Source organism: Diabrotica virgifera, chromosome 4 (assembly GCF_917563875.1).
Source record: "Diabrotica virgifera virgifera chromosome 4, PGI_DIABVI_V3a".
In the NCBI taxonomy this organism is placed as follows: domain Eukaryota; kingdom Metazoa; phylum Arthropoda; class Insecta; order Coleoptera; family Chrysomelidae; genus Diabrotica; species Diabrotica virgifera.
Genome location: NC_065446.1, coordinates 175292091 through 175364179, shown reverse-complemented (window position 1 = coordinate 175364179; position 72089 = coordinate 175292091). Strand labels below are relative to the sequence as shown.

Genomic DNA, 72089 nt, shown 5'->3' with positions numbered 1-72089 from the left:
CCAGGTGCCTGATCCCTCACACCTTGGCAGCCGGTAGCAAATTTCACACCATCCGACCCGGAACCGAGATGGCGCCGAGCGTGAGTCGGGTCGCTACACATTCCATCTTCACTTGCCGAAATTGTCATCGTTATGGGAAGAAATTCTCTTGGGAAAATAGTGCAGTGGTTTCCCTTTGCCTTCTGCACCGCTGTATATGTGCCGTTTCTGTGGCTATCGTTCTCGCCGCATGGTCAGTTTTGTAACAGCCAGCTGCCACTGTCCAACCTATCACCATGTCTGGCTACCCTCACTTAGTTTAGCCTGCAGACCAATGCAGTTGCCCGGGATGTGGCACGTGGAGCCATAAGTGAGAGTTGAGTGCCTTATGAGGACCAGTTATCAAAAACCATCTCCCGTCTATGACGTTTGATGTGGTCGTTCCAATAAAAGGTGCTACCTCTATAACACACTCATACACCCCCACTCATAAGTCTATAACATATTAAAAAAAGCACTTAAATCGGACAACAGGTTTAGGAGATATAAGACATCAAAAATGACCAATTTTAAAGGTGGCCGGTTAATTTTGGCCCAGAGTGTATAAACGAAATGTTTTCGTTGAAAATTCAGATCGGTGTAACTTTTCCACATACAGTGTAACCTCGATAACTCGGATTAATCGGGACCGCGGCCGATCCGGGTTATCGAAAATCCGGGTTAGTCGGAGAATATGGTAAAAATTAATAAAACACCGTATACTTACAGATAAACTCCGTTATAATTGAAATAACATGAAATAAATATATATATATATATATATATATATTGATGCACGTTAAGTTGTGACTTCCGGTATACAGAAGAGGCTGTCCGACTTCCACCTTTTCTACTAGGAATTATTTTTTAAAAATTGTGTATTTGGTAAAAGGGGGGCTTATAAAATGGGTCTACCTATTGAGGGGAAAGGATTTACCAAAATAAATTTTGTATATATATACGTATATACCGAAGCGTACAGCATACGTTATGGCTTCCATATATAGGGTAGTTCAAGGTGCGTTGTCACTTCCAGCGGTGTTGTCATATTTTGGAAGTCACAACGACTCGTCTGCTGATTTACCTCTTACTTTAAGCGTAATGTGTGATCTTTTGAAACTTTTACTGTGAATACAGTTGTGAATGCAGTTCTATGTTTTAAAGTTGTCTATTTAAATTAAAAGATTGATATTCTTTTGATTAAACAGGTTTACAAAAAAATACATTTCGGAATATTTGACGAAACCATATGACTAGGGGGTTTTTGGGGTCGCTGGTCACGAATCCGGGGTCCGCTGACCTCTATCACGTCAGGTAATGGTAATCTCAAGGTCAAATCAAGATAAACCGACAGTCGCTCTGAAAAAGTATATTAGGGGGTTTTTGTGGTCGCTGATGACGAATTTGTGTCCGCTGACCTCTATCACGTCTAGCTCAAGGTCATTTCGAGGTCAAATCAAGATAAATGGACACGATCGCTCTGAAAAAGTATATTAGGGGGTTTTTGGGATCGCTGATCACAAAACTGGGGTCCGTTGAGCTCAACCGCGACAGGTAAAGGTCATTTCAAGGTCAAATCAGTTTTGTGGACTTGTCCTGATTTGGCCTTGAAATGACCATTACCTTACGTGGTAGAGCTCAACGGACCGCAGTTTTCATGATCAGTGACTCCAAAACCCCTATATTTTCAGAGCGATTGTGTCGATTTATGTTGATTTGACCTTGAACTAGACGTGATAGAGGTCAGCGGACTAATGATTCGTCATCAGCGACACCAAAAACGCCCTAATATACTTTCTCAGAGCGACTGTCGATTTATCTTGATTTGACCTTGAAATGACCTTTACCTGGCGTGAAAGAGGTGAGCGGACCCCGGATTCGTGATCAGCCACCCCAAAAACCCCCTTGTAACATGGTTTCGTCAAATAGTCCGAAATTTAGTTTTTTTTTTGTAAACCTGTATTATTTATGATATGATTGATATTTATTTTACAAATACTAATATTTTATTATTGCTGCAAAATGGATTTTTTGGAATTAATTAAAAAAGTGTTATTAGTAAGTAATTTATTTATGAAAATTATATCAAAAATTTTAATAAATAAATTTGAACTTATAGGAAATTTTAATATTTATTATTTTTCTTGATTAAATTTTGAATTTTAGATTTTATTACAGGCACCGTCCTTTTAATTTTTGATGTACCAATAATAATGTGTAATAAGAAAATTAAATGGCTAAATACACCAGGTGGGGTTGAGCTGCTAAAAAGCTATCTAGATCCATCTTTTTAGAGCAGATTAGTCCCAGTCTGCTACTCGATACTATTGACTGTGCTTCTCCAGTTCTTTCTATCCTCTGTCTTTTTCTGATAGTCTCTAATTCCTGCCCTATATAAATTTTCCTTTACTTCCTGTAACCATTTATTCTAGTTCCTCCGCGTCTCCTTCTAACTCCGGGTTTCCATTGTAAAATTGAGTTTATAGTTGTTACGCTACCTCCTCTCCATATATGTCCCAACCATCTAACACTGCTGAAATCTGAAAATCTGGAATAATATCTATCCGGGTCGAAACATTTTTTTTAATATATGAAAATAGTTATTTATGAAACAGTTCGTGAAGTATGCTTTTTACGAATGCACGTGATGTTTAGAGCACAAGCGACAACGGAGCGAGTGCTATACATCGCTTAAGTTCGCAAAAAGTACTTCACGCACAGTTTCATACAATATTTTATCTACGATAAACAAATAAAAAAACTGTAACTCTTCATCACTGGAATTCATTCCTATTCTACAATTTTTAGAACTTATTTAAACATTCTAATTTCTTTCAAACCACAAAACTGTCAAATTTTTTTTTGTAATTTATTGCTCATTATGTCATCACCATGACAACGCGAAAGTTAAGGATATTTGATTATATGAAAGTGTGTCAAAAACAGTGCGAAAAAGTCAATCCCGTTTAAAATACATTGTTACTTCACGCACACGTTATCCATTAAATAGATCGATGCAGATCGGCCTTATATCGGATCCTCTACTATTAGTCCGTTCGCTGACGGTAAAATATTGCAAAACCCATAAATTTTAAAAAACCGCTTAGATCAGAGGTGGGCAATTACTTTTAAGCGCGGGCCAAAATGAAAGTTTCAAAATGTCTCTCGGGCCGGAGGACTATACCGGATATGTACGCTGTGCCCACGCGAATTTTTTTGGTGTAGTTTATTCCCTGCCCAAGAAATAAATACTATAAGTATTATTTTAAAGCATTTGGACAAAGAAATTTGACTGTTAATAATTAGAAAATGGTAATAATAAATTGTCCTACTTGGGAATACATGCGAAAAACTTGTGCCCAGTAAAATATGTCACGTAATTGAAAAAAAAATGGTCATTATATTAAATCATAAGAAGATCCAGAAAAAGAACCAGATAAAAAATGAAGATATTGAGCAAGTGGACAAAATGAAATACTTACTTAGGAGTCTGGATTACGGAAGATTTAAATTCGAAATCATAAATTCGATCAAGAATAGAGCAATTGAGGGTAGACTTTTTGAAGATGAGGACATTTCTGAGTCACCAAAGACTCAATCTGCAAATCTGATATTAGTTGATAAAATGTTGTATATCCACTCTATTCTTTTTTATGGTGCCGAAGCTTGGATTGTTAATGCTGACTTAATGAGAAAGCCGGAAGCTTTTGAGATGTGGCTTTTTGGGAGAATTTAGAAAATACCATGGACCGATCATATACGAACAAAATGATGTTGCACGAAATGGAAAGAGACAGAGAACTTTTGACCTCCATTAAAAGGAGACAGACAGCATATTTACGGCACATGCTCAGAAATGATATGTACGAGTTGTTCGAAGGAAAAAGGGGTCCTGGTAGACGACAAATATTCTGACTGAAAACATTTGAGACTGGACCGGGTTAAACACACAGACGCTTTTAAGAAAAGCAGAAAATAGAGACGAATTTGCAATGGTGTTTTAGCCAACCTTCATTAGTGGAGTCGGCGTTAGAAGAATAATAATAAATTAATGGTAATTAAATAAATCAGTTATTGAAAGATTTTATTTTCTTATTTATTTATATTTTAACGATACAAATTAATTTATATTGATACATATTTTGTAAATATACCTAATATTAAATAAAATTATAAAAAAAAGACAAACATTAAACGTTAAAATTAATAGAATACTCATTATAAGTATAACTTCTATAATAGTTAATGCGAAACGTGAAATCGCGAATGTTCATGTGATATTATTTCTTCAAAATTGGGATCCAAATCACTTGTAGCAATCCTTAATACCGAGTGTAGATTTTCGTCAGTAATTTGTGATCGATATTTATTTTTCGTGGAAACCATCAACGAAAAAGTTCTTTCACAAATATATGTCGAACCAAATAAAACTAGGTATTTTTGAACATAGTTTAAAAAATGTTTAAAATGTTCTGTATTCAAAGCACCGTAGAAAGCACTCAATTCGTTTGATTGAACATTTTCTTTTAATAAATTATTTGCCTGTAAGTCAATTAATTCTAGCTGAATTTCAACAGGAGCTTCTTGCACATCGAAATTGAAAGGTTGACTAATTAATGACAAAGGTTTTTCAATAGCTTTGAAATCTTGGAATCTTCTTTGGAATTCAGTATGCAGGTCTTGTGTTACTGAACTATATTTAAGAAAATCAGAATTTTTCAATAATTCTCGTCGTGTTTGTAATGATGGGAAGTGGTTTAATATTTTTTTATTAAAGTTCTCAGCAAATAAGTTTAGTTTTATCATAAATGCTTTGACATTTGAGTGCATATTGAAAGCGAACTGGTTTTTCCCTTGTAAATTTACATTAAGTTCATTTAAATATTTTACAATATCTACAGAAAACGACAAATCGTTTAGCCATGCCTCATTTTGCAATTCAGGAAAATCATGTAGTTTTTCTTTTATCGACAAGAAGGATACTATTTCATCAAGCAAATATTGAAATCTGTCCAAAACTTTACCGATGCTAAGCCATCTCACCTCAGTGTAGTAAGGAATTTCGTAAAAGTCACTTTCAATTTCTTTCAAAAATTCAACAAACTGTCGATGATGTAAGGCACGTTCCCGGATAAAATTTACAACTTTTGTCACAACAGTAACGACGTGATTCAATTTTAAAACTTTTCTACATAACACTTCTTGATGAATAATGCAGTGTAAAAATAATATGTCTTGTTCTGGCTGCAACTGTTTTACTTTGTCGCTGATTCGTTTTAGTAAGCCCACATTTTTCCCTGTTAAACTAGGACAGCCATCCGTAGTGATGCTTACTATTTTGTTCCAAGGTAAATTTACTTTAACTAAACACTCTTCAACAGCGTTAAAAAAGTCTTCACCGGTAGTTGTATCTTTCATTGGATGCACACTAAGAAGTTCCTCGCGAATTTCACATTTTTTGTTAATGCCCCGAATAAATATTAATAATTGACTTGTGTCAGTAATATCGCAGGACTCATCCAACGCCAGAGAACAATATGTAAAATCAGCAATTATTGTTTTTAGCTGGTCGAGTAAATTTCCTGAAATATTTTCGATCCGTCGTACTATTGTTCTCCTTGACAGGCTTAAATTTTCAAAAATATGTTTTTTTTTAGGACAACATATCTCCGACACTTCTACCATGCACTGTTTAACAAATTCTGCTTCAGAAAAAGGTTTACATAACTTAGCAATTTTGTGTGCAATAACATAACTTGCTTGTGTGGTAGATTTCTCGATGTTACTTTGTTTGCTAAAAATATTTTGTTGTTTATTTAAGTTTTTTGCTAAGTTGTCTGCAGCATTTTTAAGTTCTTCTAAAGAAAACGATGCATATTTTGGATGTTTTGATGTAAAATGCCTCTTTAAATTATATTCCTTGAAAACAGCAATGCTTTAATGGCAAACTAAACAAATTGCTTTCTTACCAATATTCGTAAAAAGGTATTTTTCTGTCCATGCTTCATTAAAATTTCTGCATTCCAAATCAACTTTTCTTTTTTTAGATTGTATCATTTTGCAAATGCTTACAAATAAATATTTTAATACAATAAAATAAAAACAATGTTTTCAAATTTTACTTACAAAATGTCCTCCACTTTTTCAATTTATTATATATTTGCAAAATAACACACACTGTATCAAAAGAAATATGAGGAGTAATAGGAAATACGACCAGTGCTAAATCAAAATAAACTTATACGCGTCTTTCGAAGTAGTTGTAAAACTTCGGCAAAAATCGGTAACAATGAATTTTATGCTGAAGTAGGTATTCCAAACAATTATACTTAATTCAGATTTAATAAATAAAGAATCATATTATTGGGACCAAAGTGCTGAGGTATTTAGATCATAAACTGTCAGTGATATGGTTGAAATAGATACCCAAACACCGAGTGCTTGTCTTGAGACCTTGAGAGTTAAATACGATTATTAATACCGAATAAACAATTATGAATCTCCGGGGATTTCCCTATATTTTAAAAGAAATTTAAAGTAAATAGTTACAATTAAACAGTTTTTAAAAATATAGTTAGCTAAGGCTGTTCGTAATTATAATACTCTCTATTATTTATATATTTAATAATTTATGTGAACACTATGCAAACTATTACTGTTGATTTCAACAAAATCACATAAAAGGGATTAAAAAGATTAGGTACTTGCGGGGTTTTTCAACGGGCCGGACAAAGTAAGCGAAAGGGCCGGACCCGGCCCGCGGGCCGGCTTTTGCCCACCCCTGTGCTATAGCCTTATTCTTTAACTATATCGCTGTAATAACATTGTTTCTAGACAGGTAAATTATCATTGTATACTGGGCGTACCAATCAAACTGTTTTTTTTTTCAATTTTCACAACACCCTGTGGAATATTCTAGCCTTTATACAATATTGAAATTAAAACCAACTATAGCCCCAGGTTTTCTTAACGTTCTGTTTGTTATTCATTCGCTTATGTTGGATAATAAAAAAGTTAGGGACTTTAACAACTAAACATGTTCTTTATCAATACATGGTGTTTCTAAATAAGTGCGACAAACTTTAAGGGGTAATTCTGCATGAAAAAATAATGATCGTTTATTTGATAAAGCTATGTCCGCAAATGCTTGCAAATATAAAATTCTTTTGCCAAACGATCATTATTTTTTCATGCAGAAATTACCCCTTAAAGTTTGTCGCACTTATATTTAGAAACACTTGTATCGATAAAGAACATGGCTAGTTGTTAAAGTCCTTAACTTTTTATTATCCAACGTAAGCGAATGAATAAAAAAACAGAATGTTAATAAAACCTGGAGCTATAGTTAGGCTTTGATTTAAATATTTTATAAAGGCTAGAATATTCCACAGGGTGTTGTGAAAATTGAGAAAAAAACCCAGTTTGATTGGTACACCCGGTATACAATGAAAATTTACCTGTCTATCAACAATATTATCATAGCTATTTTGTTAAAGAATAAGGCTATAACATATTAAAAAAAATTACTTAAATCGGACAACAGGTTTGGGAGATACGAGACATCAAAAATTACCCATTTTTTTGGGGTGCCCGTTTTTCGTGCCGGTGAGTGTAGATTAAATTAGAAGTTCATTGTAAAAAAGGAAGTAAACAAAAACACGAGAAAAATGAATTTATATAAGTAAATAGGTAAGTAAATATTATAGATTAAAATAAGTACAGAAAATATATAATTATAGAGATATATAATCACTTATTGTACCTTCATTTAAGGCTAACTTTAAAAGTAAAGCAGATCTGCTATTATTCATGTTTAAAAACAAAAGGCACACAAAACACTAAGTACGATTAGGACCGCGAATCTACAACAGATAAATGTCTGGAAACTGTTACACAGGGTTGCCAAAAAACGGAAGTCACACCGAGCGGTGTGGTATACGGAAGACGCTACGCGTTGTGTACATAGCCTGTATAGTAGCACGGGAGCGACACTAGCGCTGGTGATATACCGTCGAACTAAAATCTGATCTTATGAGTATGTTAGATACGATATGACTTCCAGCGAAATTTTTAATATAAGCCTTCTGATACCATCTAGTAGCCAAATTCGTAAAAATATAGGCAAAACGTTGTGACTTCCGAAATCGGAAGTCATAACGGTATATATGAAGTAACAACGTATTACGAGAATCTACTTTGGAAGTCACATGGATACATGTATCAATATATATATATATATATATATTAGAGCGGAGTAATTTGTATGACAAAAAAAAAAAGTCATCGGGTCACAATCAGTTTCTGATTCTACAATGAATTCTGTGAAAAAAAAAACATTACACCATAGGTATCTGATGAATTTCGAGGCGCCACATTTTTCATTTTAGTTTTGAGCTACATCAGAACTCGTCATTTTACGACTTCTGATGTACATTGAGGTTGATTGTGGACAAAATTTCAACTTTTTTTATTACGGAAAAGTTTATTTTAGTAGCTTTTGAGACGAGGAATCCATTTTTGATATCTATTTTTACCAAAATTACTCACCAGGGGGCGCTACAATGCAATTTTGTGAACGTCAGGAGTTGTCATTTTATGACTACTGATGTTCATTGCGGTTAATTGTGGACAAGTTTTAAACTTTGTTTACGGAAAAGTGAATTTTAGTATTTCTTGAGACGAGAAATTTAAATTTAATACGTTTTTCTGCCAAAAACACTCACTAGGGGGCGCTACAATACAATTATATGAATATTAGAAATTGTCATTTTGTGACTTCTGATCTACATTGCAGTTGATTGTGGACAAGTTTTAAACTTTTTTTACGGAAAAGTGTATTTTAATAGCTTTTGAGACGAGGAATCCATTTTTGATATCTATTTGTACCAAAAACACCCACCAGGTTGCGCTACATTGCAATTTTATGATTATCAGAAGTTGTCATTTTATGACTTCTGATATACATAGCGTTTGATTGTGGACTTTTAAACATTTTTTACGCAAAAGTGTATTTTAGTAGTTTTTGAGACGAGCAATCCATTTTTGATATGTATTTCTACCAAAAACACTCACCAGGGGGCACTACAATGCAATTTTATGAATATCAGAATTTGTCATTCGTCGCCTTAATACTATAACTTGATAACTCGAAATTAGTAGTTTTGAGATAAACGAGTTTAAAGATTTTAAAGATATTTGTGCTGCTACCATGATGTTGGTAAATACGGAATTCACTCTGCGGCTCTAAAATACTGTTCCTTAACTTTTTGGCAACTGATCTATTTAGGAATATGGTGTAAATTTGTTTTCCAATATGGAAAAAAACATGAAAAATTAAAGTTATCAACTTTCAGCACTACCATAATGTTAACATTTGATAATGTCGCATGTTGTGCTAAGTCGCATATAAGTGAACTTTTTAACACAACTAATATTTTAAACATTATTTTGTTGAAAATTAGCCCTCTGCCACGGGGGTTGCCAGATCTGCTAACAATTCTCGAATTCTTGCATTAAAATGAACCGAATAAACAGATAGCAATTATTTGCCAAGTTCAATGGTTTCAGAGAAACACGTGCTAAAACTATATAAATCGAGTTATCTAGTTATAGCATTCAGTGTATGTCGTATTCACGATTATTTCGATTAAATAATAGCTTGATAACTTATCTTGTCAAGTTTTAGCACTGAATATTAGTGGCATTTGAGTTTTATCAACTTTCGTCAATCATAAATAAATACTTAACCTGTTTGATGTGAGTTATCAAGTTTTTACACAAAATGGAGGCAAATAAAATACATCTTGTGCACTAGTTATCTCAAAAACGTCAATTTTGGAGTTATCGAGTTATAGTACTAAGGCGACGGTTTTATGACTACTGATGTAGATTGCGGGTGATTCTGCACAAATTTTAAATATTTTTTTACGAAAAAGTGTATTTTAGTAGTTTTTGAGACGAGTAATCCATTTTTGATATGTATTTCTACCAAAAACACTCACCAGGGGGCGCTACAATGCAATTTTATGAACATCAGAAGTTGTCATTTTCTGACTACTGATGTAGATTGTGGGTGATTGTGTACAAATTTTAGACATTTTTTTACGAAAAAGTGTATTTTAGTAGTTTTTGACACGAGGAATTCATTTTTTATCTATTTGTACCAAACATACTCACCAGGGGGAGCTACAGAGCAATTTGCGTCATTTTGTGAGTAAAACAATGTTAATATTATTATTTTTTCTTTTATTTTTATTTAGTAGATATTAATTCTGTGTTATTAAAAATATTTAACATTAACTTGATAATTATAAAATTTTAAAAAATTAATAATTCTGTTAATAAAATTAATTAAAATATAATAATTAACTAGACCTTAAGCAATTACTTTTATATTAGGTAGGGGAGCCCAAGCGGGGATTTCTGCAGTTTCTCGAGCACGTCAGAATATCACATGGGGAGAAACATTGTACCCTGTAAATGTACCCCTACCATATATGGACTCTAACTACAGGAGATTTCGTTAAGGAGGGTCCGAAAGAATTTATTATTAGAAAATCTCGAAATCATCAGATCAGTGGCGTACTGAGCATGGTTCCGCGGGACCAGGGCCCGGGCCCCGTGGGGCCCGCTTTAATGCGCTTTTTGCTTCTTTTGTTTCTAATTTGATAGGGACATTTGAATTACACAAGTACACAGATAAGAAATGTAACTGCTTAACAGATTTTCATTTTTGTGTAGGTACTTGTGTAGGTAAAAACGAAGAATAATTATTGCTCAAAAATTTTGAAAACAAATTTTTTTATTGAAATACAGGGAATGCTGTTGTAAGGTTCCCTACACATTTTATTTACCTGCTTTCCAAACATGTTTCAACTGATAAAGACTAACCGCCAGGGCCTGCCTACACGTGATAACTCAAACACTTGTATATTAGCACGATTCATGAATAAGATGTCGGTTTACTACAAAGTTGTAAATATGCATTGCAAGTTTTATTGCAATACTCCCAATACAATAGGGTCGATACTGGTACTTATAGAACCGTCATCATTCAGCCTGTACTTTTATATAGGTATGTAGGTGATTCTTAAAAATTTAAATTAAATTCTAAATATAGACAATAGTGGTAAGGATAACTAGTCACTAATTTCTTTTTAAGAAATTCTCGTCGTTTGATAAAATATATCAGCCCTACCGTTATCCAAGGTTTTTTTTTATTTAACCGTTTTATCTCCCTAGAGGTTTGTATGAAATTATTTAACTTATTTATAAATGTATCATATTATGCAATTTGAGAATCTATTTTGTTCATATAAATTCTATTCCAATGTTCATTTTTTAAATGCTGTGTTAGTTTTCCGGTATTAATGTTTTTAATTATGACTGTAATTTTGGATGTAGAAAGTTTTTGAGTTTCATTATTTATAAAAACGGCTGGCGTAAAGTGATCAATCATGCGAGTATGAAGAACGATAGGATTAATATTAATTTACTGTTTTAATAGCCTATTGTTGTTTTTTAAGTTTCTAACATCAAAAGTAAGTAAATTTCGATCAAAATAATGTTAGTATCTTTTTTTTGGTTGGTAAAGAAAGTCGTCAAAATAACCTTCTAATTAGCATCCGAAATGATATTAATCGTTACCGCTTCACAAATTACTTTACTTTATTGTTTATAAGATATGTAAGATTCGTTGGTTCAAAGTGCTTATTTTTGAAAAGGCTGTAGTCAAAATGGCTTAAACGAGTCACTAATCACAAGTGTATGCAAAATTTGAACAGACATAACCAATTTTTGTCGTCAGGAAAACAAAAAGTCCAAAATATTCACAATAGCAAAACCTATATTTTTTATACTAGGTAGTTGAGAATTTTGAAGTTGAGTTATTTTGAAAAAACAATTTTTTTTCAAAAGTATTAATTTTTTTGTTAATTTAAAGCCAAATTGTTTTTAAAATTGAGTACTTTGAAGCGGTAAAACTTACAGATCATATAAGCCAGGGGTCACTTGACATGTTAGCTTTGTGTATGCCAAATTGCATCTCAATCCGAGCAGTTCTTTAAAATTGACAGCAAAAACCGTGAGTAAATGGACTATAAATTAGTTTGAGTTTTTATGAAATATTTTATGATATATGATGATTTATATTGAATGTTTTGGGCGGGGGCCCGCATCCCAACTGGAACCAGGGCCCGCTGATCTATCAGTACGCCACTGCATCAGATTAAGATAAGGTAAGTTAAGTACATGCAGTATATTTAAAAAATCTTGCGATTTGAGCGGATCCGTAAGGAAATGGATGAGTCACAAAGTTTCACAACTTTGATCGTCGGAAATGAACTTCAGATCGAAAAACTGAAAACTACGTGTTCAATATTTTTTAAAAATCTATCAAATGACATCAAACACGACCACCCTCGGTGGTGGGGTGGGGGGTTACTTTAAAACATTAAAATAGGATACCCCATTTTTTTTATTGCAGATTTGGATTTCTTAGGTAAACATAAGTAACTTTTATTCGAGACATTTTTTCGAATTATGGATAGATGGCACTGTAATCGGAAAAAATGATTTTTGGAATTTAAAATAAAAAAATGGAAAGTCTCCAGTAAAATGGAAAACTTAACTTAAGTTTTTTTGGTTTTCGGACTTAATTTTCACAATCCAATAGGTATCCATAACGCTTGAGTAACTGCAAATTTAGCACACCTGTCTCCCCTACTAATACGAACGTATTACATCTGGTAGAGTCATATAACTCCAAGACAAAAAAGGTATAAAATCTTACAATTAAGATGAAGGCGGAAGTGTCTAGTCGGACAAACTTTGATCTTTGGGAACACTGGAACAGGGGAAGTTTTAATTGGGAAACAGGTTAAAAATTTGGAACGTCAGACTACGAAAACGTCCCTTATATTTTGTCAGGCAGAACTTCCAATTGATTTGTTACCCTTTCATTAAACACTCACACATTTGCGAAAATCAGACTGCTATTTATCACCAACTGGACATTTTAATAAGTCATAAGTCCGACACGTAGAACATGTCAGAGACAGGAATTATGCTTGGCAAAATATTGCCAAGATGATCAGCAAAATCGAAATATGCAATATTTTGGGAATGGAGGAAAATGTAATAAACGGCATTGTAACGTTTTCTACACCAAAATTTGACCAAAACCTCGTTTTGAATCATATTAATTTGTTATAATGCCTTATAATGACATTTTTGAGTCCCTCGTATTAACACCTTATTTTTCCATTCATACTTTATGATAAAATATACAAATTGAGAAAAAAGAAGAAGACTGTTCGGGCTTAAATGTTTCAGCTTGAGCTTATTTTTACGTTCCTCAGAAGCTATACATCAAGTTTTAGAAAAATCGAAGATCCAAAATTTTTTTGATCCAAAATTGAGTGGTTTGGTTATTCAAAAACATCTAATTTATTATATTTCAAATAAATTTAATTAAGCAAAATATTGTTTAGTAAAGTTTATAATAAACTAATTAATATTACCTATTTTTTGTAACATATACTCAGGGCCTATTAAATAAAAACGTTGAAAAAATAATATTAACACTGTTTTATCCAAAAAAAGTAGTCGTAAAATGACAAAAATGGCACTGTAGTGCCCCCTGGTGAGTACTTTTGGGACCAATAGATATCAAAAATAAATTCCTTGTCTCAAAAGCTACTAAAATACACTTTTCCGTAAAAAAAAAGTTTAAATATGTCCCCAGTGAACCGCAATGTACATCAGAAGTCATAAAGTGACAAATTCTGATGTTCATAAAATTGCATTGTAGCGCCCCCTGGTGAGTGTTTTTGGTAGAAATACATATCAAAAATGGATTGCTCGTCTCAAAAGCTACAAAAATACACTTTTCAGTAATAAAAAAAGTTGAAATTTTGTCCACAATCAACCCCAATGTACATCAGAAGTCGTAAAATGACGAGGTCTGATGTACCTCAAAACTAAAATGAAAAATGTGGCGCCTCGAAATTCATCAGATACATATGGTGTAATGTTTTTTTTTCACAGAATTCATTGTAGAATCAGAAACTGATTGTGACCCGATGACAAAAAAAATTACTCCGCTCTAATATATATATATATATATATATATATGCACAGTACCTACAAATCTAATTTATTAAAAACACGCAAACACAAACCTAAGCAAACGGAAGCAAACAATACAAGACTGTACTACACACAATACAGTCACAATCGGAACGATGTTATGAACAGTGAAAACTAAGACCATTGTTTAAAAAAGATTTTTTTAAATAGTCTTTTAGTCTTTTTTAAACAATGCTAAGACAGTTTGAAATAAATAAAGGAATAACAGGTGCCTGTTGTTTCCGATAAATCCGAGACAATGACCGTCGCTCTGCCGCCGCCGCCGCCGTGTGCCATGAGTCATTTTTACTATCGTATACATAGTTAAAATTACAAATACACATTATCTCTCAAATATTATATTACATACTATCCCTTGCAAGAAAATTCGGATGGAATTCCCCAGATTATGAGACTGGGCCGATATCAAGCACAAAATAATCTGGGGAATTCCATCCGAATTATCTTGCAACTGATCGTACATTTTTATTGTTGAAACGTTTGTCTGATGAAAATCGGTCCGGGTTGGCCGGACTTCCGGGTTATCGGGGGCCGACTTATCGGGGTTCCACTGTACATACATACATACATATCCACAAACATTTTCCCCTTTTTAAATAAAAATTGAGTTCTAATTCTGAGCTCGGTAATTTTGAAACGGTATAACCGATTTTCAAAATTAAACATGCGTTGGAAAGGTAATGATCTGTGCTATCAGCAGCCGCAAAGGTCGAACTTAAATTTTTGAAATTTTTGGGAGTTTTAGTTTTGGGGACGAGAACGAAAAACAGACCCTAAATAGGAAGGGCCGTAAAATCCACAGCCTTGGACCAAAATGGAGAAGTAATATATGGATGGACTAGTCTTTTCCTAAACTTTAAGATGGGATTTGGCTCAATTTTCAATTCAGTCAGGTTTAGAAAATCGAAAATTTCGTGTATATACAGGGTGTTTCATTGGGAAACGGAAATACTTTAACGGTGAATAGAGGTCACCGAGCCGGTTCTAGATATACTACATGTTTTGCCCTACCGACTTGTATAACCGAGTTACAGGGTGTTTTATCGGTTTTGCCCATTTATTTCCTAAGCCATAACTTTAGAACCACCCTGTATATTTTATTGATATTTGGTACACGTATGTCTCATTGAAAACCCAAACGACCGACATACTAACCATAAGAAAAACCCAGGTCCGGATTAACAAAAAATTATAAAGTAATTGTGACCTTAAAACAACACCCTGTATATTCAAATTTTGAAAATCTGTTTGCATATTTTAAAAGAGCACAAAAAATAAGTTTAATGGTTCGCTTCAATTTTTCGGCCAGACAATTTTATGACTTCAATTTTGAAATTATATTGAATTTTTTAAGAACTCTGAGATTAAAAAACAGGTATTATTATCTTTAAGTTATAAATTATTAAAGTTAATGAATAAATACTCATTTTAAAAATAATCAATACTTATTTACCATATTGGAACGACCCAATTACTAATAACAAGAAAAATCCAGGTCCGGATTAACAAAAAAATATAAAGTAATTGTGACCTTGAACTAACACCCTGTATATTGAAATTTTGAAAATTTTTCTGCGCATTTTAAAAGAGCATAAAAAACTGCGATTAAAGGTTCATTTTAATTTTTTGCGCCGTTGATTTAATTACATCAATTTTGAAATTATATTGAAATTTTAAAGAAGTCTGAGATTAAAAACCAGGTTTTATTAACTTTTAACAATTATTTAATGTTAATGAATCAATATTTATTTTAAAAATACTTAATACTTATTTATTACGCTGGCTTCATGGATTCTTTGGATTTGTAGCTGTTTGTACATCATTAAAAATTAGAATTGCGAGAATTGGAATATTTTAATGATTTAGTCGATAATTTAAAAAAACAGCTGTATCTAATAAAAAAATCGTTTAAACAATTCAACAATTTAACATAAATTAAAAATATTTGAACTATAACAGTTACCTACTCAAAATGTCCGCAATTTTGTTCGATCCATTTCTTTGCTAGCTTTAAAAAATTTCGAATCGATTTTCTAATTATGTACATTGGAATTGTTCTTAATTTTTCTGGCAGCTTCTCGTCACCTTGACAAAATTAATCAATATGATTTCAAAATTGCCGTAATTAAATTATCTGCTCAAAAATTTGACATGAACCTTTTAACACAGTTTTTTATGCTCTTTTAAAATACGCAAACAAATTTTCAAAATTTCAATATACAGGGTGTTGTTTCAAGGTCACAATGACTTTATATTTTTTTTGTTAATCCGGACCTGGATTTTTCTTGTGATTAGTGATTGGGTCGTCCCAATGTGGTAAATAAGTATTGATTATTTTTAAAATGGGTATTTATTTATTAACTTTAATAATTTATAACTAAAGTTTAATAATACCTGTTTTTTAATCTCAGAGTTCTTAAAAAATTCAATATAATTTCAAAATTAAAGTCATAAAATTGTCTGGCCAAAAAATTGAAGAGAACCATTAAACTTACTTTTTTGTGCTCTTTTCAAATATCCAAACAGATTTTCAAAATTTGAATATACAGGCTGTTGTTTTAAGGTCACAATTATAATTATAATTATAATTTTTTGTTAATCCGGACCTGGATTTTTCTTATGGTTAGTACGTCAGTCGTTTGGGCTTTGAATGAGACATGTGCGTACCAAATATCAAAAAAATATACAGGGTGGTTCTAAAGTTATGGCTTAGGAAAGAAATGGGCAAAATCGATAAAACACCCTGTAACTCGGTTATTAAAGTCGGTAGGGCAAAAAATGCAGTATATCTAGAACCTGCTCGGTGACCTCTATTCACCGTTAAAGTATTTCCGTTTCCCAATGAATAGTGTCGCATGTAGGGGTGTTGTGCGCCACTGGCAAGAACTGCCGTTCTCTGGTAATTTTCAAAATTAGATGTGCGTTGGAAAGGTAATGATCGGTACTATCAGAAGCCGCAAAGGTCGAACTTATATTTTTGAAATTTTTGGTAGTTTTGAGATCGAGAAAGAAAAACAGACCCTAAATAGGAATAGAGTAAAATCCACACCCTATGAACAAAATGAAATGTTCACATATGGATGGGCGAGTCTTTTCCTAAACTTTAATTTTTTAATTCAGTCAGATTTAGAAAATCGAAAATTTCGTGTATATATAGTGTCGCATGTAGAAGGGTTGTGCGCCACTAGCGAGAATTTCCGTTTTCTGGGGTCGCGTCGCCTTGGTCGCATTCTCTCCCAAATGATCTAGTACTTACGACACCAGTGATAAGACAATCCGAGTTCATATCCCAGCCATCCTAATAATTATGTATTTATGGCCGGCAAATGAACTCGGATTGGCCAATCAAACTTAGCATCGTAACCACTACAAGTACATAAACCATGATTGATTAATAACATTGATTTTTTTGATATAAACTAAGTTTCGATAACCAATAAATCGAAAACTATTAATTTTATCAAAAAAATATAAAACATTTTTTGCTTACAATTAATGTTTTTACCAACATTTGCGGTCAAAATATAATAAAAAATTTCTACCCTCGACATGGGGTGGCAACCACCCCATGGTAAAAGCGTCTTTCGGCATCATACAGATTTTGATACTTGGATTATCCACTACTTATTGTCAAATTTTCAAGCAAATCGATCCATTCTGTAAAAATTGAGAAGTGTCAGTTCCTGGACCTCTATAACTTCTGAACGGCTGAACTGATGTTGATCACTAAACATGAGTTTAAAACGTATTGACAAGTAGTATCTGATGCATCCAAGATCAATTATGATAACTGAACGTATTACAGGAATTATTGAGCTTGAAAAACGGTTTTCCCATAAGAAATAGATTTGATCATACTTATGAAGCCTATAACTAAAAAATTCGAATTTTCCCAGATATGAGATATACACCATTAGACGCGTCCTGAGTCCTCCTACAAACGCTCAGTTATTGGCGCAATTCGTACGTTGAAATTTTAGGGTAATTGTCGAAAAACCAAAATTTTCAAAGTTTAATTTTTCACTCTTTTCGTATGGCTTGCAAATTGTAGAAGCCTCGGACGTGTAACCAGAGAAGGTTCCCATTGTTTTCATTCTGGTAGGATGTAGAATAGCATTATGTTGTTTTATATGCCATTAGAGTGAAAACTTAGTCTTTTTGCTAGCAGTTGCCGCTAGGGCATCTATGCCATTTCGTTCGTTGCAATCCGGGACTGCACGCTGGGGTTTGTTTTGGTTGGATCAGGGAGAGCAGCATATGTGCCTCCTGATGAGAGACTAATAAGTTTCGAAACCGGTAGAGGTGCTTGATGCACTCTCTAATTGGACTAGAATATTGTTCGGCTGTATTTTTGTTTTGCAACGAAATTGAAAATGGTTATTCATTTTTGGTTTAATTTTTCAGTTTTTCGGCTATGGTGAGCAGTGTGTATCTCAGGTTGATCGCATAAGCACCATTTGAAAGCTTAACTCAACCCTATTGATTTGGTGTATTTGCGGTTTTCCTGTCTCTCCTTGAACCTAAGATATATACGCTCAAAAAATATGCTATTTTGTATCTACCTAGTCCTCTAGCTGGCTTACGGGTGGTCAGAAGTCAAAAATTAGACCGGTTCTGAATCGGCCCTCACACCCTCTTGAAACACAGAAAAAAATTCAGATCGGTGTAACTTTTCCACACACATACATACATACAAACATTGTCCCTTTTTTAAATAAAAATTGGGGCTTAAGTTTTTGAAATTTTTGGGAGTTTTGGGGACGAGAACGAAAAACGAGACTCTTGGACCGGAACGGAGATGTAACATGGATGGACGAGTCTTTTCCTATACTTTAAGATGGGATTTGACCCAATTTTTAATTCAGTCAGGTTTAGAAAATCGAAAATTTCGTGTATATATAGTGTCGCTCGTAGGGGTGTTGTGCGCCACTGGTGAGAACTGCCGTTCTCTGTGGATACGATTTTTATCTATAACTCAGAGAGATGTTACAGCTACAAAAAAAATTATAGAGGAAAAAATTTTGTTGTTAAATTTTACATAATGGTAGAGGAGCCCAAGCGATGATTTTTGCAGTTACTCGAGCGAGTCAGATTATCATATGGGGAGAAACCTGGTTGGCTCTTAACACAGAGGCGTTCGTTAAGGGGGGCCCGAAAAAAAAAATCTATCCTTAAAAAAACTCGAAATTGTCTAAGATAAGGTAAGTAAAGTACATGCAAAAGAGTGTATATTTCAAAAATCTGACGATTTGAACCGGGCGTAAGGAAATGGGTGAGTCCCAAAGCTTCACAGGAAAAAAGCGAATATTTCGCGATATGAATGACAGATCGAAAAACTAAAAAATATGTGCTCAATATTTTTTAAAAATCTATCGAATGATACTGAACACGACTTCCCACGGAGAGGGGTGGGGGTAAATTGAATATTTTAAATACGAATCCCGCGATATTTCGCGAAATGAACATCAGATCGAAAAACTGTAAAATACACTTATTCAATATTTTTGAAAAATATATCGAATGGCACCAAACATGACACTCCACGGAGGTGGGATGGGGGTTACTTTAACATCTTAAATAGGAGCCCCAAATTTTTATTGCAGATTTGGATTCCTTGCGTAAAAATAAGTAACTTTTATTCGAAACATTTTTTCGAATTATGGATAGATGGCGTTATAATCGGAAAAAACGATTGTTGGAAATGGAAAATTGAATTAAAAAATGGCAAGCGCCCACTAAAATGGAAAACTTTACTTATCGTTTTTTGGTTTTAGGACCTACTCTTCACAACCCATTAGGTTCCCATAACGCTCGAGTGACTGCACATTTAGCATACTTTTCTCCCCTACCATAATATTTGACTAGCTATAAAGGACACCGCACAAATCTTATTGAAAATTTAATGTCATTCAAATACTATATTTACATGAATTAAGTAGAGTAAATTTTTATTTGCATAAATTAATACATTGCTTGCAGACGTCTGATCCTAAGACTAAGGCCGTCCGCACATGGGGCGACGCTCGAACTACTCGACTCGATTTCAGTCTCGTAGTTCTCTCCCCGCCAGTCAAGTTCCTTTGTTGTGGCATTGAGCTCCGTACACGGAGCGTTTAGGATTGCAAAGCTCCTCGTCTTGTACGATTCTCGTCCCTTGCGAACCGTAGCGCACGAGAAAGTTCGGCTGAGACGCACGTTTACACGTTTGCAGGTAGTTTATTTTATTTGTTTCCTCCGTTTTTTGTTGTTCTTTGCGCTTATTACATTTTAGTTTTATTTGAAAATAGGTGCATGTTATGTTCGTTGATTGTAGTACTACCTACTAGTTTTGTGGAAATATATTGTTTGTAATATAAAATTCTGAAAACATTGAACTTCTGTTTGTAGGTGTAATATAAAATTCGTTGGGAAAGTAGAACAATGTCCTCGGTATAATGCAATACCGTACTTTTCACAGATCGAAATAGTCGTTTTTGTTGATATATAAAAAATGCGTTCTTCCTGGTTGGAGAATGTGAGCAAGCTGAATCGGCTAGTATGCGGAGAACAATCGCTTGTGTCACAGGGTTCGTAGAAGACGAGCAAGATGCGTGAATTTCGAGACGTGTCTTCGATCGACCCATGTGCGGACGGCCTTTAACTCTAAGGACAAAACTAAACGGACAAAAATAACACACATTAAAAATGTGTATACTCAATGGCATACATTCGTGCAGTAAAGGCGAGCCGTCATTTTATTGCGTTAAGCTACGCCTATATTTTTTACTAATCACGCAAATTGTCTATAAATAATTGAATTTTTAAAAAAAGAGACAAGTTACATTTTATAAGTTTTGAGAAAAACGTAAAAAACTATTCTAAGCTCTACTAAATTGTTTTTGATTATTTGTTTTTGTGTCAACCTAATCAAATATTGATAACTAGTTACATTAGAGTAAAACAAAGTAATTTTTTCTTTTTATTTTTGAATAATTGTTATTTTTGTGCGTGTCTTCTCGTGACGGCATCGCAACGTTTTATGAGTAAGCTTGCCATGTGTCAGCGACGTCGAGCCGAGTAAGTCCGCAATTTTTAAACTGGCGTACTTAAGTTTTTTGTGTCTGTCATCCACCTTACTCGGCAAACTTAAAGTACGCGTACTTACGGTGACACAGGTTGTACAACGGCCTCCTTCATTTAGATGGACTTGCCCAAGTTTGTTTATGTACATATTTTGACCCGTAGAACATGAATTTTTGGGCAACAGTTGATGACCCAAAAAATACACAAAAATGTTTTTTTTGCAAAAAATCGCTTTTTTGTAATTTTTTAAGTTTTTTGTTTATAACAATCTTATCAATATCCGGATCAACTGTTATCCAAAAGATTGTGTTCTACGGGTCAAAATACATAAAAAAAACTTAAGTAAGTTCATCTACATAACGGAGACCGTTGTACCCCCCCCCCCCGGGCGACAGCACTAGCTTGCGAAAAAGGTCGTCGACGTTCTTACTCGCGTGTATGTCACGCCTTTAAGATTTTCTTTTACTATATTTTGTTGTTGATTAATACTATTTTAATGGATAACTACGATTTTAGGTTTTATGTGTGAAGATATAGAAACTAATGAAAACAACGAATTAAAAGAACAAGAACATATTATAAGTAATCAATGTACAACTGCCATTGGGAAACTGAATACTGTTGAAAAATATTTTGAGTGTTAAACTTGTTTTAGAAAGTATACAAGAAAAAACAATTTGACTAAACATCTAAAAGAACACAAGAGGCAAAATCCTGCAACATGTGAAATTTGCTCAAAACAATTTGCACACAATTCCACCTTAAAAGTTCACATGAATATACATTCTTCTGTCAAACTCTTTACATGTCAAATTTGCGCCAAAAATTTTGTAACAAATAGAGATTTAAAAAGACATATGACGGTACATACTGGTGTAAAAGATTTTGCCTGTGAAATAGGTACCAAACGGTTTGTAACAAATGCTAACCTAAAAAGACATATGTCAACGCATTCTCAAGAAAAACCATTTGAATGTAAAATTTGCAACAAACAGTTTTCATGTTGTTCTACTCTAAGACGACATATTATGGATACTCACACTGTAAAAAGACAATTATTGGATTGCGAAATATGCACAAAACAGTTCTTCTTTAAAGGTGCATATGAAAATTCACACTGGAGAAAAACAATTTGAATGTGAAATATGCACCAAACAGTTTACACAAAAGGCTCACTGAAAAGTTCACATGATAAAGCACACTGGAGCAAAACTATTCGAATGTGAAATATGCACCAAACAGTTTTCACAAAGTTCTCACTTAAAAGTTCATATGAGAACGCACACTAGTGAAAAACCATTTGAATGTGAACTATGCACCAAACAGTTTTCATACGGTTCTTCTTTAGTGTCACATATGAAAATGCACACCAGAGGAAATCTTTTTACGTGTGAAGTTTGTACCAAACAGTTTTTCAAAACTCAAGATCTAAAAAAACATTTACGAATACATAATGGAGAAAAACATTTTCAATGTGATATTTGCAATAAACTGTTTGTAAAAAATAGTAATTTAAAACGGCATATCGCAGTTCATACTGGTTAAAAACCATTTGAATGTGAAATTTGCACCAAACCTTTTGTTAGAAATGATCGTCTAAGAAGACATATTATGTCAGTACATACTGGGAAAGAACTACTCGCATGTAAAATTTGCACCAGACAGTTTTCTTCTAGCATTTTATTAAAAGAGCATATAAAGACACACACTGCAAGCAACACCTAGTGTAAAGCTTATATTCTTTAGTATTGAGATTCCTTCAGCAGCTCACTATCTGTACCTATTCTCCTCAGAACATTTTCGTTGGTGGTGTGGGTTATCCAAGGTATTTTCAAGATTCTCCTATGAAGCCAGAGTTCAAAGGATTTTAACTTTTTCATCAGCGTTATGTTGAGTGTCCATTCCTCTATGCCATACAAAAGTATTTACCATACATAGCAATGCAGAAAAATACATCAAAGGGCGATATTAATGATATATAAACAGTATATGGAGACTATGGTCCGAATGTCATTAAAACAGTGTCATTCAAGTCGTAAAAATTATGGCTTTTTATGACACATTCAGTGTCATAAAAAGCGTTCGCAAATATTACCTCGGAGTAGACGTTAAATAGTATCGGTGATAACATGTAAAAGACTATGGAGATATAATGTTGGAATATAAATGGTATATAATTGGAATATAAAGTAGTTTAAATATGAGACTTATTATTATGGATTTATATAAATAAGGACCAAAGATACAGAAATATGTTTAGACTAAAAACACTAAATTATATTTTTTTGTATTTCCTTTCATTGCTTAATGGATAATTACGATTTTAGGTTTCATATGTGAAGATACCCCAACTGATGAATGCAACGAAGTAAAAGATCATGTTATAAGTAAGCAACTGACCCAATGTATATGTGCCGTAAAGAAAGTGAAAGCTGTAGAAAAACCTTTTGTATGTGAAATATGCACCAAACAGTTTTCATGTAGATCGTACTTAAAAGTTCACAGAATGACGCACACTAAAGAAAAACCTTTTGCATGTGAAATATGTGCTAAACATTTTTCACAAAATTCTCGTTTAAAAGAACATATGTCAAAACATTCTCAAGAAAAACCATTTAAATGTGAAATATGCTTTAGACAGTTAACTCACAGTTCTTCTTTAAAAGTACATATAAAAAAGCACACTGAGGAAAGTCAATTTGAATGTGAAATATGCACCAAACAATTTTCAAAGAGATTTAACTTAAAAGTTCACATGATGGCGCACACTGGGGAGAAACCTTTTGAATGTGAAATATGTGCTAAACAATTTTTACGAAGTACACATTTAAAAGACCATATTATGTCAAAACATTCTCAAGAAAAACCATTTAAATGTGAAATATGCTCTAAACAGTTTACTTACAGTTCTTCTTTAAAAGTACATATGAAAAAGCACACTGGGGAAAGTCAAGTTGAATGTGAAATGTGTACCAAACAGTTTTCACACAGATTTAACTTAAAAGTTCACATGATGACACACACTGGGGAGAAACCTTTTGAATGTGAAGTATGTGCTAAACGGTTTTCACAAAATTCTCATTTAAAAGACCATATGTCAACTCATTCTCAAGAAAAACTATTTAAATGTGAAATATGCTCTAAACGGTTTTCAAGAAGTTCTTATTTAAAACTACATATGAAAATGCACACTAGAAAAGTCAATTTGAATGTGACAAATGCACAAAACAGTTTGTAACAAATCCTAAACTAAAAAGACATATGGCAGTACATACTGGTCAAAAACTTTTACGTGTGAGGTTTGCTCCAAACAGTTTATTCACAGTAATTCTTTAAAAGTACATATGAAAAACCACACTAAGGAAAATCATTTTGAATGTGAAAAATATGCACCAAACAGTTTTCAAGAAATGCACATTTAAAATATGTCGACACATTCTCAGAAAAACCATTTAAATGTGGAATATGTTCTAAGCAGTTTACTGACATGGAGAAATTCTTTTTGATTGTGAAATTTGCAGTAAACAGTTTTCACACTGTTCTACTTTAATAGCGCATATGAATCTTCATACTTTTGAAAAAATTGGAATGTGAAATATGCTCGTTAACAGTTTTCATACATTAGTGATTTCTTTTAGTATTTTTGAAGCATTCTTTTTTCTAATATTGTCAACCACCGACCGTGCGGTACTTCAAATATTATGTAAATAACGTTTCTTTAAATATATGAAATATTGTGATTTATGAGGTAATTTAAATTTACACCCAAGTCATTCAGCAAAACTGGAATTTTTTGGTATAAAGTAAATATAGCGAAGAGCTGGATTATGAAATAAATATATAACACTAAAAACACTTACTTACATTTATTTGTTTTTCCTGTAATTGCTTAACCGATAATTACGATTTTAAGTCTCATATGTGAAGATACACCAACTGATGAATGTAACGAAGTAAAAGCTCATGTTATTTAAGTAAGCAATTGACCCAATGTACAACTGGTAAAGGAAGTGAAGACTGTAGAGAAACCTTTTGTATGTGAATATGCACCAAACAATTTTCAAGCAGTTCTTATTTAAAACTACATATGAAAATGCACACTGAAGAAAATTAATTTGAATGTGAAATGTGTACCAAACAGTTCTCACAAAGATCTCACTTAAAAGTTCACATAATGATGCACACTGGGGAAAAACCTTTTGCATGTGAAATATGTACCAAACAGTTTGTAACAAATGCTACTCTAAAAGCACATACCGGTGAAACACCTTTTGCGTGTGAGGTTTGCGCCAAACAGTTTACTCGAGGTTCTGCTTTAAAAGCACATATGAATCTTCACACTGTAAAAAATCAATTGAAATGTGAAATATGCTCTAAACAGTTTTCATATAGTTATTCGTTAAAAGTACATATATGAAAATTCACACTGGAGAAAATTGTTTTGATTGTTCTACTTTAAAATCACGTATGAATCTTCACACTTAAAGAAACAATTGGAGTGTAAAATATGCTCTAAACACTTTTCAGGCCGTTCTTCTTTAAAAGTAGGTACATATAAAAATGCACCCTGTAGCAATGTATAAAAGCATATGTATATGAAAATCCACAGTGGAGAAAAGCTGTTTGATTGTGAAATTTACAATAAACAGTTTTCACGCTGTTCTGCTTTAAAGCATATTTGAATTTTCACACTGTAAAAACAATTTGAATGTGAAATATGTACCAAACAGTTTTCAAGCAGTTCTTTAAAACAACGTATGAAAATGCACACTGGATAAAATCAATTTAAAAGTGAAATGTGAACCAAACAGTTTTTATACAGATCTCACTTAAAAGTTCACATAATGACACACACTGGGGAAAAACCTTTTGCATGTGAAATATGTTCCAAACAGTTTTCAAGAAATGCACATTTAAAAGACCATATTTATATGTCAACGCATTCTCAAAAAACCCATTATAATGTGAAATATGTTCTTAGCAGTTTACTCACAGTTCTTTAAAAGTGCATATAAAAAAGCACACTGGGATAAGTCACAATTTGAATGTGAAAAATGCACCAAACAGTTTTCAACCAGATATTATTTAAAACTACATATTATGATAGTGCACACTGGAGAATGTCAATTTGTATGTAACATATTATGCACAAAACAGTTTGTAACAAATGCTAAACTAAAAAGACATGACAGTACATACTGGTGCAAAACCTTTGGCGTGTGAGGTTTGCATCAAACAGTTTACTCACTGTTATTCTTTAAAAGTACAGATGAAAATGCACACTAAGGAAAATCATTTTGAATGTGAAACTAATGAAAATGCATACTGGAGAATGTCAATTCGAATGTGAAATGTGCACCAAAGAGTTTTCAAGAAATGCACATTTAAAAGACCGCATGTCAACACATTCTCAAGAAAAACCATTTAATGAAATTTGCAATAAACGGTTTTCACGCTGTTCTTCTTTAAACTTAAACTCACATATGACTCTTCACACTGTAAAAAAAAACAATTGGAATGTGAAATATGCTCTAAACAGTTTTCATACATTCGTGATTTCTTTTAGTATTTTTGAAGCATTCCTTTTTTCGTGAGCATGTAATGTTGTCTTTGCTAATGTAAAGTTATTTCCAGTAACATTGTCAACCACCGACCGTGTGGTCCCTCAAATATTATGTAATTAATATTTCTTAAAATATATATGAAAGGTTGTGATTTATGAGGTTATATAAATTTACACCCAAGTCCTTCAACAAAACTTAAATTTTTTGTGATAAAGTAAATATAGCGAAGAGCTGGACTATGAAATAAATACTATACGTTTTGCAGTTCGATAAGAGAGGGCGTTACTACTAGCCTAATTTTTTTTGTTATGTTGGTACACTCTCCATATGAACGTTTGTCGAGTTTCATTTCAATCTGTCAATTCATTTTTTGTTTACAAGCCATTTAGTATCTACGTGTCACAGTATTTTGTAGAATTTAAACCATCAAGTATCGTGCATTGATTGAATTTTTATTTTTGGGTGGTTTAAAAGCAAAGGAAATTTATGAACGAATGTTGAAAGTGTATAAGGACTCTGCCTTCAATTAGTACAGTAGAAAGATGGGTTGCTCAATTTAAACGTGGTCGTACAAGCCTTGAAGTTCGTCTACGTCAAGGACTTCCAAAAACAGCAACACCAGTACTCTGGGCTAATTAGCAAAATTCATGGAAAAGTTATTTACCAGCAATTTTATTGTTGGAATCGAATTATAAGATCTTATATATTAATAATATAGGTATGCAAAGTCCGCAGATAGTGTGCTACTTTTTTTATAAACAAAATGGCGCCCGAAAATCGTGTTTTTTTCAATTATTGTTCTATAACTCCTAAGATTTTAACTTTACAACAAACACTCCCAAATAAAAATTCACCGCAATTAAATTCTGCATAGAGACATGTTTTTCCCGATTTGCTCCGACGAAAATTTTCCTCGGAAAATGCGGATTTTCCCAACAAAATCTCTAATTTTCAAATAAAGTTTTAGGTAAGTAATTATTAATCAATAATTAAATAACTTAGTGACATCAAAGCTTTCTTGGTATAGATTGTACTTCCAGAAGCCGCTGAAAATTAAACGAATATTTTAGCAACAAGTCAATCGTTAATTAAAAATTTACGATCGCAATAATAACCGAAATAATCATGATACATTGATCAAACTTGTAAAGATTATAAAGATGAGATGCTTATTTAGTATTTTATTGACAAAATATAAATTTTTCGTTTTTTGCATAATCTTTAAATTTTGAAAAAAAAAATAGTTATAATACGTTGGTCTAATTAGTAAAGTACAAAGAAAGGTTATTTACCAGCAATTTTATTGCTGGAATCGAATATTATGATCCTATATATTAATAATATAGGTATGCAAAGTTCGCAGGTAGTGTGCTACTTTTTTTATTAACAAAATGTTAATAAAAAAAGATTATAACTCCGAAGATTTTAACTTACTCAAATAAAAATTCACCCCAATTTAATTCTACATAGAGGCATGTTTTTCCCGATTTGTTTTAACGAAAATTTTCCTCGGAAAATGTGGGTTTTCCCAACAAAATCTCGAATTTTCAAATAAATTTTTTGGGCAAGTAGTATTTATCAATAATTAAATAACTTGGTGAAATAAAAGCTTTCTTGGTATAGATTATAACTGCAGAATCCGGTGAAAATTAAACGAATATTTTAGCAACAATTCAATTGTTAATTAACAATTTACAGTCGCAATAACAACCAAAATAATCATGAGCCATTGATCAAACTTAGAAAGATTATAAAGATGTGATGCCTATTTAATATTTTGTCGACAAAATATAAATTTTTCATTTTTTTGCATAATCTTTAAATGTTTAAAAAAAATAGAATAGTTATAAACAAATTAACATTTTTTAGAAATTATTTATTATATTATAATTTTAAAAAATACTTAAAATGCGTATTTCAAAGGTCTTGAAAATGAATGCTTTAAAAAAATTTTCCAACCATTTGCAAAAAAGTTATGAAACAGCAAAGTAAACATACGATTAATCCGTTGTTTATAATTTGTTTTAATTGTTTCAAAGCTTAAAAGTGAGTTTATGGTACAAACTAATGACTCTCAAAAAATATCAAACATTAGTTCAATGGTTATATTTTAATCACAGATTAAAAATGTTTTTTTGTCATTTTTAGCGCGAAAGTAGGCTTGATACAGAGCCGGAGATTTATTAACTATTGTACGTCGCGCGGCGCAGGTCGTCGCTTCGAGTGAACATTTTAGCTACGGTACTGTATTAGTCTACTTTTGCGCGTGTAAATTACAAAAAAATATATTTATAATCTTTAATTAAAATATAACCATTAAACTAACAATCAATATTTTTTGTAAGTAATTAGTTTGTACTTTAAACTCACTTTTACGCTTTGAAAGAATTAAAAAATATATATAAACAACGTAGTAATCGTATGTTTACTTTGCTGTTTCATAACTTTTTTGCAAATGGTTGAAAAAAAGTTTTAAAGCATTCATTTTCAAGATGTTTGAAATACGCATTTTACCTATTTTTTTAAATTAGAATATAGTAAAAACTTTCTGAGAAACGTTAATTTGTTTATAACTATTTTTTTAAACATTTAAAGATTATTCAAAAAAATTAAAAATTTATATTTTGTCGACAAAATATTAAATAGGCATCTCATATTTATAAGAGTTCAAAGTTTGATCAGTGTATCATAATTATTTTGGTTATTATTGCGACCGTAAATTATTAATTAACAATTGAATTGTTGCTAAAATATTCGTTTAATTTTCACCGGCTTCTAGAATTATAATCTATATCAAGAAAGCTTTTATGTCACTGAGTTATTTAATTGGTAGATAATTACTTATCTAAAACTTTATTTGAAATTTAAAGATTTTGTTGGGAAAACCCGCATTTTCCGAGGAAAATTTCCGTCGGAGCAGATCGGAAAAAACATGTCTTTATGCAGAATTTAATTTTGGTGAATTTTTATTAGAGTGTTTTTGATGTAAAGTTAAAATGTTCGGAGTTATGGAGCAAAAATTGAAAAAAACACGATTTGTGGGCGCCATTTTGTTAATAAAAAAAGTAGCACACTATCTGCGGACTTTGCATACCTATATATATATATATATATATATATATATATATATATATATATACAGGGTGATTGATTAGTGTGAGGAAGCTCAGTAGATCTGTTATAGTAAAAATTACAAAAAAAAGTTATTAACAAAAATTGTAGGCAGCTTTAAACTCCACATTTTAAAATTAGTTACAATCTTACAAGGTGTTCCATAAGATGGTGGCAGACCAAACTTATGTTTTTTTAAATGGAACACCCTGTATTTTATTTTAAATTTGAAATCTGCTTCACCTCCACATCACAACAATGTAAAGTTTTATGATGTTATACCGGGTACTTAAAAAGTTATAGCCAATATTACCTGAAAATCGTATCAAGTTTAACTCCCTGTATAATTAAAAAGGAGTATAGGAACATGGATCTATTGAAACCATAGTTTTTTAATAATTATTAAAAATTATAAAACATATTCGTTTTCATAATATTCGTTAAATCAAATACAGGGTAAGTCAAAATGCAAGTACATTATTTTCTTGGTAATTTTAAATAGAACACCCTGTATTTTATATCACTATCGAAAAGTACTAATATCTTACTTCAAATTTTACAAAGTACTCCCTATACCTAAAGTTATCAGTTTTCTAGATATTTTTATTTTTCCATAAAGTATTAATTTGGTAGATATTTTAACGTTTACCAATAATTATTGTGAGTTGGCCATGATTGATTTGTCATAAACTGACATTTTGACATTATTGTTTATTAATTCAGTAAAAAAATAACGACACAGAAAAGAAAGTAATTTATTTTAAGTAAAATTTATAACAAATAACCGACGGAAAATTAAAAAAATAACAACACAAAAAAATAAAAACAACAGTAAGTTTAACTTATCTTACTTAAGTAAGGTGTTCTAAATGACCTCCCAAAACATCTGTGCATACTTGAAAGCGGTCATTGAAAGAGTTGCTTACATTACTAAGCATTTGTAAGGAAATATTTTGAAATACAATTCGGATTCTATTTTTCATATCATCTCTTGTTGTTGGAGGTATTTTATATACTTCGTTCTTAACGTAACCCCAAAAAAATGAGTCCATTTTATTGAGCTCTGGTGACCTTGGGGGCCACCTTTATCACCAAATAAGACATAATCAAAAAAATCTCTCTGCTCATTAATTTTTTCTAAGGCCCATTCACAAAATACTATTCGTTTCTGAAAATCATCATTATTTAATTCTTGGTGTTTTGAATATGATAAGGGTGCATCTTGTTTTTAGATAGAATGTTTTGAACGGAGTAGTAACTAAGTTCTTGTTCATTGGAAATACTCCTTATACTTGTGTGTGGGTTTTCTGTAACTGCCATCAACATACTAATTTCGTTTTCCTCTGTCACACTAGTTTTTGTTCGTTCATGTTTTTCATAATTCACTGAACCAGTGCGGTTAAATCGATCTTTCAATTTTTCAAATGTATCTTGTCTCGGTTGCCGCCTATCTGGAAACCGTTCTTGATAAGTTCTAGCTGATAGTAATGAATTTTTATTGCATTCCCCCAAAATCCAGATCATATCTACCATTTCATCAGTAGTAAAATTCATTATTGCTAATTTAAATTGAATTAATTACTGAATTACTAAATAATAATTGTTGCTAATTTACGGTGTACCCCAATACTGAATTAATAAACAATAATGTCAAACTGTCAGTTTCTGACAAATCAATCATGGCCAACTCACAATAATTATTGGTAAACGTTAAAATATCCACCAAATTAATACTTCGATGGAAAAATAAAAATATCTAGAAAACTGATAACTTTAGGTATAGGGAGTACTTTATAAAATTTGAAGTACGATATTAGTACTTTTCGATAGTGATATAAAATACACGGTGTTCTATTTAAAATTACCAAGGAAATAATGTACTTGCATTTTGACTTACCCTGTATTTGATTTAAGGAATATTATGAAAACGAATATGTTTTATAATTTTTAACAATTATTAAAAAACTATGGTTGCAATAGATCAATGTTCCTGTACTCCTTTTTAATTATACAGGGAGTTAAACTTGATACGATTTTCAGGTAATATTGGCTAAACTTTTTAAGTACCCGGTATAACATAATAAAACTTCACATTGTTGTGATGTGGAAGTGAAGCAGATTTCAAATTTAAAATAAAATACAGGGTGTTCCATTTAAAAAAACATAAGTTTGGTCTGCCACCATCTTATGGAACACCCTGTAAGATTGTAACTAATTTTAAAATGTGGAGTTTAAAGTTGCCTACAATTTTTGTCAATAACTTTTTTTTGTAATTTTTACTATAACAGATCTACTGAGCTTCCTCACACTAATCAATCACCCTGTATATATATATATATATATATATATATATATATATATATATATATATATATATATATATATATATATATATATTGTGAGGGACAAGATCTATGAGAAATTTTAATAAACGACTTACTGGTAATCCGGTAATAGGTATCTATTGATACCTATTGTAACACAGACCCCCAGCGAGACATTTACAGAGTTGTATCCAACATTCAAATAAAATTATCGGAGAAAGTGTTGAATTTCAAATTATTAATTTGTGTACTTAAATGTTTTTACCAATTGATCGATATACTGATTATTTTTCAAGTAAACTACCTCGTATTATATATATCTAGTATTTAGAAAAATGTACCTTCACCCTTTTTCCAAAATTAAGATTGGCAAAATAAAATATTTTTTCAGTTACGAAAATAAAAATGTTGCTTTGGTGGATTTACAAGTTTTTTTATTAGCCGTGCTTCGGTTCTTAACAAGTTCGTCAATGAACACTTAATATTAATATATTATACAGTCAGGTCCTAAAGTAACGGATAAATATAATTTTTACGTACTTAATTATAAAGTAGATGAAAACTCCTGAACCAGGTCAATTTTTACACACAAAAATATACGTTCTCAATAAAATCGTTCAACTACCCCTTTAACCCCATAAGGATAATAGCTACTTTTTGAGACATTTACCTAAATGTTTAAAAAGATTCGATGTTACTTTTTTGTCAACCAGATAACAAATATACTAGTCAATCATGACAACTATTTGAATCGAGGACTTTTTTATGTAAGAAATAAAATAACTTCTTTCTTAAGTATCAAGTCCAAAAATCAAAAATATTACATTTCTGAATAGAGAATTGAAAACCCTCTTAAACTCCGTATCACACGCCTTTATTTAAACTTTTTAGATGGGTAGCTATTACCCCTTGGGCGGTTAAGGAGGTAGTTAAATGATTTTATTGAGAAAGTGTATTTTTGTGTATATTTGAGGATTTTTCGTATGCCCTTATAATTTACGTAGAAAATGAATTTATCCGTTATTTTAGGACCTCACTATATAAAAGAAGTTAAATTTGTTCACAATAAAAGTACAAAATTTTTTGTAAGAGGTATATATTTTGTAAAAAAGTAAAAAGCTGTGCAACGAAAGTCGTCGTTGTTACATGGAAAAAGCTTTTGGGGGACATGACACCATCATAAGTTAAAGTAAAACAGGTTAAAATTAGACTGACAGGTATGAAAAAAATAGTTTTTATTTACTTACATGTCACATGCGATGCCACAAAAAGTTACCAATTGGTCTTTTTACTATCATAAATTAAATGATATACTAGCCACTTCAAAAATTCACATTCACTTGGGATCTTCCAATAGGATTTAAAGGTTATTCCAACTCATCGTCATTATCGTTCTCTTCATCACTCTCATCCAAATTAATAATAATTTTCTTCAAGGCTGGGACATTTTTCATGTAATCCTTTTCAATCTTCTTTACATGTTTTATAGCATTTTGATAGTTTTGAGCACTGATATTTTTGAACTCCGTTTTTATTAGTTCGACAACACTTTGGGCATCTTTTGGAGATGTGTTGTTCCTCCGGATATGGTTTATTAACTGAGCCCATAGCAATTCTATGGGATTCAACACACAGTAATATGGAGGTAATCTTAAAACCATATGTCCATTGTTAGTGGCTAATTTATCTACAATATGTTCTTTAGTTACGACTTTTGTATGAAGAACGTGAATTAGTTGATCTTTGGTGTAATGATCCTCAAAATATAGGTCTTCGGCTATTAAAAATTCTTGAATTTCATCCTTTCTACTCTGTTTGGTTGGAATTTTTTTAATGCATCTGGAGTGATATGATGCATTGTCCATAACAATCACGCTATTTGCTTTTAAATTTGGGAGTAATGTATTCTCAAATCACGATTCAAAAAGCGTCCCTTCGATGCCTTGGTGGTAGTCTAGAGAACTGTCTTTAATACTTTTGGAACTCAACAATAACGCATCGTTCACCCATCCATGTTGTCCTCCGCAATGTAATATGCAAATTCGCTTGCCTTTAGAATGAGGTACATCTATTTGGCATTTGCTTAAACCGTTTGCCCAGGCTTTATCTATCGTTTCGTGAGAATCAAACCAAGTCTCGTCCAGATAATAAATTTCTCGACACTCACTGCGGTATTGTAAAATTTTTTCGATATATTCATTCCTCCATTTTATTAGGCGGCTACTTTCCATTATGGTTTGTCTCTTATTGACAGTTTTATATTTAAAACCATTTTTGGTCAAAAGTCGTCCCAGAGTCTTTGTGGAACAATCATAAACCATATGTTTTTCTTTTAATTTTGCCATGATATTGTTTAGGTTAGGCATAATTTTAGCTGCATACATATTATATATTGTCTCACTAATAGGTTCCAAGAGGTAAGGTTGAATTTTTTAAGAGCTTCCCAAATCCTTTCTTGTTTTTCTATATTTCGAACCAGTCTTTATTAAACGGTACACTGTTACACAAGAAATTTTTGTTAATATCGCCGTTTGCTTAACAGCTTCATATTTGGTCATTTTTTTAGAAAGTCCGTCAAATACATCTAACACCATATTTTGCTCAGTTACACACAAATTCTTCCTTTGGTGAGTACTTGACCCCGCACTTCCATCTTTATCTTCTAAATTATCCGTAGGTTCATTTTCGTCAGGTAAATGCGTATCACTTTCCCATGGCCGCCACATTTATTGTTCTTTGATAAATACTAAATTTTATATCACAACGCGCTTTTTTTCAACAAACTCTGGCTGAAAGAACCACAAAATATACTGCTTAAGAATGACTAATTGCGTTATTTAAATATTGTGACAATGATCCCGCCCCATTTAATGATTCTACGAAAATGTACTTATTAAGTACTTAGCAATTACCGGAAATATAAAATTGTTTAAAAATTTGTATTCAGGTCAACCGCAGGAATTTCTCTTAATTATTTTTAAATGTTACAAACAAAGACATGTTGTATAACATTTTACAAAAATATTTTTTAATGGATTTGGAATAAGTTTTACTTCTTTTTATGTATATCGATAAATAGTGTTCATTGACGAACCCAAAAAACAAAATGTCTACTTATTTTCGTAACTGAAAAATATTTTTCCACCTACATACCTCTACCGAAAGTATTCATTTCCTGACCTGATTGTAGGGAGCATAGTCGTACTTTTCCTCCCTTGAATGATTCTTGAATGAAGTAAACTTAATTCTCGGGAGGAAAAATAGCACTTTGCTTCCTTGTTATACAAATAGCTATTATTTTGCCAGTCCTAAATTAAAAAAAAAGGATGAACGCAAGTATTTTTTAATACTATATTGCGAGATTGTTTACTGATAAAAACCATTGTTAAGATCAATTTGTAAAAGCACTTAAACCAACTAATAACGTCTAATAATTTAAAATTCAACACTTCTTCGGTAATTTTATTTAAATGTTGGATACAGGTTAGTACAACTCTGTAATGTCTCTCTGGGGGTTAGTGTTACAATAGGTATCAATAGCGGATTATCAGCAGGTTGGTTTTTAAAATTTCTCATAGATCTTGTCGGTCACTATACTTCAAGATAGGGAGACATGGAGAAACTTAGAGGAGGCCTATGTTCAGTAGTGGACAATAACGGTTAGATTATAATGATGATGATACTTTCCTAACACATAAAAAATAGTTTGTAGGTATATTGTATAACGATTCACTAAGCTACAAAAAACTACTTACAAAAGAAGGAGGAAAGGGGCGCCTAACATTACTTGCCCCGGGGCGCTTAAAAGCCTTGGCGCGGCCCTGATCCCAGAGACCTATATTTTGCAATAAGATAAGACAGAAAATAATGAAGATAGTGCTTAACATAGCCAATAATCCTAATGCCAAATTTTTAAAATCTTGTAGTTTATAAACATTTAGAATAACTTTAAAAATGTTGTCCGTAGAAACAATCTTTTTATATATTAGAAAAGATAGTATTTTAACACGAATTTTCAAATAAAAAAAATTTAGCCTGGGCTCATTTGGGACAAAGTTAGCCATATTTTTTTTTTAATTCACAGCTTATTTGTTTATAATAATTAAGGAATCTCATTAATGCCATTTTAAAGAATGGGATTTGTATTTTTTCTTAAAAAAATTGCACAAACACTATACCTTCACAGCGCCCTCTACGAGTTTTCAAAAATGTAGTGCAAACGATTACTAGGGAGAATCTACAAATCCAGCGAATTAAAATACCGAAAAAGCAATTTCAAACGAATATAATTTGCTGTATCTCGGGATCAACTCAATGGATTTTGATCTTTCTTTTTAATTGGTATGTAATTTTTACGTACATTACAAATATGCAATTTGTTTATAAATTTATTAATTAATAAACAGTCTAATTTGTTTAAACAATTCTTGAAAAAATATTTTTTTTTACAAAAATCTATTTTTTTAATCATAGTATCATTAATGATCACAGAAAAAGTTAAATTACACTTTAATAAATAAATGATTTTCATTAGATAATTATTTATTGAACATAATTTATTTATTAAAGTATACCTTAACTTTTTCTATGATTAATAGGGATAGTATGATTAAAATCATGGATTTTTGGGAAAAAATTATTTTTTCAAAAATTGTTTTAAATAAATTAGACTGTTTATTAATTAATAAATGTCTAGAAAAATTGCATATTTGTAATGTACAGAAAAATTACATACAAATTAAAAAAGAACCATCAAAATATATTCAGTAGATCCCGAGATATAGAAAATGATAGTAGTTTTAAGTTGCTTTTTATAGTTTTTTAACTCGTGCATTTGTCGGCTCCCAGCTCCCCCTTCACTTACCACGACTAGTCACCAATTAAAATACATTTTTAAAAATTCGTGTAAAATACCAGCTTTTCTAATATGTAAAATGACATTTTCTACAGACAATATTTTTAAAGTTATTCTAAATGTTTTTAAACTACAAAATTTCACAAATTTGGCATTAGGATTTTTGACTATATTAGATAATCTTTTTATCGTTTTTTAGTACATTTTGATAGTATCGGTTTTCTACTTTCATTTGGCATACTCAGAATTGCCCTATCTTCATTATTTTCTGTCTTATGTTATTGCAAAATAAAGGTCTCTGGGATAAACAATTAGAATAACTCTTAAACTAATTAATGGATCGGTCTCAAATTTTAAGGGTTTATTAAGTATCCCAATATCCAACTTTGGGTGAAACACTAAAGTTCTAAGCTAGTTTTTGTAAAAGTTATTAACAAATAACGATTTTCACTTATCTTGCAGTTTGCGTAGCAACAAATTAACTTTTTAACTTTAAAAAATCGGCATGTTGAAGGTTTTTTAATGTTCTAAAAAATTAAATTTTGTAATTTTATGTCAACAATTTAGCTTTTGAATGGGGTGCAAAAAATTGAAAAAATCGCGATTTTTGCACTAAATTGTTAATAATTAAAAACGGACGCGAACTCTAGGCAGGAACCAGGTAGGTTTTCATCCTATAGGTCTACAATAACTAAAAAAGTAGTCAGCTACCTGGATCTTGGAGTGTCCCGAACATGGTCTATTTCTAGCTTATTACCCTGGTCTATAAGAGTGTGTGTGTGTGTGTGTGTGTGTGTGTGTGTGTGTGTGTGTGTGTGTGTGTGTGTGTGTGTGTGTGTGTGTGTGTGTGTGTGTGTGTGTGTGTGTGTGTGTGTGTGTGTGTGTGTGTGTGTGTGTGTGTGTGTGTGTGTGTGTGTGTGTGTGTGTGTGTGTGTGTGTGTGTGTGTGTGTGTGTGTGTGTGTGTGTGTGTGTGTGTGTGTGTGTGTGTGTGTGTGTGTGTGTGTGTGTGTGTGTGTGTGTGTGTGTGTGTGTGTGTGTGTGTGTGTGTGTGTGTGTGTGTGTGTGTGTGTGTGTGTGTGTGTGTGTGTGTGTGTGTGTGTGTGTGTGTGTGTGTGTGTGTGTGTGTGTGTGTGTGTGTGTGTGTGTGTGTGTGTGTGTGTGTGTGTGTGTGTGTGTGTGTGTGTGTGTGTGTGTGTGTGTGTGTGTGTGTGTGTGTGTGTGTGTGTGTGTGTGTGTGTGTGTGTGTGTGTGTGTGTGTGTGTGTGTGTGTGTGTGTGTGTGTGTGTGTGTGTGTGTGTGTGTGTGTGTGTGTGTGTGTGTGTGTGTGTGTGTGTGTGTGTGTGTGTGTGTGTGTGTGTGTGTGTGTGTGTGTGTGTGTGTGTGTGTGTGTGTGTGTGTGTGTGTGTGTGTGTGTGTGTGTGTGTGTGTGTGTGTGTGTGTGTGTGTGTGTGTGTGTGTGTGTGTGTGTGTGTGTGTGTGTGTGTGTGTGTGTGTGTGTGTGTGTGTGTGTGTGTGTGTGTGTGTGTGTGTGTGTGTGTGTGTGTGTGTGTGTGTGTGTGTGTGTGTGTGTGTGTGTGTGTGTGTGTGTGTGTGTGTGTGTGTGTGTGTGTGTGTGTGTGTGTGTGTGTGTGTGTGTGTGTGTGTGTGTGTGTGTGTGTGTGTGTGTGTGTGTGTGTGTGTGTGTGTGTGTGTGTGTGTGTGTGTGTGTGTGTGTGTGTGTGTGTGTGTGTGTGTGTGTGTGTGTGTGTGTGTGTGTGTGTGTGTGTGTGTGTGTGTGTGTGTGTGTGTGTGTGTGTGTGTGTGTGTGTGTGTGTGTGTGTGTGTGTGTGTGTGTGTGTGTGTGTGTGTGTGTGTGTGTGTGTGTGTGTGTGTGTGTGTGTGTGTGTGTGTGTGTGTGTGTGTGTGTGTGTGTGTGTGTGTGTGTGTGTGTGTGTGTGTGTGTGTGTGTGTGTGTGTGTGTGTGTGTGTGTGTGTGTGTGTGTGTGTGTGTGTGTGTGTGTGTGTGTGTGTGTGTGTGTGTGTGTGTGTGTGTGTGTGTGTGTGTGTGTGTGTGTGTGTGTGTGTGTGTGTGTGTGTGTGTGTGTGTGTGTGTGTTTAAACCGGTCCAGCCGCGGATGTTTTTCAGCCAAGATATTTTTCGTCTACCAGGACCCCTTTTTCCTTCAATGTTATCCTTCATAATCAGCTGCAACAACTCGTACTTAATTATTTCTAAGGATTAACTATTCTAATTGGGAAATAAGCTACATTTTAACTTGAAAAAATAATTTTATTAACGATTCGACTTCCACTTCGGCCGTCGTTGTCAAAATACAAAATATTAATATATTAAACAAAAATGTTGTTGCTTAGTAAAAAATTCTTCTTAGAATTTAATTTAATTTGACTCATTTATATCGGCAATTCAGACATATATTATCCATTAAAGTAGAAGACTTTAAAATTGTATTGCCAATATTTATGAGTTGCGTTCCTGGGACGACTTTATTGAAAGATAGTTCATTCGATTACATGAAATCAACTTTAAGTCAAGATAATCAGTCACAAAAAATCGTAGCATGTGATTTGCAACGGTGACAGTTTAAATTCTCGTGTTAGTGACTACATAGTAAATCACGAGGAAAAAAACAGGAAAAATTAATTAATCATGCCAAATGAAACCAATTTTGTCGCAAATTACTCGGCAGAATGCAGTAGAATGTAGTTTTCCATACTAAAAGAGGAAGTCAATAGAAAGAAAATATCACGATTAGTAAGGCAATAACATATTGAGCGTAGTACATATTTTATATTTTAGTATTATTTATATATCTATGTATTATTTATAATTTAAAATAACATACCTATAAGTCAGCATTTGGTGTTAGTTTTGAGAGTAAGCTGAATGTAAGACCAAATACTTACAAATGTCGTGATAGTATCACGAGGTTTTTTCCTGGTTTTTCCTCGTGAGTTACTATAGAATCACTAATACGAGAATTTTACTGTCACTGTTGCTTGTGGTTGTCTTTTTAAAGACAGATCACATGCTACGATTTTTTTGTGACGGATATTCTTGAGTTGGGGTTGATTTCATGTAATCGAAAGAACTATCTTTCAATAAAGTCGTCCCAGGATCGCAACTCTTAATTATTGGCAATATCAGTTTGAAGTCTTCTACTTTAAAATGTATAATATATGTCTGAATTGCCGAAATAAATGAGTCAGATTAAATTAAATTATTAGAAGAATTCTAAGCAACAGAGAATTCTAAGCAACATTTTTGTTTGATTTATTAATATTTTGTATTTTGACAATGACGTCCGAAGTGGAAGTCTAAACGTTAATAAAATTATTTTTTCAAGTCAAATTGTGGCTTACAATTTCCCAATTAGAATAGTTAATTACAAAAATTCCACAAAGAAATAGCTTCAGAACAATATTTCTAAGGATGTGCCCCAAATATGCTATCTTTCGCCTTTTAATGGTGGTCAAAATTTCTCCGTCTCTTCCCATTATGTGCAACATCATTTCGTTCGTAATATGATAGACATGAATAACTGAATAAAAAAAATCTTATTCATGAGGGAGGTAATAATATTTTTAAGTGAGTGTCCAAGACCTATAATGTTAAACTTAATGAAATAAATTTTAATTTATGTTTATATTTTATCATGTGAAATGTCCACCTGAAGATAGTTGGGTTACCAAACGGATAAAGGGATTAAGGAAGCACCTTTTTCTATATTATCGCGCATGCAGACTAGGCCTTGTTCAGATAGGGCGGTTTGCCAACGTTTGACGCCGCGGTTTACCTGAAAACCCCAACCGCCGCAGTTCGAGTTGCCAAGAAACAAATGGAATCGTACATATGCAACCGATTCGTCGTCAAACCGCGGCGGTTGTAAGTTTAGCACTAGGGGAGGAATGAGACCGCCAGTCAATCGTTCTCATGTGTACGATGCAAACGTCGGCTAACGGCGGCGTCAACCGCTGGCAAACTGCCTACATGAAAACAAGCCCTTTCAGCGAGAAATAAATAAGCTGCTGGTATTTGAAAGGAAAGTTCTCAGAATGATATTTGGCCGTCAAAGCGATGAATTGATAGGAGAGAGGAGAAGGCGGCGCAAAACTGAGTTGGTGACTGTATGGTAGGTACTGAAAACATCGTCAGACATATAAAAGCTAAGATAAGATGGGCAGGCCATGTGATAAGATCAGAGGAACACAGAGTCATAAAGACAGTGTATTTTTTTAATGGCAGAAGATGGCCGTCCCGGAAAAAAATGGAAGAATGATGAAGAATCAAAGTATCCTGAATTAGTAAAGACTGGTTGTAGAATTATTTGCATATTTAATACAACGATGTGAACAATTTTATTTCACTTTAAAATTCGTGAAATCCAAACAGTGACTTTACAATTTTATTGAGCAATAAGCCATAATTTAATAAGCCATAATTTCGATAACGACTTCCGAGGTGGAAGTCGAAACGTCAATACATTTTATTTTTAAATTAAATTGCGGCTTATTTCCCAATCAAGTAGTAAATTGTATAAGAAGCAACTTCAGAACAATACCAAACGGTGAGAGAAAAATTTAATACCATTTTTACACTTTTTAAATAATTGTTTAATTGCAGCTCGCGATAAATTTCAAATTTTGAAAAATGGCTCGGACTATCAAGGAGCTTGGCCACTCCTGGAATAGAGTGCATTACTAGAGCTTTGTCTGTAATAGTCGAGGAAATGAAACTGAAAAAATAGCAAAACCTCGCAATTTTTTCGTCCAGCATCGATTTGAACAAAAATTTGGGATTAGGCTCATTTCACCCTCTAGTTCATTTTCTATTTTGAGCCGTTGTACGCTTTTGGTTTTTTAAGGATGAAAACTACCCCTAAAAAAACTACTTGTAAAAAATTATAAAATAACATTTTAAACTTTAATATTGTCAACATTTGATTCTTATTAGTTACATAATGATTGTTTTATGCTTTAAAATATACTTTTAAAATATTTCAACCCTTAAAACCACCCTTGTTGGAGCTATATATAAAAAATTACTTATTAGGATTAGGATCATCTCACCCTGTACTTCATATTCTATAACTATAACATGCTCAAGGGCGTCGATTATTTTTAGGGGTGTACATTACCCCTTATTGTCAAAAATTATATAAAAAAATTGTAAACTTTAATATGGGTAAAATTTATTTTTGATTGGCTAAAAATAATTGTTTTATGCTTTAGAACAGGGTTGTCCAACTGGCGGCCCGCGGGCCGCATCCGGCCCGCGAGGCTATTTGTTGTGGCCCACGTAAGATTCGAAAAGCATATATTTTCTTTAAATGCTGCCACTGTGAAAAAAGATTTTTTAATTTATATTTTATGGTTTAGCAGTATTTTTACATCACAAGTACTGTACCGCGTGCCGCTTCGCGGACGTGTAACGAACACACTCGTCCTCCACCACTATGAGAACTGCACTGATTACTGCGCATCACAGTTCACGCAGGCCACACCTCCCACTGCTTACCATCCGTGGCCAGCCGCCATCGTGCCAGTGTGCTACTGACACGTAGGCTAGTCGGCTAATCTATTACATTGCTAGTGAACAGTGAACTTGATTAATTCTTTATCTTGATTCCTCTTATACAATAATGAGTGTAAAACCAGTCAAACGGAAAATTGATAGTGAGAACAGAATTTACAAAGAAAGTTGGGAGAGTGATTACTTGATTGCTAACAATAATGGAAAGTTGCAGTGCTTAGTGTGCATGAATGTCGTTTCAGTGCCTAAAGAATATAATGTAAGAAGACATTACACAACAGTGCATGAAAATAAGTATGCTACGTACACAAATGAAAGTCGGCGTGCCCTAGTTGCAGATTTGAAGAAAAAGCTTAAACAGCAAACTGGTATGTTCAGTAAAATATTACACTCTCAAACGCATTCTTTGCATGCATCTTATGCCGTGTCGCTTGAGCTGGCAAAGGCAAAAAAACCTTTCACTGATGGCAATTTGATAAAAAAATGTGCTGTTGAAATGGCCAAAGCTTTCGGTGATTCTAAAATGGCGGAGAAATTTGAATCAGTGCCACTTTCACATCAAACCATACAAAGAAGGATTGTTGATATGGGTGAGCAAGTAGAAAAATCTATGCTTAGCCTGGTTAAGAAAAGTTCATATTTCTCACTTTGTTTGGATGAAAGCACTGATCAAACCGATGTTAGTCAGCTATTAATATTTGTGCGCACTACTTTTGATGATTTTACCAGTAAAGAGGAGTTATTTGATATTTGTCCTCTTTATGGAACAACAAAAGGAAAAGACATCTATGAGGCTGTGAAGAAAACAGTTGACAGAATTGGAGGCTTTGATAAATGTTCAGCCATAGCAACAGACGGGGCCCCATCAATGACAGGTAAAAAAATTGGATTAGTGGGTCTGCTTCGAGAGAATGGTGTCACTTGCCCAACAATTCATTGTATTATACATCAGGGAGCTTTATGTGGAAAATCAGTCAAGGAAGATCAAGTTTCCAACTTAAGCAGTTTTTAGTGGAAACAGAGGCTGAGTATGGAGACTTGCTAATGTACAACCATGTAAGGTGGCTGAGTGCAGGAAAGTGCATGGAACGATTTTTTGCCATAAGAAAGGAAATCCCTGCATTTCTCAACAAATACGTTTCATCTGACACAACTGAACTGGAAGAGAAGTTTAAGGATCCAGAATTCTTAAGACAGTTAGCTTTTATAACAGATCTGACTAATCATCTTAACATGTTAAACTTGAGTCTTCAAGGAAGAAACCAGACGGTTTCAGATTTGATCGGAATGATAAACGGATTCCGGAATAAGCTGAACGTGTTTAAACGTGCTTTGGAAAAGAACAACCTGACACACTTCCCTAGCTGTCTGCAAATAGCAGAATAATTCAACGGTTAGGAAAATATTGAGTTTTCATCCTGCATTTCACAAATTGAACAAGTTATTGATGAATTCAATACAAGATTTGAAGAAATTGAAAGTCTCAAAAGCAGTGTACTACTTTATAATAACCCTCTTGGAGCAACCATTGATGATCAACCACCCAACTTACAGCTTGAGTTATGTGATCTTCAAGCAGACATGTTCCTAATCACCAGACAAGAAAAGGGACCTGAATTTTTCAAATTACTGTCAAAGGAGAAACTCCCAAACCTGCGAGATTTTGGACTGAAAATGACGTCAATGTTCGGAAGCACATATACATGTGAAAGTGCCTTTTCCTCCATGAAATACATAAAAAACAAAAACAGAAGCAACCTTACCGATTCTTCCTTACGTCATCTTATGAGACTGTCTACAACTGAACTGGAGGTGGACATTTCTTCATTGGTGGATGAAGTCGATCGACCACAGTCCTCACACTAATTGGATACATCTTTTTCGTTGCTTTTGCAATGTTTGTCTTGATTATTGAAAAGTGTTATCAATAAATTTTCCGTTTATAAAAAAATGTAGTTGTTGAGCAATAAAAGAAATAATACTCTTTTTTGTTTTAATTATTTTTATACCTCACTTTATTTTGTTATTACTTGTAACAAAATTATTATATGGCCCGCGACAACATCAAAGGTTTTAGTTTTGGCCCTTGAGGCATTGCAAGTTGGACACCCCTGCTTAAGAATATAATGTCCTAATATTTCAACCCTTAAAAACCACCCTTAAAACATTACAATTTTTATAAGTAGATAATTTAATAGATCTATATACAAAAAAGTAGAATTAAAAAATTACAAAAACATTTATTTACACAAAACTACGAATTTACAAATATGTAGAAGTACAAACACAAATAGTTTTTAAGTCATCTTCCAGTATACGAACCAGTTCTGTGGTATTATACATGCATTGAAAATGTTCCATAAGCGGACTATTCGAATATTTCGAAAAAAATCGTTTTATGCTCCTTCATTTTTGGCAATAAAAAGTTTTTTCAAAAATGGTTTTGTAGGATTTTTGAAGAGCTATAAGACTGTGTAAATTAAATTCCGTTAGATCCCTTAGTTTTTAATTGGGGTGGGTTTAAAGGGCTCGAATAAGGGGGTGTTTGCTTGTAAATTAGAGGTTTTAAACAGCTATATCTCGCTAACTATTCACTGTAATGAAAATCTATGCATAGTATAACTTTAATTATCAAAAAAGCTACAATTTAGTAATCTGTCATTTTTCGTGTCTCCAGTATTTTCGGAGATATTTTGAAGTAAAAGGTGAAAAATACGAAATTTAAAAAAATCTTTTTTACTTCAAACTCCAATTTTTCTAAAACTAGGCCTTTTAAATAGGTCAAACTTCTTGGGTGTATTGACAATACAAATATACAAGGAATTACAGAAAAGTGAAGACCAATTTTTAATTAGGAGGGTAGTCATGGAGTTATTTTTACTGATTTTTTCGTAGAGAAGTCACTAGAAGTCGCTCTATTTTCATGTTAGAAATTTTTATTATTATCCTTTGAAAGGTTTAATTGTATATTTGAAAAAAGATCATTTAAGTTTTCCTCGAAAAATGCAAAGTTTTCCCGTTATTTGGCTTTTTTATATTTCAAATTATGCATTTGACGAGAAAAGCTAACCTTTAACATGCCGTATCTCGGTTTGTATTGGTATTCAAGATATTATAAAAAAAGAATTTAGTTTGTGTTACTAAAAGATACAATTTTGTTATCTACAGTTTTTTTGATTAAATGCATATTTTTCGAGGTATTTTCAAAAAACGCTCTAAAAAAGTCGATTTTTTCGACGAAAAACTGTTACTTTTAAGCGCGAATAACTCGAAAAATATTAGTTTTACGAAGAAAATGTAAAAAACATTTTTTTCTTAGAATTACTTTTTACATCGATTTACATGGTTAAAATATAATAAAAAATTCCCACCCCCGAGATGGGGTGGCAACCACCCCCAAGGTTTTAGCGTACAGCAGCATGATATAGAAAATGATCCTTAGACTATTTCCTACCTTCTGTGAAAATTTCAAGTAAATCCATGCTGGACGAAAAAGTTGCGAGTCAAAATGCTTCATTTTCTCGAGTATAATCTGATTTACATTTCCCGCAAGAACCAATGCTGAATCTTCACGACCATTTTTTAAACGCTTTTATTTAGTTCAATCGTTTGCGTCAAATCTTTAGACGTTAATTTGACTGCCTTTTCTTCAATGGAAATGAATGAAATTTTGCAGACATATGCATATGGATTCGCGGGGACAATACATGAATAGTCGATCAAATTGTTTTTTTATGTTTATGAATTGTTTAAATAAAAAAAAACGATTTTAATGGAAAATGAGTAAATTCTCTTGTTTTTTACAATGTAGAAACTTGAAACTTTTACAGATTGTAGCTAATTATATGAACTATACATAATTTCACTTTTTACGTTATTTGTTTACGTTATGCTTCATATACCTATAAACAATAAAGTTTCAAATTTATCCAGTTTCTGTCCGATTTCTATCCAGTTTTCAGCGAAAATGAGTTCTTAGTATTTTCGTGGGCTTCGACTGTCCATAAAACGCAAGGTTCGACTGTTGACTACGCTTCGCTGTCGTGAACTTGAGCCCGAAAGTGTTTGCGTAAGGACAGGCTTAAAAGCCTGCATTGAGCCTGCAAAGCTTACGTTTCATTGAGCCGAGTGCGATCATTAAGATACGTATCCATACAAGGGTGAACCCCGCTCGGTGTAGCTGCTCAAATGGATACAGCATCCGCTCCCTTACACATATAAGTAGTGTTCGCGCAGTACAAATCGAGCATACCCAGAGTAAGTTCGGGATTAGTTTCCAATGCGCAGGCGTCAACGTAAACTTATCCTGGACATGCTCAGGATTTTTCGCTCCGCGAACAATTTTCGGATTCGCAATGTAATGACGGGTTGCATACATTAAGGTTAGAGAAGGAAGCTTTTTGTTGTCTCTTTCTTATTTCGAAATAAATGTCAAAAAAAATGCAAATGCAACAAATTTGTATGTCAACAAAGAGAAAAAGAAAAGAGAATAAAGGCAACAGGCAAAGGATTAACTTTCTATTCAATAATTCAATGCCTTTCTTAGAAGGTAGAAATTTGATTAGAGTCTTTCTTTATTATTTCCACAATATAATGTGGTTATTTCCACTCTGAAATCCAGCTTACATTTTTGTAGAGTAAAAGATTGTTGATATGTAGATATAAAAATTACCTTTAACTTCATGAGGGTTGAACATTATCTGAAGGAAGGAATAATTTAGTAAAAGAATCATTTCCAATTTTGATATCTATGTATTGAATTTAATGGGTTGTGGCATTGTATTGTGGTTTATTACACCACAAAAATAATGAAATATAACAAGACACAAGAAATAGTTTCAGAATAAGTTTGATGTATTGTTTATGTTTCATTATATTCAATAAGAGACTAATTTAACTCATAAATTAAACTGAAAAATAAACCACAAGAATATGTAGGTACTTATAAGTTCATTTAGATAGAAGAAATTTAGTAAAAACAGACTACAATTTATTGTAATACATACTACCGTAATAGATAATTATCGAATATCGAATGAAAATAATACTTGAAAAGGTACCTACTTATTTATAAACATACGAAATGGAAAACATTGACAAAAACAACTAAAAAAGCTTTAATATAAAAAATATTAAAATTTGTTTGAAGAATATTTAAATGACACAACACTTTACATAATTTCAAAACTTTAAAAACCAGAATCTACATCTACAAGTTGTTTAACAAAACAATATTTTAGGTTAAGAATTGGAAGGAGTAAGAACATAATGTCAAGAAATTCTTCCCAAATATTTTGTGCGCCTGGGCGAACTTAAAATCCGAAACAAAATCCTCGAACGTCGAGAGCGTATCCCGGGCATGTTCAGGATCTTTTTTCTGTACTGCGCGAACACCGAATTAAAAATCCGGAGGGTGTTCAGAGGGAAAGACTTGGACTCCGCGAACGCCCAATTTTGTAATGCGCAGGCGTTCTCCCTCTGGGTATACCCAGGACGTACTGCGCGATCAAAGCTAATGTCAAGAAATTCTTCCCAAATATTTTGTGCGCCTGTGCGAACTTAAAATCCGAAACAAAATCCTCGAACGTCGAGAGCGTACCCCGGGCATGTTCAGGATCTTTTTTCTGTACTGCGCGAACACCGAATTAAAAATCCGGAGGGTGTTCAGAGGGAAAGATTTGGACTCCGTGAACGCCCAATTTTGTAATGCGCAGGCGTTCTCCCTCTGGGTATACCCAGGACGTACTGCGCGATCAAAGCTATAAACCGCAAACCGGTTGAAACTAAGAGTGTACGCACCAAGCGGCGATCACCGACGTATCCACTATGTGGAGCTAATACACCGAGCGAGGTTTACCCTTGTATGGATACGTACCTTTAGACGGCTTGCGCATCGAAGAACTGCATTGCGAGAAATTAACAGCGTCTACACTCTACACCGTGCAATAGTAAAGTATTACAAGAGATGGAAATACTGCGAAAACTGTAATAGTCGTAAATAATGATTTTGATTTAAGAAATATATGAAGAAATTACAGAAAATGTACAATGTATGTATCAAAAGTTAAAATAAATGCAAAAAAGGTATCTGTTTACCTACATTCTTTTTTCATATACCTGCATTCTTTTTTTAAACATGACGGTATATTTTAATGTTTGAAAAGTGTAATACTAAAAAGTAAAAAATAAAACAATATGAAAAAAAAATTTTCAGAAACGCTTTTATTTACTTATGAGCGACTAAAAGTTAAAATATAAAAAATCAACTAAAAAGCAAAAAACAAAAAAATCAAACTCAACAGATTATTCGAAAAAAAAAACGTTCGTTAAAAAATTGAAAAAATCAAACACATTCGTTAAAGAAAAGCGTGGGGCGAAAACCGTTTATTCGATGAAGACGCGCCCCACGCTTTTCTTTAACGAATGTGTTAGATTTTTTTATTTTTTTAACGAACGTTTTTTTCGAATAATCCGTCGAGTTTGATTTTTTTATTTTTTTATTTTTAGTTGATTTTTTTATATTTTAATTTTTAGTCACTCATAACTAAATAAGAGCGTTTCTTAAAAAAATTTTCAACGAAAACTTTTCGTTTATAAATTTGCAAAAGTCTGTGTGTTATTGCGTCGCCGCTCCTGCAATACTTAGAGCAGATGTATCGATGGATTCTTATGTAGTTTTGTCTTCTGAATCCAAATCTGAAAACGGCATTTTGATATCTCTAACCGTCTTCGAGATAATCGACCTCAACATCGAAAATGTGACGTCACAATCCGGTTATCTCCTACCAGGCACTAAACGTCAGCTGAAATCTTTGATTAGGAAGTAGGCTACTTTTTTAACCTGAATTTGTTAAGCAAAGCAAATGTTATTATTTACATTTGAGTTTGACACTTCGTGAATGTCAAACTAAATTTTAAATTATTTAGCTATTAATAAAATATAAATGACATTTTATAGTGAATTTAATTATTATATAAAATAATATGTGTAATAAATGTATAAAAATACAATTTAAGTATATTTTGAAAGCAATAATACATATTATACTATATTAATAGGGCTTTTCATTCACAGTCATTTGTTTCGAGCTTCTGTCATGTGTCACATAATGTTAATATATCTACGTCATACGTTATTGATATATACCAATGATAGAAACCAAAGACGTATGACGTAGATATAATAATATTATGTGACACATGACAGAAGCTCGAAACAAATGACAATCGATGAAAAGCCCTATTATGAATCAGTAGAAACGATTATATTTAAATTTGGTAAATTATCTATTAACTCCACTCGACCAGTGACCAGCGCACACAACTCAAAACACAAGTACGCAAATACGGTTGCGTGAAGCGTGGCGCAAAGCCGTGGAATTTACGAGACTCGCTAGGTCTGTAGATCCAAGTAAAGTTCATCAGTAAAAGTATCTTGTATGTATTATTTATTTTACAATATTGGAAAATTGTTATTTAAAATGTGGTTTGGAATAAAAAAGTATGTTCTGATATATCAAATTACATCCTTCTAATGGAAAAAAATATTTGACGAATTTTCTCAAATTATGGATACCAATATCATTTTCATTTATAACTCTTGTATTTTTAATTTGACGAAGAAAAGTTATTCTTCATAAAAATCTCTTCTTGGCCTAAGATTTATGATGCAACCATCATGAATCAAATTTTATTAATTTTATACGAGGTATGTAAAAAAATATGAATTTCGAGTAAAGTATCTTTATAGTTCACAACATTTAAATTAGAATGATGTACTTGCACATTAAAACATAATTTTTAATTCTAAACAGTTTTTCGTAATAGCAGTTTTCTATATTATGAATTTAAATAGGTATATAGACAAAGTTTTCGTTATGATAATGCTCGCATTTTCAGCTTGTTTCATATTGTTTTTTTATCATTCCTTTTAGCCTATATGAAATGTATCCTTAATATATATTTTTCACTTTCAGGTACTTTGGTGTATGTGCCCAGTTGGGTTACTATATTTATCCATTTTTTAATCTTATGTCAGCAACAGGAGTGGCTACCTTCATCTTTTCCTACTATGTATGGCTTATAATCTTAATTGTAATTGGCATTGAAATAGAAAAATGGAAAGAAAACAAAAGGAAATTAATTTTCAAAAAATATTAATAAAATGTTCGTAACAAACACTGTCAAATATTGTAATAATACTCAACTATAATTTTCCATACAAAAAATTGTTGAAATAATCAAAATATAAGTACTTAAGTTGCGTAATCAATGTTTTTATTCAATGTTTGATTCTGTTCACAAGTCAACGATTCTTTTTGTGGGTTTTTGCTTGTTTGTGTTGTACCGTTAATCTAGATTTTACCAACCGTTTTCCTGATATGTCAACACTATATTGACATCGGTCAGTCTTCTTCTTCTTCTTCGTCTAGCCATTCACGTCCACATCTGAACATAAGCCTCTTCAAGTTTTCCTTTCCATTGTTTTTGTTGTACGCTACATGTAGCCAATTTTTCCCGGCAGTTCGTTTCAGATCATCTGTCCATCTCATAGGAGGTCTGCCTCTGGGTCTTTTGTGTTGGTATTGTCTCCAGGTTAGAATTGTTCTGTGCCAATTTTTTAGATAACTCCTAGCTATATGTCCAGCGTATTCCCATTCCAATTTTAATGATTTTTGTACCAAATCGGTGACTTTGGTTTTCTGTCTTATCCATTTGTTTATTTTCCTGTCCTTAAGTGATATGCCAAGCATTGCACTTTCCATCGCGTGTTGAGTGACTCTGGGTATGTTAATATTCTTTTTTGTGATTGTCCATGTTTGTGCCCCATATGTTAATATTGGAATAATGCATGTATCAAAACCTTTAGATCTAAGATGTAGTTGAATTTGCTGATTTCTGTGTATATAGTTCAGTTTGCCGAATGCTGCCCATTGCTGTTTCTTCTTATTTTTATTTCTTCCGTTTGAATTTCCCTATTTAGTATTATTTTTTGTCCTAAGTATATACATATATACAGGGTGAGGCAGATTAAGGGCCTATTAGAAATATCTCGAGAACTAAAGGCAACAGACTCATGAAAATTGGCATGAAGGGGTTTTGAAGAGTGATCTATTTAATGAAAATATTTTCATCTATTTTCTACTTCCGGTTATACCGGAAGTTGCTTGTAACTTCATTGTTTTTAATGGGACATCCTGTATATTTTTACATTTTTGGATTCTACTCGAAGTCTTCTTTCTTAAGATATCAGGTTTTGTATTGTTATACAGGGTAGTTTAAAAGATAATTACGTTTTTTTTTATTAATTTTGTAGCAAGTTTCACACCCTGTAGAATTGGAGTAGTTGGGCATCAAAAACTTTATTTATGTTCAAATAATTTTTAATATTGGGACCGTGCAAGTTCGGCAAAGCGACCTCTATTTCTACGCTCTGTACTTTTATTCGCACTTTTAATTATATTGGCCAATTATATTAGTCCTGGTTGCTGGATAATTGTCAAGACCATAGTCCAAAAAAATAATAAGAAGAAAAAAATAAGATGCAGGTTATGTTTAGCAAACGTAAACAATTGTATGTAGTAAATAAAATCCGTTATTAAAATGCAGTATTGCAAGCAAAATACAATTAATTAAATTTACCTTTATATAATAATTGCATATCATATCAATATTGTGGAGCAATATATAATTTTTCTAAGTCAATGACAGAAGGTATGAAATATACGTCAATTTGACAATTTCAATTGACAATATGAATTATTTAAGATAGTGGCAATATTTCTCCGCGACTCGCGCACGGTCGTTTCTCGTTTCCCTTTCCAAGTACTTGCACACCGCGAATAGTCTACTAAAGGGTCGTTTAAACACAGCGATAAATCAAACAACTTATCAAGGTCAATCGAGTTGTTGCAACTTATCATTGTGTGTAAACGGTGCATCGCACAACTTATCAAAGTTGGAGTTGGGTTGAAGGTGGTATCGCATTGAATCGCAGCGTCTAAACAGCGTTTCAACTTGTCATCACAACTAGTTGCTGTGACTTATCGCTGTGTTTAAACGACCCTTAAAGTCTATTCGGTAGACTTACACCGGTCATGGATTAAGAAAGAAATGAACGAATTTACTGGTCCGCTGTAGTTTAACTATTTACACATGGGCGCAGTAATTTTTTATTTGAGGAGGTTCTTATATAAATCAAATAATTTTAAATTTTAGGTGTTTGTATAGCCTCAGAAGCCTAAACGACATAATTTCGTGATTCTTTATAACAGTTCATTATCCGTAGCCAAAAATCAATATACCTAATATTAATTGTTGCATGAATATCAATATAATAAAAATAAAACAAATTATAACTTATAAAAGGTAGAAGGCTAAACGTTGCTGTATTGTTGATGTTTTAATTTAATCTCTAAAATGGTTTTCTATAAAGTCACAATCAATTTAAGTGATATATTGACGTTGGATGTTTTTAAATTAAAGTCAATTGACGCGTGTAAAAAGCGTTTATATGACATTGTAAACTAATTTGAGCTTGTTTTATTCTTTTATCAGATCGCATGTTTTCTATGTTAGTCATGTATATTTTATAGTTTATATGTATAATGGGGTATTTTTCCCGAAAATAAAAATTATTAAAAACAATATTATAATATTACGTATGTACCTACAATATCTACAAATAGTTTCGATTTCAAACAAATCACGCCTTGAAAAGGATCCGGAAATCCTACAGCAGGGCATTATGTAAACATCAAATATTTAAGTAAAATGCTAAATATTATTAAGTCAATATACGTACCAATTTTTTTTACTAAAATGATTTAGTCGTTATTGTTCACACTATCATCGCCATCGCTGTCATCATCATCGCTGTCGTCACCGTTAATTGTTATTATGATTGGGCTTATTTCGTTAATTTTATTTTCACGAATCCACCAATCCTCAATTAATTTTTCGCACTTGTATATACAGTTCCGCCATACTTCTGGAGTTGCAATTGAAAGTGCTTCTCGCCAAGTTTCCCAAACCGCTTCGTCTGTATACCCATTAGGCCCAATATGGTTGTCGTAATATTATTTTGCTATTCCCCATATATATTCGATGGGATTAAACTGGCAGTGGTATGGTGGAAGACGTAAAACTTGATGCCCGTAACTTTCAGTAACCTGATCCACCACAAAGATTTTTGGTTTTGCATGTTCTTTTGCCAAACGTAACAACTCAGACTTTAATATATGCTGTGGAATAGATATGCGTTCATTTGTTAGCCATTCTTTAATCTTATCTACATTCCACGAATTTGTTGGACTTTTGTTTATTATTTCTGAATGATAAGGCGCATTGTCTAAAATAATTACGCTGGGCTCACTTAATCCGGGAAGAAGTTTTTCACGCAACCATTTCACAAACATTTCCGTGTTCATATTGTCACGATAGTCACTGTTTTTTGATGTAGACGAAAATATTAAATCAGCACCTTCTATAAAGCCTGTCTTCCCTCCCGCGTGCAGAATTATATGTCGCTTCCCTTCTCCACTAGCATGCTTGATCGATTTTATGTTGTCATCTTGCCATATTCTCTTGGTAGCACCCTTAGAAAATATCCATGTTTCGTCTAAATATACAAAAGTTGACCCTTCTTCTTTAAATATGTTATATTTATTTTCTCAGAAACTCAATTCTCTTGTGTACAACAGAACTTCTTTCACAAAGCGCTTTTCTGTTATCCTCTTTTTTAAATTTGAATCCTATGTTATGTAGGACTTGCCATAAACTTGTTCTGCCGATGTCACCAAATTTCCTCTCTTTTAACTTAAGTAAAATTGTACCTAAAGTCACATGTTCCTTATTTGCACGCATTTGATATATGATATTACGAATTTGAAATTTTCGTCCTTCTAACATATTGTTCGTTTTTAATAACAGGCGAGTATGGTGGTGATCGTTTTCCGGCACTTCACTATTCTGGTTTTTAATTGTAGATCTTAATTTTGATTCGCTAATTTCTAAAGCATCGCACACGCGTTGTTGTACAGACGTTACCGATTTTAAAGGACCACCATTGTTTTTTTCCGCAATAAAGTACTTATGTAGGTTACAAATTAGATTATCTACATCTAAAACACGTCTTGGCATTTTCGGTTAAACAGCACGAACAGATTCTCACAAAATTAACAATATAAGGCGTTACCAATTCGACAGAATAAATTCAACTGGAAGATAACAAATGTCCTTATAGTTTCTTATAGCATTCCTGATTTGTTTGTCGACCCATTTAGTTAAATTACCTATTAAAATTGCATTAGTTTGTCATACTTTCTCTAATTTGGTTTTGCACCTATTTGGGTAATTAAGTACTTTCACTTGAATAATTAAAATGCCAAGACAGTACCGTAATTAAAATACCTAGGTCAAAAAATGAGCTTTATTTTGATACTATACAGTATGGTGCAAATGAAAGGAATAAATTCGTTATTTCGTAAACCGGCGACTTCAAGGAAAAATCCTGAAACAGGTCGATTTTTATTTTTAAATTATGATATTTTGCCATAAATGTCATACTAGTAACGTCATCCATATGGGCGTGATGAAGTAATCGATGATTTTTTTAAATGAGAATAGGGGTCGTGTGCTAGCTCATTTGGAAGATCATTCAATTCTCTATTTATTAATATAAACATTTACATAATTGTTTATACAGGGCGCCCAAAAAATTTTTTTAATTTAAATTATTTGACAAAAAAAGAAGAATCTATATAATTTATTTAATTTAAAATACATTTTATTGCTGTTAGAAATCAGTAAAAAAATGTTTATATCACAAATAAACATTGTTTTTCGCTTAAATTAAATGTTCAAACTTCCTAAGAAACAGGTGGCTGGCGGGAGCTGGCTTGAACATTGAATTTAATCGAAAAGCAATGTTTATTTTTGAAATAAACATTTTTTCTGTTTCTGGGCAACAGTAAAATGTATTTTGAATTAAATAAACTACATACATTCTTCTTTTTTGTCAAATAATTTCATTAAAAATTTTTTTGCACGCCCTGTACAAATAATTGTGTAAATGTTTATATGCCTAAATAGTGAATTTAATGACCTTTCAAATGAGCTAGCACTCGACCCCTATTCTCATTTAAAAAAATCATCGATTACGTCATCACCCCCAGATGGATGACGACACTAGTATGATATATATGCCAAAATATCATATGTTGAATGGGTTTATTGACAGATTTTAAAACACAATGTAGGTATACCCCCAAAATATATTTTATTACTATTCCTTTCTTTTATCTGTTTCAATAGTTTATTAATGTTTCTTCACTGCTTATATCAATAATACATAGTCTCAATTTACAATCAATTACTTTCAACTGAATTTTAATCCCTTCCTTTCTTTTCTTTTCTACTCTAATTCTCACCCTTTAATTTATATCTCAATTTCATGTACCTACATTGTTGTCTATCAATTCACATTTATTACTGTTATTACTATATGACTGCTAATATACCCTTTTAGCTACAATTTTTAAGTTTTCCGATTTTTCATTCTTTTTACGACCACTACTCCTCTCATTAAAACATCAAGGAGTATTGACTTTAACAATTTAGGTTACAGCTGCACGTCCACATCTAACATATATATTAGATATCGACCCGTTTTGATCCAAACGTTGTTAGTCTTACACTAACACATACACTAATAAATAGAAGTCTTTAATAAATATAAATAAAAACAAAAATCTTTTAATAAATAGAAATAAAAATCTTTAAAACCGGTACAGATTTGTTGGTTGTCTTTCACCAACTATCTCTTCACACTCAAAAATTCCCAAATTCCATAAACTTGTTTACCTTTGCAACATTCTCCGTCTATTCCACCATATCCCGTTAGCATAACTTAAGCAGATATATCATGTTAATGAATACTGAGGTAGTACCTCCTTGTAACCGAATCATTTAGTTACTTGTAACCGTTGACCTGAAGATGCTCTGCATACTTTAGAGAGCGAAACCGGTCGTCGGAAGTTACAATAAATGATTGAGAGTACGTCTGTCTTTTACTTCATTCAAAATATCATAATTTAAAAACAAAAATCGACCTGTTTCGGGATTTTCCCTAATGTCATCGGTTTACGAAATAAAGAATTTATTCCTTTCATTTGCACCATACTGTATATACGAGTAGTTGCAAAATTTACTGAATGCATTAACATTATTTAGTGGTGGCCGCATATCGAAATAACTACTCTGTGATAGACCACATAACGAATTAGTTACTCTGCGGTAGACCGCATATTGGATGGTAGACCGCATATCGAATCGGCACTAATCTATATATTTTTTCGTATTTAAAATATTACTTGCGGGTAAATCCTAATTGTTCTTTTAGTCAAGGAAGTCTCTTCGCATCTGCTCGGGAAAATGTTCTAGTCAGGTGTTTTGCATAATCTTACTCCTAAGTTAGTATTAAGTTTTTGCTAAGAAAGGTATTTCTAACAAGGGTGCATTGTATTTTATTATTTATCTTATTATTTTTCCTTAAATTGTCCTGTTTATTAAATTTTAATCAAAAAATTACTAAAAATTCAATAATTAAATAGATATTGGCCCTCTACGCACCCGAGATCTACGCTTATGTTACTGGTATACCTAAAATATTACAATCGACCTGCCGATTCGTTTGTTTCTTTATTAATCCGTGACCGGTGTATCCCTACCGAATAGAGAGTATAGCTAATTGTTGAATTTTAGTATACAGGGTTGGCAAGGGCGGATCCAGGACCGATTTTCGGGAGGGGCCATGAACTTTTTGGGGAGGGGTACCAGGGGGTCTGGTGGTAATTTTTAAAAATTAGGGTTACAATGGTGAGTTTTAAGCAGTGGCGACGCGTAACTTTTTCTAAAGTGTTACCAAACCAAATGTAAAAAAATCTTATTTAAAAAAAATATTTTGAACCTCCCAAATATAAGTTTTTGTTTTCAATCCTGTGGGATAAAATTAAACAAATCACTATTCCCAAATTATATGTATGTCATTATGTATATGTAACAGGTATACCAATAAATAATAAACAAACTAAACATATTATTCTACCATAAAATTAACATAAAAAATGAAAAAGTAGGAAAAAGAATAGATTTTGAAAACTATTTTTTATTCATATTTTAATTCTTCCACTTTCAATAATATCATTTTTTTCTTCAAAATTATATATAAAAAAATATACAAGGAGAATAACTTTTCACGTAGTTGATCAATTACGCAATACGTAGCAACACCTGGCAACATTCTTGCATGTTTAAATGCACGCACACTGTAATATGTAATAGGTACTAAACTAATGTTACCAATTACCAATCCTCAAAATGGTGACAATACTGATATACACAGCGTGCCCGCGCGCCGTCTCTAACTGAACAGAGCCGTCGCGTCGCTCCTTCAAAATTTTCAGAAACGAGCTTGTCCCGAGCGATAGCGAGGTTTCTCCTGCGTTACCACTGCCAGTATTGGTAACGGCATATAAATTGGTAATTGCATATAACGTGCAATGGATTCACATATCTCGCCAATATTTTCGTGCGTCTAGTTGGCTATTTACTGAATTAGGTACTATTTTAACAAATATTTCTGTTGGTAAAAAATATAAATGGAATTATTTCATAACAGTCATAAAATATTTATTGCAAGATTTTTAACTGTTACCAATGGTAACAGTGGTTACATGGACGCTTCGCCAGTGGTTTTAAGGTACCTACTTATCGTTATTAAAGTCAATACCGATTCCTACACATTTCTTCGGATCTAAGGGCAGTTCTTTCAACAAGTTTAATACTATTATTTCCAATGTTTCTCCTGTCCGGCATTGCTTCTCCTGTCAGGCATTGCTTTATTGTGTGATTATGTTCTCATAAGGGTCAACGAACTTGACAGAGTCTTCACGAGGACGTCTTCATCTTCGCTCAGAAGCAGAAAGCCATCATCACGATGGCCTCTTAAAAGAATATTTTGTCGACCTAAGAACACTATAGACTCTACTATTGGTCTAAGTTTTCTTTTTTTTTTTCTTGTATGTGTTTAGACCTGTGAGAGTCTATCTGGTTAATGACTGACTTTTGCGGGTTGCGATAACTTTGTAGAAAATCCAGCCCAACCTGAACGCACTCCTTGTGGTATGATGTTTTTTCATAGGTTTGTATGGCTCTGTTTTTGCCCATGAGTTTGACGAAAAGGTTTCGTGATAAGGCTTTGGGCTGTTATCCGTTTATTATGACCAATACTTGCAAAACAATCCCTTTTGAATGTGCAAAAGTACCAACCAACTTTTAATTTTTACAATGGGAAATAAGCCACAATGTTATTAAAAAATGATTTTTTATTAACGTTTCGACGTCCAAATCGGGTGCCGTTGTCAAAATACAAAATACTACTAATACAAACAAAAATGTTGTTGCTTAGTAAAAAAATTCTTCTAATAATTTATTTAATTGGACTCATTTATATCGGCAATTCAGATACATATGATACATTTTAAAGTAGAAGACTTTAAAATGATATTGCCAATATTTATGAGTTGCGTTCCTGGGACGACTTTACTGAAAGATAGTTCATTCGATTACATGAAATCAACCCTAACTCAAGAATATCCGTCACAAAAAAATTCATAGCATGTGATCTGTCTTTAAAAAAAAAGTCGTCCCAGGAACGCAACTCATAACCCACATAACAATTTCATGTTCTTAGTAGATTCATAGAACATACTTTTCAGAAAAAGTATATACTTAGAATATGCGTAATTACCATTGCGAATGTGCAGAGCATATACTGAGTATATACTACATTACAGTACTTAAACGTTCTATGTATATACTTAAAATGTACTACCGCACTTCTTTTCAGTATATACCAAGAACATACTTTTTAGAAGATTCTAAGGAGGTGCTATAAACCTTCTATTTATATACTTAGAATGTACTATCGCACATATTTTAGTATATGGGAAGAATATTCCAAGGAAGTGCTATATACCTTCTAGTTATATACTTAGAATGTACTATCGCACATATTTTTAGTATATGGGAAGAATATTCCAAGGAAGTGCTATATACCTTCTATGTATATACTTAGAATGTACTATCGCACATATTTTTAGTATATGGGAAGAATATTCCAAGGATGTATTTCTCAGAAGTATGTTTTCAACATCACCCAATCTCATCCTATAGGTTCTACCAAAGAATACTAACACACCCTGGTAAGTATAAAATATATAAACTTTAGTTAGTTATATAGGTACCTATGTATAATAAATATTATATGGGTAAGTAGCCTATATATAAAATATAAGTAATATATTTAGTTATTATGTGCACATCAAAATAAAAATGCTGCTTATATAATTATATAATAGCCAAATATATTATAATATGTATGTAAATTACTAAAATTTATAGGTATCTATATACATTATACATACTTTTACTTACTAGGTATTTAGAAAATATTGAAGTACCAATATGAATTTATTATTTTCAAACTGCTTTTTATGTTCTTAAAAATGTTTTAGTCCTTGTAGCTAGAAATACTTGGTCCTACCTAACAGCGTAGACATAAATGCATAACTGTACTGGAAACTATTTTCATATTTTGATCTTTTGTTACCTACCCCCTTCCCTTGTGCAGGTATAAAATGCAATGCAAGGGTCAGAATGACAATGAATGGCCGTTTCCGGATTCCCGAAAATTATTTTACTTATGGTATAAACTCAAATCAAAATGGTATATTCATTTCAACTGAAAACGAAACGAGAATTTCTCATTTTTCTTCACAATAGAATTAAGTTTTAAACTTTTTACCATACAATTAAAACGGTTTAAAAAAAATAAATTAGATAGTTCAGTAGTACCTACTAAAATACATAAATTTTATTAATTATTCTTAACGCGAAGTTGATAATCTATAGGCTCACATTATTCTTCTTCCTATAGGTACGTACGTAAATACAGTATATTATTTTTTAGATATTTTAAAAGTATATACAAGTAGGTATGTGTTAAGTATATACTTTTGCATATACTTACGCATATACTAAGAATATTCGATTAAGGTATATTCTAAGAATAAACTTTTACGAACATTCCGAGATACTACGTACCCGAATGTGCTCAGTATATTCGGTGCAAGAATATTCTTTGAGGCACATGCAAAGAACATGAAATTTAGAATGTTTTTTATGGTACATGCTATGCTTGTAATATATATAATCATAAGCTTCGATTCCAGCAATAAAATTGCTGGTAAATAACTTTTCCCAAAAATGGCCTATTCTCCGATAATCAGCCCAGACTACAGAAATCATAGAAAAAATACAGAATGGTATTGTAAAATCGTCGAATGACTGAAAGAGATTTAGTAGAAGCCCCAGGCATCTCATTGGGCGGTGTAAGCAATGTTTTGACTGAAGTATTGGGTTTCAGAAACTTGAGTTCACAATGGGTGCCGCATTCGCTAACAAAAACGGAACAAAAACACGTTCGAATGCGACTTTCTCAGCAATATTTAGAGCATTTTCGAAAGGATAACATAGATATGCTGCATCTATTTATCAAGATGAATGAAACTTGGGTCTGTTACCATGATCCTGAATCAAAACAAGAGGCTAAAGAGTGGTGTGAATCTGGTTCTTCGGCTCCGAAACCAGTCAGTGTCAGAAATCGGCCAAGAAGGTGTTAGCATCAGTTCTTTGAGATGCGAGAAAAATTTTCTTTGTGGATTACTTGCAAACTGGTAAAACAATAAATTATGAATATAATTAATTGTAACCTTTTAGAGCAGTTTAAGGAAATAATTTGTGAAAAAAGACGCGATTTGCAGAAGAAAAAAATTCTTTTTTATCAGAACAATAACCGTGCCGTATGAGCATTTTAACAATGGCGGAAATTCATGAATTAAAGTCCAAATTGTTGGAACATCCAACGTATTCATCAGTTGGCCCCTAGCGACATCCATATGTTGCAATACTTAAAAAAAATTGCATAGAAAGCGTTTTTTATCAAATGATGAGATCATAACGGCTGTGGCAGCGTATTTTGGAGCCCTTTAGATTCCCACTTGAGGGATGGAATGCATAAATTGCAATCTCGATGCAACAAGTATATTGATGTTCAAAGAGACTATACTGAATAATAAAGTTCAAATCACAAAATTGTATTTTTCTTATCGAACCGCAATAACTTATTGAATAGTATATACACAGCCGTATTAATAAAGAAATATGTTTCGTTGATAAAGAAATATGTTTAGAATAAAAACATTAAATAATATTTTTTTTGTTTTTCCTTTAATTGCTTAAAGGATAATTACGATTTTAGGTGTCATATGTGAAGATACACCAACTGATGAATGCAACGAAGTAAACGATCATGTTATAAGTAAGCAATTGACCCAATGTACAACTGCCGTAAAGGAAGTGAAGGCTATAGAGAAACCTTTTGTATGTGAAATATGCACCAAACAATTTTCACAGAGATCTTACTTAAAAGTTCACATGATAACGCACACTGGGGAAAAACCTTTTGCGTGTGAAATATGTGCTAAGCAGTTTTCACGAAGTATACATTTAAAATACCATATGTCAAAACATTCTCAAGAAAAACCATTTAAATGTGAAATATGCTCTAAACAGTTTACTCAGAGTCCTTCTTTAAAAGTACATATGAAAAAGCACACCGGGGAAAGTCAAGTTGAATGTGAAATTTGCTCCAAACAATTTTCATACAGATTTAACTTAAAAGTTCACATGATGACGCACACTGGGGAGAAACCTTTTGAATGTGAAATATGTGCTAAACGGTTTTCACAAAATTCTCATTTAAAAGACCATACGTCAACACATTCTCAAGAAAAACCATTTAAATGTGAAATATGCTCTAAACAGTTTTCAACCAGATATTATTTAAAACTACATATGAAAATGCACACTGGAGAAATTCAATTTGAATGTGAAATGTGCACCAAAGAGTTTTCACAAAGATCTCACTTAAAAGATCACATAATGACGCACACTGGGGAGAAACCTTTTGCATGTGAGGTATGTTCCAAACAGTTTTCAAGAAATACAAATTTAAAACACCATATGTTAACACATTCTCAAGAAAAAACATTTAAATGTGAAATATGTTCTAAGCAGTTTTCATATAGTTCTTCGTTAAAAGTACATATGAAAATTCACACTGGAGAAAATCGTTTTGATTGTGAAATTTGCAATAAACAGTTTTCACGCTGTTCTACTTTAAAAGCACATATGAATATACACACTGTAAAAAATCAATTGAAATGTGAAATATGCTCTAAACAGTTTTCATATAGTTCTTCGTTAAAAGTACATATGAAAATTCACACTGGAGAAAATCGTTTTGATTGTGAAATTTGCAATAAACAGTTTTCATGCTATTCTACTTTAAAAGCACATATGAATCTTCACACTTAAAAAACAATTGGAATGTAAAATATGCTCTAAACACTTTTCATATCGTTCTTCTTTAAAAGTAGGTACATATAAAAATGCACAGTGCAGAAAATCAATTTGAATGTGAAATATGCACCAAGAAGTTTTCGCTCACTCCCTAAAAGATTGAGAAATTTGCAATAAACAGTTTTCACGCTGTTCTGCTTTAAAGCATATATGAATCTTCACACTGTAAAAAACAATTTGTATGTTGTGAAATATGTACCACACAGTTTTCAAGCAGTTCTTCTTTAAAGTACATATGAAAATTCACAATGGAGAAAAGCTTTTTGATTGTGAAATTTGCAATAAACAGTTTTCACGCTGTTCTACTTTAAAAGCACATATGAATTTTCACATTTAAAAAACATACCGTTCTTCTTTAAAAGTAGGTACATATAAAAATGCACAGTGGAGAAAATCAATTTGAATGTGAAATATGCACCAAGAAGCTTTCACTCACTTACTCCTTAAAAGTGCATATATGGAAATGCACACTGGAGAAAAGCTTTTTGACTGTGAAATTTGCAATAAACAGTTTTCACGCTGTTCTGCTTTAAAGCACATATTAATCTTCACACTGTAAAAAACAATTTGAAAGTGAAATATATACCTTACCTACAGTTTTCAAGCAGTTCTTCTTTAAAGTATTTATGAGAATTCACAATGAAGAAAAGCTGTTTGATTGTGAAATTTGCAATAAATAGTTTTCACGCTGTTCTGCTTTAAAGCACATATGAATATTCACACTGTAAAAAACAATTTGTATGTTGTGAAATATGTACCACACAGTTTTCAAGCAGTTCTTCTTTAAAGTACATATGAAAATTCACAATGGAAAAAAGCTTTTTGATTGTGAAATTTGCAATAAACAGTTTTCACGCTGTTCTACTTTAAAAGCACATATGAATGTTCACACTTAATAAAAATGGGAGTGTACAATATGCTCTAAACACTTTTCATACCGTTCTTCTTTAAAAGTAGGTACATATAAAAATGCACAGTGGAGAAAATCACTTTGAATGTGAAATATGCACCAAGAAGTTTTCACTCACTTACTCCTTAAAAGTGCATATATGAAGATGCACACTGGAGAAAAGCTTTTTGACTCTGAAATTTGCAATAAACAGATTTCACGCTGTTCTGCTTTAAAGCACATGAATCTTCACAATCTGTAAAAAACAATTTGAATGTGAAATATGTACCAAACAGTTTTCACGCAGTTCTTTAAAACCACATGAAAATGCACACTGGATAAAATCATTTAATAGTGAAATGTACACCAAACAATTTTCACAGAGATCTCACTTAAAAGTTCACATAATGACGCACACTGGGGAAAAACCTTTTGCATGTGAAATATGTTCCAAACAGTTTTTACAGAAGGCCATATGTCAACACATTCTCAAGAAAAACCATTTAACCCGGCATTGGTCGCTAGGTAGGTTGTTACGCGAGTGGTCGCGTGAGATTTTCTCTCGCATATCCAACGTTTGCCTTTCTTTACAAAATTTTAGAAAAAAGATGAGGTTTAATTAACGATAAAGCCATTTTCTTTAAAAAGACGACGTTTGTCTGTTTTATTATTATCTTTAAATAAAATGTGACTATTTATGCCGCCAATATTTAACATTGAAAAATATATGGTAAGTGACCATCTACAATCTACAACTAACCCGTGAAACAGAATATAGGATTTTCATATCATCGACCACATCCACGGCGCCTTATCATAAAAGGATATTATTTTAGGTTTTAAGGGGAAAAATAAAATTAATTTTTATACACAGCTGGTGACGCCGGTGGTCGCTTGATAAGAGAATCTCTCACATGAAGCGCACTGACTCAACAATATGGTGATAATAAGTAAACTGAGTCACTATCTGACTGGACGAGTCTATTAGATTGTCCAGGGAGGATAGTTAGGAGACTAGAAGGAAGTACAGCGCGTATAATTTCCCAGAAAAAAAGTTGTTCGCAATTTTCTGAAACCGTGAGGGAAAATCTCATATAGCGACCACTCGCGGGTTAAATGTGAAATTTGTTCTAAGCAGTTTACTGACATGGAGAAATTCTTTTTTGATTGTGAAATTTTGCAGTAAACAGTTTTTACACTGTTCTCTTTAATGTGAATACTGTGAATATGAATCTTCATACTTTTTAAAAAATTGAACTGTTAAATATGTTCCAAACAGTTTTCACGAAATTCACATTTTAAAAGACGATTTGAAGGGTGAGAGGGAAAAACAATGAATGTCAATTTTTGGTCATTTTGCGATTTTTGTGCAATCTGTTAGCTTAAGCAGAGTACTATCAACCTGTGAATGGCCAAGGGGAACTAAACATGATAATCGTCTTAAAATCACGTCACAAGATTGGACGCAAGGGGGAAAACATGAATATGTGACTTATTTGTTTCTGTCAGAAACATTCCTCGTTCTTTCCCCTTTTTTTCATAGACATTCATCGTTCTTCCCCCTTACCCTTCATATGTCAACACATTCTCAATAAAAACCATTTAAATGTGAAATATGTTCTAAGCAGCTTACTTACAGTTCCTCTTTAAAAGTACCGGGTGTCCCAATAAGAATGGCTCTCGGCCATATCTCAGGAACCGTTTATAGTAGAGCTTTGAAATAAAAAATTTTATAACAAAAGTTGCCTCAGGAAAAGCCTGGAAATTATTTTCATAATTGTGGGACCACCGCTAGAGGGCGTAATTGAATATCAAAAATTAAAAAATCTAAATTTTACAAAATGTTCCTAATGAAGGTACACTGGAAATCCGATCGTCGTATTCTTCATAAAATTCTACGCATATTTGATTTGACAAGTTTAGGTCTACCTTTGGAAATAAGAGGTGGGGGTGAGTGGGAACCTTGTTATGAAAAACTGGCTGTGAGTCCGGTTCTGCTTAATCAAATTTTGCAAACTTGGTCTTGTTGAAGACAGATCTTTTTCGTCAATGTAAAAGTTATGATTTCGAACCAACTTACTGAGTAATATGCCAGCTAGAAGGCGTTATTTAATTTTTTTCAGAAATCTAGTGTTCCTTGGAAAATATTAAATACAAACATGCATTTTTAATACCATATTACAAAATTAGACAAAATTAGCAACAGAATAGCGAAAACCGCATGTTAATACCTTTTTTGTATCTCGAGATATCTTACAAAACGTGTAAATTTAAAAACATAACTGTTACTGTCACCGGTAAACGAAATTCATTAAAAGTAGTGTGCTATGGAAACAACAAAGAAACATTTTCCAGCTGTCAACGTATATTAGGTCTTTTCAACGCTTCTCATTTGTTTCGAGCCTCGTTCATATCTCGTATATTAATATTATACACGGATTATACGGCATATGACAGAGGCTCGAAACAAATAAGAAGCGTTGAAAAGCCCTATTACAAAGAAATAAAAACAACTATTTAGTGATGACATAAACGTCCAAATTTTTGCCCATCATTTTCGTTGCAAACATTTACTCTTTCAAGAGTAGATTGAACAGCAGTCTCAATTTCTGCTCTCGATATGCTTTGAATGGCGTTTAGTGTTCTCTGGATAATGTATTCTAGAGTAGTGTATGATGGGCAACAATTTGAATATTTAGGTCGTCACTGAGTAGTTCTTTTTGTTCTGTGTTATATTTAATTTTAATAGTATTGTTTCTCTTTATATTGTTGTTTTAATTAATTATACTTTTATACGTTGACATCTGGAAAATGTTATTTTGTTTTTTCCACAGCACACTACTTTTAATTAACTTAGTTTACCGGTGATAGTAACAGTTATGTATAAAATTTACACGTTTCTCGAGATATCTTGAGATAGAAAAAAGATATCGACATGCGGTTTTCGCTATTCTATTGCTAATTTAATCTAATTTTATAAAGTATGATTAAAAATGCATACTTGTATTTAATATTTTCCAAAGAAAACTAGATTTCTGAAAAAAATTAAATAACGCCTCCCAGCTGGCTTATTACTTATTAGGATGGTTCAAAATTATCACGCTTACATTGAAGAAAAAGATCTGTCTTCAACAAGACCCAGTTTTCAAAATTTGATTTAGCAGAACCGGACTTACAGCCATTTTTTAATAACAAGGTTCCCACTCACCCCACCTCTTATTTGCAAAGGTAGAGTTAAACTTGTTAAATCAAATATGCGCAGAATTTGATGAAGAATACAATAGTCGGATTTCCAGTGCCCCTTCATTAGGAAAATTTTGTAAAATTTAGATTTTTTTATTTTTGATATTCAATTACGCCCTCTAGAGGTGGACCCACAATTATGAAAATAATTTCCAGGCTTTTCCTGAGGCAACTTTTGTTATAAAATTTTTTATTTCAAAGCTCTACTATAAACGGTTCCTGAGATATGGCCGAGAGCCATTCTTATTGGGACACCCGGTACATATAAATGAGCACACTGGGATAGGTCACAATTTGAATGTGAAATATGCACCAGTTTTCAACCAGATATTATTTAAAACTACATATCGACGACGGAAAGGCAGAACCTCTTAACTGAAAAATTTTCATAAAATGAGTTACTCCGGTTTTCGCTTTATAATAAGTGTAGCGACACCTATTAACCAGCGATTAAAGCTGAGAAAATTTCCAAAAGGCTTTAAATTACAGAAAACGGTACTACTAAACATGATAAGACACGCCCTAAATGAAAAATGATTCGTTTTGTTGGTCTCCTGTAAAATCATCATCTTGCCACTTACGAGTTCCTGCCTTTTCGCCTTCGATATGAAAATGCACACTGGAGAACGTCAATTTGTATGTAACATACGCACAAAACAGTTACATACAAGACATGGCAGTACATACTGGTGAAAAACCTTTTACGTGTGAGGTTTGCACCAAACAGTTTACTCATAGTTGTTCTTTAAAAGTACATATGAAAATGCACACTAAGGAAAATCAATTTTAATGTGAAAAATATGCACTAAACAGTCTTCAAAGCAGTTCTTATTTAAAACTACATATTACATTTGAAAATGCACACTGGAGAACGTCAATTTGAACGTGAAATGTGCACCAAACAGTTTTCAACAAATGCCCGTTTAAAAGACCATAATATGTCCAACACATTCTCAAGAAAAACGATTCAAATGTGAAGTATGTTCTAAGCCGTTTACTGACATGGAGAAAATCTTTTTGATTGTGAAATTTTCAATAAACAATTTTCACACTGTTCTACTTTAAAAGCGCATATGAATCTTCATACTGTACCGACCTTACAGTTAAAAAAACGAGCGGTTGGTATTTATATACGACTTTATTTATTTATACAAGTTTACTTTACAATTTATAACTTATAACTAAGTCTATTTACAAAATTCGTCCTTTATATGGACCAGCCGTTATTTCTAGAACAATCCACCCGCATCTCTAGCTATTCGTTCGTCACGCCCACTTACCGTACATTCGGGAACACTATTTACCCTTCCAGCACCGCCTCGATCCTTCGATAGCGACCAACACATCTCACGTTGTGAACCGTTATACGGGGTCGGTCAAGAGTTCTCTTTCGTTACCAATACTTTTAAAAAAATTGGAATGTAAAATATGCTCTAAACTCTAAACAGTTTGTATACAGTTGTGATTTATTTTAGTATTTTTGAAGCATTCCTTTTTCCGTGAGCATGTAGGTAGTGTTATCTTTGCTAATACATATAAAGTTATTACCTTTAACCATTGTCAACCTTGTTATCCGATTTGAGTGATTTTTTTAGTATGTTATAGCCTTATTATTTAAGAAACTCAATGTAATGATATTGTTGCTAAACAGATAAGTGTCTTTTATGTCGGGTATAACAATCGTACTGTGTGTTTTCTTTAAAGTTCAAAGTTCGGAACATCCTGTGAAATATTTTAGCATATATAAAATATTGAAATTAAAATTCAATTGTAGCCTTAGGCTTTCTTAACTTTGTGTTTTTTAATAATTTATTCGCTTATGTTCGATAATAAAAGAGATATGTACTTTTATATTACAAATGAGTTATGTTATTTGATCTTGATCAATATCATTCCAAATCCTGAGAGCTACTGTTTCTACCATGTCGGTAAAGTCAGCAGCACCACTTCATAAGACCAAATTCAGACTAAGACTATATTTTATTGCTAATTTATTGCTAATTTATTACGCAAAGGAAAAATTTATTGCTGTAGCCGTTTCCGAGAAACAGTGGGTGCTGCTAGCTTTACGGTAAAGCTAGCAGCACCCACTCTATATCTCGGCAATGAAAAGGAGTACAGGGATCATTTTAACGGCATATTTTATTGCTATTTAATTGCTCTTGATTGGTATATTAACCAATCCTGAAAAGCTACCCCACCATCCCCTAGCGTAAAACTCACCCCCAAAAAGATGATAAAAATCGAAAATTAAACCCCAAGGAATTAATTGCTAATTTATTACGGAAAGAAAAAATTTATTGCTGTAGCCGTTTCCGAGAAACAGTGGGTGCTGCTAGCTTTACGGTAAAGCTAGCAGCACCCACTCTATATCTCGGCAATGAAAAGGAGTACGGGGATCATTTTAACGGCATATTTTATTGCTATTTAATTGCTCTTGATTGGTATATTAACCAAACCCAAAAAACTACCCCATCATCCCCTAGCGTAAAACTCATCCCCAAAAAGATGATGAAAATCGAAAATTCAACCCCAAGGAATTAATTGCTAATTTATTGCTAATTTATTACGGAAAGAAAAAATTTATTGCTGTAGCCGTTTCCGAGAAACAGTGGGTGCTGCTAGCTTTACGGTAAAGCTAGCAGCACCCACTCTATATCTCGGCAATGAAAAGGAGTACGGGGATCATTTTAACGGCATATTTTATTGCTATTTAATTGCTCTTGATTGGTATATTAACCAATCCTGAACAACTACCCCATCATCCCCTAGCGCGAAACTCACCCCCGAAAAAATGATGAAAATCGAAAATTCAACCCCAAGGAATTAATTACTAATTTATTGCTAATTTAATACGAAAAGAAAAAATTTATTGCTGTAGCCGTTTCCGAGAAACAGTGGGTGCTGCTAGCTTTACGGTAAAGCCAGCAGCACCCACCCTATATCTCGATAATGAAAAGGGACACAGGGCCCATTTCAACGACATATTTTGTTGCTAATTAATTGCTCTTGATTGATATATTAACCAATCTCGAAAACTACCCCATCATCCCCTAGCGCGAAACTCACCCCCGAAAAAATTATGAAAATCTAAAATTCAACCCCAAGGAATTAATTACTAATTTATTGCTAATTTATTACGAAAAGAAAAAATGTATTGCTGTAGCCGTTTCTGTATAAACAAAAAATATATATAAGATATAATGTGGCGCTCCAAGTTTACGTAAAGCTGTATTGCCCATATAGAATCCAAACGATTAGAGAAAATCTGAATAAACCAGTGCTAGGTTTGTTCTGCATTCTTGCCAAAGCGTGTAATTTTTTCTGCATAAACAAAAAAGATATACAAGATATAATGTGGCGCTCCAAGTTTGCGTAAAGCTGTACTGCCCATATAGAATCCAAACGATTAGAGAAAATCTGAATAAACCACAAGTTAGTGCTAGGTTTGTTCTGCATTTTTGCCAAAGCGTGTAATATGTTCTGCATAAACAAAATAGGTTATACAAGATATAATGTTGCGCTACAATTTTGCCTAAAACTGTAGTGCCCCACAAACGTTTATGGAAACAATATGATTCGGGACTCGTATAGCATTGATCATTTGAAGAAAACTTGTTAGAAAAAATAGTCTATAATCAAGAATAAAACAAAAGATTTGCTTTTTGTCTTGTTTGACCCCACCGAAGTTTTAAGATCATCGTAAATTTCCCATTTATTGTTATTTCGTCGGCAGTGGGAAATATAATGTCCAATTGTTATTTCGTTTTCAGGAGGAACAAACTCAACAATGCCTTTAATTTGGTATGTTTTGTTTTTTAAGGTACCTAACTAACTGTTTCTGGAATGTTGGTTAACTCGACTAATGTACAATTTTCAAGACAAAAACATGAATGGGAGCAAAAAAATTGCTTGAAAACGTAGTAACAATTAATGTCTCTTCCACAAACGGAACACGTAGATATGGTTACATTTAATGCATTTTACAAATTCTTGATTCCCTTCCTTGACAAATACTGTGTGCTATTGATAAACCGATTTTTTATTTATGCTGAAAAAAAAATCATGTATTGCTGCTGTATTTGAAATTTCTCATTGTTTCAGTTTTCATTTTGTTATTATAACGCTTATGGAAAAATTTATCTGTATCCAGAAATTTAGTGTCTCATTATAAAAGTTATTTTAATAACAGCTGTAAAGCTGAATAGTCCCTTGTAAATATAATACCTACTCTATTGTTGTATAGTTTTCAGAATTACCCAAGATGTCAGGACCGGCTTCCAAGTCAACTGTAGGTACATAATATTATCATCAGATCAAATAATCTGTACTAGGGTTCCAGCTTTCATTAATATGAGTAACCAGATATACAATATTACTTACTCGTTCATTTGAGTCATTACCGACTGCTACGTTATAGTTATTATTATTTACGGCTGCCTGTTTACTAATAACCATAAACTTTGTTTTTCTTGCGTTGAGTTTGAGTCCATATATCGCGCAGAATGCCACCATTCGTTTCAATAACGCTTGAAGATGTTCAATTGATCCAGTCAGCAACAATGTGTCATCTGCGTATCTGATATTGTTCATAAGCATACCATTAATGAGTATTCCCTCTTTTGCGTTTTCCATTTAAGATTGTTTCAGCGTAAAGATTAAACAACATTGGTGACAATATACAGCCTTGTCGAACTCCACGCTTGATTTTTACTTCTTCAGAGCACTGATTCGCAACCCTAACACATTCAGCCTGGCCACCCAATACAAATTTGCGATTATTCTAATGTCCCTACCGTC

General features: G+C 32.7%; 2 protein-coding genes across 2 annotated transcripts; one reads left to right on the top strand and one right to left on the bottom strand.

Annotated features, from left to right (window-relative positions):
* Window positions 1-33594: 33594 nt before the first annotated feature.
* LOC126883748 (uncharacterized) lies at window positions 33595-34092 on the bottom strand. The gene has a single exon (XM_050649413.1). It carries the CDS (start codon window positions 34090-34092, stop codon window positions 33595-33597), a length of 498 nt encoding a protein of 165 aa, XP_050505370.1.
* Window positions 34093-61115: 27023 nt separating this feature from the next.
* Window positions 61116-63112, top strand: LOC126883747 (gastrula zinc finger protein xLCGF3.1-like). The gene is made up of 2 exons (XM_050649411.1): window positions 61116-61155; window positions 61995-63112. The coding sequence occupies exons 1-2, from the start codon at window positions 61116-61118 to the stop codon at window positions 63110-63112; spliced, it is 1158 nt and encodes a 385-aa protein (XP_050505368.1).
* Window positions 63113-72089: the final 8977 nt, after the last annotated feature.

Bases quoted from the DNA above. Each gene is read 5' to 3' on its own strand.
- LOC126883748 (XM_050649413.1), bottom strand. From the start codon at position 34,092: ATGGACAATGCATCATATCACTCCAGATGCATTAAAAAAATTCCAACC.
- LOC126883747 (XM_050649411.1), top strand. From the start codon at position 61,116: ATGGGTGCCGCATTCGCTAACAAAAACGGAACAAAAACAC. The intron at 61,156-61,994 runs GTTCGAATGCGA...TTACGATTTTAG, and splicing joins CAAAAACGGAACAAAAACAC to GTGTCATATGTGAAGATACA.